The sequence below is a fragment of the Melopsittacus undulatus genome, chromosome 2 (assembly GCF_012275295.1).
Source record: "Melopsittacus undulatus isolate bMelUnd1 chromosome 2, bMelUnd1.mat.Z, whole genome shotgun sequence".
Classification (NCBI taxonomy): Eukaryota; Metazoa; Chordata; class Aves; order Psittaciformes; family Psittaculidae; genus Melopsittacus; species Melopsittacus undulatus.
In genome coordinates this window covers 89,841,171-89,913,259 of record NC_047528.1, presented here as the reverse complement: position 1 = coordinate 89,913,259, position 72,089 = coordinate 89,841,171, and the positions used below count along the sequence as shown (strand labels likewise).

The 72,089-nt window shown below is 40.2% G+C and overlaps 1 protein-coding gene across 1 annotated transcript; it reads left to right on the top strand.

Moving 5' to 3' along the window:
- Window positions 1–22,306: 22,306 nt before the first annotated feature.
- On the top strand, window positions 22,307–68,083 carry BACE2 (beta-secretase 2). The gene is made up of 9 exons (XM_031051253.2): window positions 22,307–22,720; window positions 44,461–44,549; window positions 48,736–48,952; window positions 50,520–50,648; window positions 51,865–51,999; window positions 55,143–55,244; window positions 58,724–58,873; window positions 60,021–60,189; window positions 66,153–68,083. The coding sequence occupies exons 1-9, from the start codon at window positions 22,409–22,411 to the stop codon at window positions 66,404–66,406; spliced, it is 1,557 nt and encodes a 518-aa protein (XP_030907113.2). The 5' UTR covers window positions 22,307–22,408; the 3' UTR covers window positions 66,407–68,083.
- Window positions 68,084–72,089: the final 4,006 nt, after the last annotated feature.

The following is a 72,089-nucleotide window of genomic DNA, read 5'->3' as shown; positions in this document are numbered from 1 at the left end:
AGATATTCTCCCACCAAAAAAAAAAAAAAAAAAAAAAAAAAGTTGCTAAAATGATGCAAGGCTGAAGCTGGAGACAACACTATCTCACATTTTATTTATTCTTTAATCGTAATGGCTCTACAAAGTAATGTTATGTCTTTATGTGTTGGCCCCAGCTAGGACTCTAAATATTAGCTTTTCAGCTTTCAGAGAGACCTGATGACATATGGTCTGTCACAGCAGAGAATTTATAAAGCCAAGCAAGCGCATGTTCTGGACAGTCATGAACCACCATCACCCAAATGAATATCCTGCTGGACATGGGGTACTGGCCAGCCTGTGGTCAGATGGCTGCACTGACCCAGGGTGGTTAGAGGCTTACAACAAGGCTCTTCTCTCATAGCTTCACTTTTATAGCAGCAAATAAAAGTCCACCAAACTATATTTCTTTCTCTGTAGCATTTCCTGCTATCTAATCATTGCTTAGGTAATCTACCTCGGCTTTCTGCCTAGTAACTTTTTTTACTTACATAAGAACTTAGCCAACCACATATTTTAAATATGCTAAAAATATTTTAGCTTCAATCTAGCCATAGCAGTCTAACCCCCAAAAGAATTTTTCACTCATTTGCTTATTTTGTACTTAAACAGAAGTATTATCAAACTTTTTCCCTTCTATATGTAGGTATAACATTCTACCAAGCTTTTAGATATCCAGAAGTCAGTCCAGAAGCTTACAGTTTAGGCAAGCATATGCAAAATGAAATATTATTTATAAAGTAATTTTGGCGTGTTATTGTGGAAATCACTGGGATTCAAAAACACTGGAGTCTAATATATGATCTGTACTCTCTAACTGGACGTAAAAGAGCTCAGTAGCTTGCAGACAAGGGATCTAGGATATTTCCATACAATGTTAGTCTCAAGAAGTTGCTCAAACTAGGTTTAAATGACTTAAATAATTCTGTTACATCCCTTGGAGTCTTGAAGTGAAATCCCTGTTATTTGTCCTTAACCTTCCTCTTAATTTCAGACTGTTCTATCTAATTACACAATAATTCTCTTCTTAGCCTGATATTTATGCTGTTTAACAACATGCTAAAACTGGTTTTAGGCAGAATAGAAAATATAATACAAAGCATGTTTCTCTGATAAGAAGAGAAAAAATGTAATATAAAATTTCAGTTCCCATGACCTTAGAGATGAGATAAAGTCCATGAGAGAAAAATCAAGGCTGAAAAAAGAACCTGCAGGGCTCCCAGCACAGAGAGGAGACTCCACATATTATGCTTTTTGGAATTCTGCCCTGCAGCCCAAATAGGAAACCAATATTAATCTCATGCCTTATGCCCTCTGCTTTTTCCCTGGGGACACCTCTTCCAGCACTTAGAATCATAGAAAGACTTGGATTAGATGGGACTTCTGATCCACACTACCCCTCAGGGCATGGCCAACTTCACAGTGAGATCAGGTTGCTCCAAGCCCCATCCAAAAGGGTTTTGAAAATCTCTGAGGATGGACATATCACAACCCTCTGTGGGCACCTGTTCCACTTCCAAACCACTCTCCTGCATGGGATACTCCTTCCCATTTCCAGTATTTCCTTCTTTACCAAAGAACCATGAGATGGGTGATAAGTCTGCATGCAATTTATTAATCAAACAGCTATACCATCCTCCAAGTATGACATTTGCAGTCCAAACTACCCAGTTTGGCCAGCAGACAGCTTCAGGCTACTTTCTATTCTTCTCAACCTCTCCATGGTGGTCTGGTGCAACTTGGGACATGTAAACAAATAAAAAATCCACACATACTTTTCCCCAGCATTCTTTTAGATTCCATCAAAAGTGAAACAAGGGGAACACAAAATCACAAAATGGAATATATAAACTTTTAAAATTAGTTTTAAGCAATGTTAAGTTCAATGGCTTTGTAACAGCAGTGGAAAATTACTGAGGTGCATAATACATAGAAAAAAATAGAGTACAGCTAGAGAACATACTGGCACAAGATAAATTGTTATAGTTGATGTAGTCTTAAGAAAAACAGGCTAGAAAAAACAGGACACAGGGATAAGGAATATCTGGGAATAGCAGGTGTCCAGGATAGGCTACGGGTAAACTAACTGATAAGTAAGAGGATAGGAGGGTTATTATGTCTCTGGTGCTAACAAATCAATTATACTGGTACAAGCATCTACTGCGTGTACTTCAAAGGCTGCCAGAAGTGACGAAAATTGTTGGAAGAAGTAAACGACCCTCAGAGACCACCACCACAATTCTGTACGCATGCGGGAGCTTTCTGGAAAGTGATGTAATCCATACGTAGCCTCATGAACATGTATGTATGCCCAGGGACTATATGAGGATGGCTTGTGTAGCAATAGAGAGACACACGTTAGGAGGAGTTATCCCCCGTATCTCCCGGTGCCGCAATAAAGAATAACTGCTTGTCAGCTTGAAAACTTTGTTGGCAAGTTTCTTCCTGGAGTTTTCTCCAAATCAAAAGTCAACAGCTGTCAATTTACTCAGTCTTGCAGACCTCAGGATCGTTCACCCAGATGAACAGCTTCACAATAGCATTTGTGAGAGCGAATAAGAAAAAGTTTTGCTTTATGAAGGATGGCAGTTATTTTAATGCCTTGATTCCCTTTCTCAGCTGCCTGCAGTTCCAAGCAGAATTCCCTAGATTTCAACCCCTAGCTGACATAAATATTTTAAGAAAAACAGACATTTTGAACACTTGGACATCCCAAATGTTCAGTGCATACATCACCAGAATAATAAATAGAAAGCAGAGAGACAGCATTGACACTTGGCCTAAGGCTGGCACAGCCAACTGATGTTTAAGAATGCCTCTTTGAATTTTGAAGCACTCTCATGCTCTTTTCTGTTCATGTACCCCTGCTTTGAAGTGCATAAACATTCCAGTGAATAGCTTTTTGATTCATGTGAATGCTTGAAAAATATCTATTCTCTGCAAAATGCCTTCACGTAATTGAGTTTTTCAATGCAGCAACACAAATATTTGCTATTCAATATTCTACTGCCTGAAAATCCGTTCTTCAATCCAGGAACAACGATGTAGCCGTGCAACCAGCCATGTATCAGAGGGGGCAAATAGTCAGACTAAACAGTTTGCCCATGTAAATTGAAAATTGTTCATCTATATGATCCACTGAACAGATTTGCAGAATCCAGATAGTTTATAAAGAGTTCATGAACAGCAAAAAGTACTTTCACAGTAATCAGTATTTTCACTTTTTTGGACCACTATTCTTTATTTTCTTTCTTAAGGGTATGAAAACTATCAGATATTTAAATGTCTTTTTTTTTAAGTGCATTGATGACAATGAATAATGACTGCTATATTTCTTACCTACAGATAAGATAATTTGACACTGCAAATCATTACAACCATAGAGCAAATACCCCAGCACATTAATTGCATCACATAGGACTTACTGAACATTTATTTAGTCAGGGAAGTTTTGATTATTAAAGAGATGGAAGTGATTTTTAACCTTCACATACTAATCTTACAGAGACAGAAAGAGAGGAGTTGCGACTCAAGGTCCAGCATTTATGACAACTACTAAGCTTTAGGTATTTCTGAGGAAAAGATGAAATCCACAGCATATACAATTGTTAGTGTAGTTTTGTGATGGAAAGTACTTTTTGCAAGCTTAATTATGCATGTTAAATTTGTGTCCTGAAACCTTAGTTGTCTTCTTAGCTGTATTTTTAGCATGGATACAAACCCTACCTTTTGATGTTGTGGAAGGGCAGAAATAGCACAAGGCAACATGAGGCTTTAAGCATGGCTCAATTTCCACCAGGAAAAGCTAACACAATGGCCTTTTGTTGGCATTTCTCCCAATTCCTGCTGAAGGAGGGTCCATTGAGATGATGCTGGCACGTAGGACACAAAAGGAAGTAAGATGGCTTTTAGATCCAGCCTCTTTCTCCTTTACATAGCCACAAGGGGCCCAGGGACCTAGCAGGTAACTAAAGTTTCCCTCAGATCACTCCAACTTATGCCAGGCATTAGACAGTGTCTGCCAGGATCTGAGATCAGAAAGCACATGGTCCAGTGCAGCTTCCCCAGTGGTCCTCAGTTCCTATGCTGCAAGGAAATGAGCCCTTCATCTCTGTTGCCTGCAGCAGGTTGCTATTACACAAAGAACTTGCTGTTTGACTTGTTTGTTATGAATTCACTGCCTTTCATTCTTGTAAGGAAGCTTCTTGTTCTTTGAAGTGGGAAGGAGCTTCAGAAAAAAAAAAAGAAGAAAAAAGGCTTGTTTCATAATATTTTAATCTGAACTCTTTACCAAATTACGCAAACACCATGTTTAAGTTCTCATCGTGCTGCCTTCATCCTGCAGTTCTGGTCTACCTTCATCAAATTCTTCTGATCTCTCAGATAAGTTGATTATCTCTTGTTTAAAATGATAGAAGACAGCCCTGGTCAACTCTTGTTTGGGTCATTACCTAGCAGGAGAAGCAAAACAAGGGAAGATGTCAGTTTCACACGATTCTATTGCTCTTGCCCACAAATACCCTAAACATAACTAAGGTCGTGAGCACGAAGACTAGTCTGCCTCCCTTTCTTTTGACTAGACGCAGTTGTAGAGCATGATTGTTTCATCAAAATGAAGGTTGCCTGAAGCATTTTCAACAGATATTTTCAGAGAGAACATGCTGCACCTCACCCAAAACACAGTTTAAAGTACAACAAATAGGGCCAATGTGCTGCAATGCTTACACTAACAACTCTGAGAGCATCCCAGAAGTACATGCACAGACAGTGTGCAATTCAGTGGAGGCACAGAGATAAACAGTGCAAAAAGTGGCAATATGTTTAATGCTCTTTTTCCCCTCCCTTAGTCTTCAAAGTTAAAGCCTTGCCCAATTCCTTTGCTTTTTCCCCACAGAGTTTGTGAAGGAGGAGAGCCAACAGTAGGACAGCAACTGGGAAGACAATCTGACTACCAGTAAGAGAGGAGTAGTTGACATGCTGCATGGTAGAGCTTGAGTCCAGAGAAACCTTGTAGAACAAGTGGATTGGGCCAACAGAAATATCATGGAATAAAGGAAAGCTCAACACTTTGTAGCTGAGAGGAAACAACTCCACACATCAGGACAGACTGAGAAGCAACTGAAAAGACCTGGAAAGGATTTGGATGATGGTGAACTCCAGGCTGAATAAGAGCCAACAGCATACTTGCCCGGAGGGCCATGGACAACATATCCAAGGAAGATTCTCTTCTCCTCTGGTCAGTACTGGTGAGACCACACCTAGAATGGACTGTGGCCAGTTGTGGAAACCCAGTTCAATGGGGATCTGGAGAAAGAGAGAGAAACTGGCAGAGGGCAAACAGATCGGTCAGGGTCCTCAAACACAGGACCTGTAATGAAAGGCTGAGGGGAGCCGGGTTTTGCAAACCACAGGCTAAGGGGAGATCTCATAGCAGCTTACAACAACTTGAAAGACAGTTAGCAAGATGAAAGATAACAAACTCTCCATCCTCAGAGGTCTACCTTAGGAGTTTACTAGGCAAAGCCACAGTTGACCTAGTGTCAGGAGTACCATGACTGCAAGTAAGAGCCTGATCTCTGTAAACTGCAGAAGTCATTTCCAACCAGATTTTTCCATGATTCTGTGATGTTGAAGTGACTGTGTCTTTATTTATGCAAAGACATTCATTCAAATATATTTCAGGGAAGCAAAATGCCAGGGAAGAGGAGAAGAAAAAACAACTCATCGGTTCCTAGTTGGATGGTAACAAGAACAAGGTCCTCAGGGTCTTGGCTTGGACTGAAATGCCTAAAATCCACATAAGGATTTTATGGCTTTTGAATATGTGTGTGCAAGAAGACAACAAGGAAAATAAAATCCACTGCTGATGCAACAGAAAGCTACATTGTGACTTTTGCCCAGAGAGGTGTATAGGCACCCCGAAACAAATATTCCCTTTCTATTGCAGGTAGGTTGAAAGCAGGTGCAAATCTTTTCCCTCCCACCCATACATCCCAAATTAGCCTAACTAGACTGCCTGCTAATTCCTATAATCTATTGCTGATACAGCCCAGCTCTGGGTCTGTATGAGCACTCTCTCAGGGCATGGAAGAAACCAACTTCACAGAGTATCTTCTCTTGGAGAACAGTTCCCTCCAGATATATTTTGGGATGCAGACAATACGATATACTGCAGTGCAGACAACAGAAAAATATCCACATGTTGAATCCAGCATACAGACCAATTTCAAAAGTCTCCATCGATCCCATAGCTGCAGATCTGCCTACATCTTTCAGGATATCATAGGACAAATGTCCACCAAGCCAACAAATCAGTTCACTATAGCAGCAGCCACACATACTGGTCGAAGTTCAAAAGCACTATATGTGTGCACTGCAATCTGACATTCAAGCGAGAGGATTGCCCTACATGAGCTGAACTACTTCTGCACCTAAGCAGTCTCCTGAGGTGTCAAGGAAACAGCAGTAAACTGGCTATCAGAGCCCCTGAACCTGAACTAAGCCCACTGTTTTAATAACATAATGAAAGCGGCCACAGGTTGTTCTCACCTTCCGGAATAATGAGCATCATGAGTGAGAAATGATGCTCACTCATGATCATTGTTTAGTGAGAAATCTCCTGACCAGACCTTATTATTTGACTCCCCTATCTCTCCCTTCCTCTCCCCATAAAAAGCCCAGGGCAGCTCTATACAGCGAAGACCAGGATTCCTTGGGATTCCTTTTCCTAAAGCATACCTTTGCTCTTTCTGAGAAGCACAATCATTCTCCCCTCTATGCGCTGGTTCCTAGAAACCAGACAGGAAATCAAATGCTTGGTCTAACTCCCTGCAGCTGTGCATCACTGAATTGCACAGGACAGACAGCCATCCTTCCAGGTCTTTAAAAAGCCTGTGTGTTTTTTTACAGGTCTCCAAGACCTCTGAACCAGAGGTATAAGCCCATTCCAGATTTAGCTACAGCTAGGTATTTGCACTAAGTACTGTCAAACTCCAACTGTGATGGCAAATAATAAATCATCTGTTCCTCAAATCAAGAGGTTGGATTAAAAAATCATTAGATGATTAAAAAAAATAAATAAAATTTTAAAGACTTCATATAACAACCACATTCTGGTTTGTGAACCTTTCAGACATAGTCACATCAAATGCTCTTTTCTCTAGAGATGTAAAGAATAGAAAAATGTGGGGTGGGGAGGGTTTCTAGTGGAAGAGAGGCTTGCATCAGAAGTCTGCAGGAGCTGAGTGTTGCATCAAATACAGAAAGACTCAAGATGAAATCAGGATCCTAAACAATATGGTGAAACTCCAGACCAGAAGTATTTTACTTTGACTTTCACAGCTGGGTTCTGACTCCAAGCTTCAGGGCACCCATGAAACTCAGTTTTGTTTCTCCTTGTACTTCATTCAGCACCTCTGAAATCTGCGCCCAACTGTATTTGGGATGAAAATGCATAGGAATAAAAAAGGTCAAGAAACAGTCTGCAGCCCAAGGTGTTACATTTAGTTAGGCCTTGAACTCTCTCCAAAGTTCTCCTTTCCCACTGTTGGATTGCCCAATGCAATATTTTTTCAGGCACTAAAGAAAATGTTTGTGAGTTCTTATACCTTTGATCCCTCTCAAAAGAAGTCTTCTTATACTTTTGCCTTTCTGGGAAATATAATCCTAAAATTACCCTCATTCAGAACAGAAACAGAATAAAAATGAATCTGGAAATAAAAGGCTCATACCTATTGTAATGGTTTCCACCACGACACTTGGAAGAAGATTATATAAATAAACAAACAACAACGAAAACCTAAAAATATCAGGCAAGCTCAATACTTTCCATGATAATATAGCCTAGTAAAGAAAACAAGCAATACTGATCCATTAGAGGCAGTATGGTTGGGATTAAGTAGCAAAACACAGAAACTCCTTTTAAGAAGAGATTTAAATTCTGAAAACAAACAAGAAGTGAAAGGAGATAATGAAAAAAATCCAAAGGACAAGATGAGAAAAGCATGATACTGAAAAAGCAAGGAATGAGAAAAGTGTGCTAAAAATGAAAAATTTGAATTGGCAGGCAGTGAGGCAGCTGAGAAGAACAAACAGAACAGCCATAATAAGGATGAGGTAATAATATTAGACTAAAAATAGGTAGTCTTCAGAAAAGATGGGGATCATGAGGAACAGAGAAAAATGAAAAATCAGTCTGATTTGCATGAGCTTTAAGAGACTGCAGAGGATAGGTAGGGAAATAAAGAAACAGACATAGATACTATGGTTGATGTTGAGGCACAAAACAAGGGACACATGGAAGGGCTTATCCACTGAACCAAAATTAAGAATCACAATGAATTGTACTTAAAAATATGCATGCCTGTTTTAATAGCAAGGGAGAGAATGGTTCAGAGCAAAACACCACTGGTTTTTAAAAAGGTATTTTCTTGGTAATTAGAAAAAAAAAACCCAAACAAAAACAACAACCACCAAAAATCACCACAAACAATGCTAGTGAGGAAAGAAAGATGAATAGTGAGAATCAGGGGTGAAGAAAAGAGTTTATGTTTTTCCTATCTTTAAAACAGCTGTATCTCTCCAAGAGGGAGGTAAGAGAGGTAGGAACAGAATTGTTGATGAACACATAAGCAGACAAGAAAGAAGTAATATACCTGGGTGCTACAAGCATGTCAGTCAGGAGCAAAAGTGCTGCTGATTGATAAGACATAGAAACATAAGAAACATGTTTCTATGTTTCTTATAGAAGCCTAGAAACCAAAAACAATACCATGGGCACATTGCTAACAGAAGCACTTCAAAACTGCTAAAAACTTGAGCAGTCAGTCAGGCTGGAAGAAAGGGGAAGTGAAACCCCAGTATCTTAATAATGAAGAAGCATCAAACTGTCAAAGACAGTACTGGCGATTTGATTCCTGAGCAAAGCAAGTATGTCTGGGGGTAAAATGACACAGAGCAAAAGTGTTGAAGGGGAAAGTGCTACAAAGTGGCTCATCCCTTAATGCTTGATGATTATCATTAAGTTTATGTCTCTCTCCTGCAGAATCTCTTTCTAACTCAGTGTGTTCCTAACTTGGTGAATTCCACTAACTTGTGTCTGGGGTTTCTCTCCCCAGAAGGAGCAAAGCAGTCATACAGAAGGGTGAAGGAACAAAGTCTGAGGTGCAGACAAGTAGAACACCACCGTTTTTCTCTGCTACAATACATATATCACCACTGCCCACTCAAGAAAATTGATATTTTTGACCTTATAGCCTTCAGCTGTAGCACAAACAGCTCTAGGGAAGACTTTGAAAACAAGAGAATGAAAGTGCTGAGTGACTGTAGCCAAAATAAGTTATAGGGCAAGGAGGAGAACAAAGCATAAAGACTCTTCTAGTCTGTTGTCCATAGAATAGAAACATGCTTTAGAAAGCGATGTTATTGCCTTTACAAAAAAATGTTGATGCCGGTTCATATGGTAGGAAACCATTTTAAGCTTACAAAGAAATATATGAAAAAAGAGGAGTCAGAGCTAAGGAAGAGAAGGTGCTAATAAACTCTCTGTGAGACTGAAGAAAGCAGAAGACAAAAACACTAATCAAATTAACTTGAATTAAAGTAACATTAGTTAGTCTTCTGGTCCTTGTACATGTCTTAGAGAAATAATTCCTGTAGATGAATGAAAATAGTAGCTAAAATCATCATACATACCTTCCTAATTTCAGCAGCAACATACCCAAATTTGGGTTTGCTGCAGTTTTAAATAAATAAAGCATTCTTTATTTCTCTTTTAAGGTGACCTATAGGCCCCCTGGACAATGTTCAGCAGGCCACTCAGAAGTGGTTGCTCTTTAGTCATTAGTGAATTCCAGAACAGCAATACTTGTGAGAGTCAAAACTACACAGAAGAAATATTCCACTATAATTCCATGTTTTCAGTGACTCAGATCTCCCCAGGGGGAAGAACTGACAGAATTGTTTCCTGTTCCTAAGTACAAAAGGAAGTTCCCTGCTGGCCCCAGTCCCTAAAACTTGAGAATTATTCTTTGGACTACAAGGGTTTGCAAAGAGGGTATGTAGCCATTTGTATAACAAAACTACTTCAAAACAAAACTAAGGATACACAGTCAAGAACTAAGTTAAAGTCAGAATTAAAGTTGCCAGGATAGCTTTTTCTCAGGCTCGCTCCCTTTTTACTAATTATTATTTAGCATCATTAGCGCATTCATCTTTTTTTCTGCAGGACTTCTTCCTCATTAATCTCACAAGGTGGGCAGGAATAACTAAATGGACAGCTATTCAGGATTACCTTTTATCCTCACTATTCAGAATCATAGAATAGTTAGGGTCAGAAAGGACCTTAAGATCATCTAGTTCCAACCCCCCTGCCACTAGCAGGGACACCTCACAATAAAGCATGCTATGCAAGGCTTCATCCAACCTGGCCTTGAACACTGCAAGAGATGGAGCATTCACAACCTCCCTGGGCAACCCATTCCAGTGCCTCACCACCCTCACAGTAAAGTATTTCTTCCTTATATCCAATCTAAACCTCTGCTGTTAAAGTTTCAACCCATTACCCCTTGTCCTGTCACTACAGTCCCTAATGAATAGTCCTCACCAGCATCCCTGTAGGCCCCCTTCAGATACTGGAAGGCTGCTATGAGGTCTCCATGCAGCCTTCTCTTCTCCAGGCTGCACAGCCCCAACTTTCTCAGCCTGTCTTCACACAGGAGGTGCTCCAGTCCCCTGATCATCCTCGTGGCCCTCCTCTGGACTTGTTCCAACTGTACCATGTCCTTTTTATGTTGAGGACACCAGAACTGCACACAATACTCCAAGTGAGGTCTCATGAGAGCAGAGTAGAGGGGCAGGATCACTTCCTTTGAGCTGCTGGTCACGCTTCTTTTGATGCAGCCCAGAATGAGTTAATTATCATGTCACCCAAATCCTACCTTTGAGCTTTTCTATGATGCCATTATTGTAATGAACTAGTTCTTCACAAGCCATAGTAAATACATTTTCACCAAGCTCCTGATGTGACTCACTCATATTATACCTTACCACTTGAAGACCTTAAACAAAAAATCTTTTAAGACTTTATACTACTTAATATGTATGTCCACACAGTCCAAGGAAGTCACCTTAAGGCTAGATTCACTGTCCATTCAGACAGCAAGCCTAGAAGCAGAAACCTAGACACAGCCAGAGGCTACCTCTGTGTCACACAGGAAACCACTTGGGGTTAGAACCCTCTGAAGCAGACTGTTTCAAATAGAACCTCATATTTGGAACTGCATGAGACTACTGGGCAATTTCACTGGAGTTTTTCACAACAGGAATACCAAAAAGAGATATAATATTCCAAGGACAAGCAGTATGTTGAAGGGGGCATCTACCTCTGCCCTAGTTTTTGCTGGGATAGAGTTAATTTTGTTCCTAGTAGCTGGTACACTGCTGTGTTTAAACCAGTCTCTCTCCCTCTAATTAGAAAGAGCTGCTCTATGAGACTTCATGTATATCAAGCTAATGCAAGGATCCTAGGACTACCCATGCAACACAAGCTGTCTTTCAGTCACTTCCTTTCAATATTCACAGAACAACACAGACATGGCAATGCTGATCTGTAAGCAACCAGAAAGGAGGAAATGGTCTCCATCCATTCTTTTTCCCCACTTCTATTCCACAGAAGAAGTACTGCCTAAATTTTACAGTGGAAATTGGGAGTCAGAGGCTGTATGCATCAGTGTACAAGGGCACAAGAGTACCACACTAATATGAGTAACAGCTTGCATACCCTCAGAATCATGGTAAGGCCGGTATGTACGCATCACCCATTACAACAATAATAAGAGCATTGATTTCTGTATTAGCGTGTAAAGATGTTCCAATGTATCAATTTTGTCTATACTTTTTCTGGCAGCTATCTTGCAGTTCTTTTGGAAAAAGAATAACACAAGATGAAATGTAACCTCTAGATAGTTTTCCTAAAGCTGCTTTACTCTTATAAGGAGCATTTAACTGGGAAGAAAAGGGAATATGGAAGGAGAAGATATGCCAGATTGTCCCTTAATTCCGCATGCATCTACAACATAGAGCAAACAGAACATTCCTCAAAACAGGGAATTGGATTCTTCAGCAAGTCTCCCCTTCTGCATATGCTTCACTCTTGTAAAAATTGGTGTTGTAAGCTTAAAACTCTCCTTTTGCATTGTGTGAGCTGCATTTCTTCAGCAGATTATCCCTGATCTCACTGCCCTTGGCAGCATTAGAGGGGTCACAATTTTACACGTCTGAACTACTTGAACAATTTCTTCAAAGTATAAAATAAAAACATTCTTTCCTTCAAAGCAGCCATGAATGCTTTCTTCTTTATTCTGTTTGTTCAGTTTTTCTTTTTAAGTCAATAAACACTTTATACCTTGTATTTATTGCAAGAAAAACAAATTCTACTCTATTACTAGTATCTACATTATGTTTACAGCATCAGCTGCTGTAAATTAAATATTTCACATGTGTCTTAGATTCTTTTCTAAGATCTAAATGCAACCCCTAAATTATTTTCTCCCCAGCAAAGTTTCTAATTATATTTGGCAGGAATGGAGTGGAGAGTGACATCTCTGATTATCTTCTGCCAAGCCTCAAAGAACTGCTGTGTCCTCTTTCCCAGCTCCCAGGAGAGCACCAGCACAGTAAACACCATCTTTTTAGGTACTACATGTAGCAGGGGTAGACGCATTTGCAAAGGTCACCTAGCAGAAGGCATTTCTGCCAACATTTCTCTTTCTTTCAAATCCAAATGGTTACTATGAACTATTTAAAGCAGAGTCAGCTTAAGCATGGTAGAGTGAACCCAAACTGCATGTTATAGCTCTACTTTTTAATAAATGGACAAGACTTACCCAGGTATTAATAGAGTACATGAGATGGATAGGGATATTGCTAAAATAAGGTAACCAAAATCTCACTCAGTCCTTTTATATGGTCAAAATTTAGCACTTCAGTGTATATGAGACCATAGAAAGATGAAACATATATTATTGAATGCTTTTTCTCTTTGAAAAGTGCATTCTCATACACGTCTAATAAAGGAGATTACCTCCAGCATTGAGTCAACTTCTATTTCTTTTTTTTTTTTATTTCCTAGACAGACTAACAGAATTATTGGTATTATATCCTGAAATTGATATTCAAAAGCAATAGCAGCTGAACCTTTGCCATGGAGACCAGTGTAGAAGGTGACACAGTGAAGGGTTTTTTGTTTGGTTCTCCAGAAGGTATTAAAATGCAGTCAATAATCTCATCCAGCAGAGAGAGACTATGAAGTAAATAGCAGTGACATGCCTGTAAGAATCCAGAAGGTCTAGTTGCTCTCAAAATAAGACAGAACAGATTCCTCTGTGGAAAATTTTAGTTAGTTTACAAACCACTTCATCTGAGATATGTTATATTCATGTACTCATATCCTCATTTGATACAAAGTGTTTGAAAGTTACCATGGGCTCTTCCATTCTGTGCCAACGGCCTGTTCCTGTCGTTCCAACATACTTACCCTTGTTTTCTTCCATGTCACACCATTATAAAGGTCCATTTCAATTTGAGCTGTTGCAGCCCTTCTGTCCACAGCTCTGCACATGCAGGCCAACTCCTGCTCCATTTCAGTGTGGAAGCTGTCTTCTCCTCTTGCACTTTCCTGAGAGATCTATTATCACTTCTGCAGTCTCTGTCCCTGTATCCAGTACTGCAGGGCACAATAGCAGTGACTGCAAATAAAGTCTTACTGAGCACTGTACCAGAACGAGAACAGTGCCCTCCAACCTGAAGACCAACAAAAAGATGGAATATGTTCAGTGTAAAAGGGGCCCTTCAAAGAAATTCCCTGTTAACTGAGTTGCCACTGAGCACATGTAAACTTATTTTTTACAAGTAATAACTAGAACTATGCTCAGATTTATTTTCATGAGATATACTTCATAGATAGGCAACTTTCCTTTGAGTTTTCTTTTCTAGTGCTTTTTTTCCAGATCCGCTTCTCACACAGAAATACCCCCAAATGGACAGATTTACATTTTTCTTTCTTTTTTTTTTAAGCTGCAGAACAACTACTTTTCTGCAGTGTGTTTCTCAGAAAAGCCAGGAACAAACCTGCAGAAAATAGGGTGAGTCATCTGGCAGACCTTCAGACCCAAAAAAAATTCAGCCTCCAAATTTAGCAAGGTTATAAGCTTCCCTAATTTGAGGCTCTGGGCATTATCAAGCAGAAGACATGCAACCAGCTCCAAGCAATACATTTCTGATGTCCCATGTAAGAAATGGTATAAGAAGAAAAGACGAATTGAAGTAAAATGTCTAGATCTTGCCCTTGTAAGCAGCAAATCAATCTAGCTTACTTCAGTGAGCTCTACAATTACAAATGAGGGAAGAATCACCTGAAGTTTTTCAAGCTCTGTTTTCCCACTTCTGCATCTTGGGTGACTTCCTGTGAGAGCCTGCATCTCTGAAACAGCCTCCCTAATGCATTGTTTCCTGAAAACAAAGAATACCAAAAGGCAGGCATAATTATACTCATTGTTGGATACTTGAAACAAATGGGGGGAGACATAAATTATGAGAAAACCTATAAGCCTGCATCTGATGAGGAATAATGAACGATTGTAAAGACAAAGAAAAATTGAAGTGCAAAGGCATGTAACATTTTGCACATTAATAATGTAATCAAACTTTCCAAGATCACAGATCTTTCTCATTTTTTTTAGAGTGGCATCAGAGTGTTTTGCCTTAGGACATATTTTATCTGGACCATTTCACCTACTGTCATTACCAGGGGACCTTTTCCTAATTGACTTATTTAACCTTAAAGTACCTAAACCACTTTTTAGTTCTGTCTCACAGAAACAGGATACTGACAGCTGAAAACAGTTCATTAACAGTTTGGGGTCTTTTTTAAGTATGTGTGATTTTCAAGTAGCATTTGGGGCTCATCATTAGCACAAACATTCAAAAGGCTAAATATACCCTAGTACATCATGAACTAGCATTACAGTTGCCACTGGAGTTCATTCTGTAAAACATTATTCCATTCCACCTTTCTCTAGCCCCAGTAAATCATTTCAGAGGTCTCCAGAGGCCCAGAAGGATAACAAGAAGATCTTATTTTTATAAAGCTGATGGCTGCAAACATTTCTTAGATGCTCTGGGTTTTGCCCATGGTTTAAATGCCAAGAATATTTCTGTGCTAGTGAACTCCTTTGCTAGTAATATATTCATTTTTCATGCACATTTGTCTTTACATACATGAACAGAAAATCTTCAGTCTAAGAATTTTGGAAAACCAGAACTCAAGTTTTGGCTTGTGGGGTTTTGGGGTTATGAGGTTTGGGTTTGATTTGCTTTTTTGGTTGTTGGTTTGTTTGGGGTTTTTTGGTTTGGTTTGTTTTTTTTTGCGGGGGGGAAGGGGTGTATTGTTTGTTTGTTTGTTTGTTTCAATTAGAAAGAAATTGGACACAGACTAGGTTATTTAGATAAAGGTCACTGGGACCAGTGTGATAATTTTGTTTCTAGTGGGATGAAGACTTGACCCGCATCCCTGTAATTAGTTTGGACCAAAAAAGAAAGGCAAAATGTATGAACAAAGTCCTATTTCAAGGTCAAAAAAACCCAAAAATAAAAATTAAAGAGTTCATTGTCAAAATGCAAATAATTTTTTATCAAATCTTTAAAAAATAATCGTAACCAATCCTACTAATTACAAGTGCATAGATTGTCATTACAAATCCTCCTTCATCCAAGTGTCACTTGGTCTGAAGTCTGTGATTTACACTCAACCTCCAGCATTTCAGATTTTATTTACTACAGCAGCATGTCTAAACTACAATCCACAAATCTAGGGGTCCAAGAGGAGAGGAGAGGAGAGGAAAGGAAGGAAGGAAGGAAGGAAATTCTATGTTCTGTTGGGAGTCACTGAGTTAAGGAATGCAAGTTAAGGAAACTGCAGATCTTCCTAGATCATGAAAAAAATGTACCTTCTGCATCCACTGCTCAGAGGATCTGCCACTGTCAGCATCAGGGTGCTAAAGAGGTTAAAAAAAACCAACAACCCAAAACCAAACAAACAAAAAAAAACCACAAAACCCCACAAAAAATAAAAGTAAAAAAAATAACAAAATTAAAATTAAAATAAGCAAGTTACTGAGACAGGCTGCAGGAACTAATTTTGCTATGCATGAGATCCTTTATTGCTTGAAATTTCCAGACTGACGTGGTTATGCAAACTACCACAGAGTAAATGAATACAGCCAGCAACTTTCCAACTTAAGGCTAGCTGTTCAGACAACGTGGTGCATTACAAAATTTCTTAGTCTCTCCAAGAATGGGCATAAATATAGACCCACAGCCCTATTAAATAACAAACTTATCTAAAAAACATTCATGATTGCAGCTGGGTACAGCCAGAAGAATGCCTGTAATCTCCTTATTGAACATCTGGCACATGGGTGGATTGGAACAAAACCATACTCCATGAATTTACTTTACCAAAGCAATTAGTGCTTCTAGGACAACTCTCTATCTCATGTCCTCCACTTCCCAGCAAACACTGTGGAGGTCAAAGCACTTCTGAAAAGTCTGGACCAAGCTCACTAGTTTCCTGAACTAACAATTGCTAACAAGCAATTCCTATTACTTTTGCTATTAACAATAAATGGTCTACCAGTGCTGGGCAAGAGGATGCAGCTCCGCACATTTATGAAAGTATCTGAGTAATGTCAGCAGTATGTGCCAACTCTCAATGTGTTGTTTTTAAAGTGCTATTATAGTTCCCTACATGTTTAATTTTTCATAGTTTATAAATTTATAACCATTGCTGTTTGCAGTGTAGGAAGGTATAGAATCAGAAGTTCGATACTGGGTCGTTTTAAGGTCTAACCCACAAATTATTTCTTCCATGGTGCAAGCTAGAGAGTGGAGTTGAGGAAGCCTGCAGAGTTTCTGAGGAGAAATAGCACTTTTCTGAGAGTGGTCACTGCATTCATCAAGAATTCAGAAGCCTGTCTCAGATTTGGGGCAGAAGCAAAAATTACCACTCTCTCGGATAGCAGTGAACTACACCAGGCCCACCAGTAGCAAAATTCAAACAGAAGGTGATAAAAAAACAGACAAACAACACAATGCCAAGCATATTGAGCACTGTAGCATCAGGATGCCATGACTCTAATCTTGATCTCTGCTCTGTGATGCCCTTTGACCCTACAGGGCCTGCGTGAGCCCTACTTTGAGCCACCTGGACCTGCAGCTGTGTTTCTCCCCTTCCTTTTCTCCTGCTCCTTTCCACAAAAGAGTCATTGTGGCTTCTGCGCAGGCCCTGTGGTCTAATATGGGGAAAAACAAGCTGGGTTTTGCATCTCTTCCCTTTGGTAACACACCACTTTGTCAGAGAAAAAGGGATGAGGTGTGACAGAGAAGAGGGTGCTTTGTATGTGAACTTGGAGACCCAGAGAAAAAAGAAAACACTTGAGGGCAGGAACATTTTTATAGGAGAAAGGACCTCATGCTCCAATAGGAGAGAAGTTCACATCCTGTGAAATCTTGATGGGGTGGAGGACCTTGCTCCAGGGAAGATGTAAAATAGGGACCTCAGCACCCAACTGGGTGACAGCCTCTACCACAGAACAAGCCTTGGGATGACTTCTGAAATCACCTCAGTCAGACTCCACCAGTGATTTCAGCAGCAACTGAGGATGATATTTCGCTTGTTTTTAGTGGAACTTTGACAGAAGACAGCTGGAACTTCAATATCTTGTATGTTCAACTGCAGCCAAAGGGATATATCATCACTCAGAAAACTCATTGCACAGACAGTGATCAGACACCCCTGCTCACAGATTCTCTACTCACAGTAAAGAGATGAAGGGTGCTAAACATTTGCACCTACATCCTCAATCACATATTCTCCAGCCACAAGGCTGATTTTGGATGAGCTCTACACACAGTGCATATTCTCAGTGCTTAAACAAGCCCCAGAACTGCCCATGCCCACACTTTGGCACAGGAGATCACAGAATCATGTTACTAGAGCCCTGGCATACCACTGGAACAGCTCTCTTAGGTGCCACACCTCTCATCCCATGGGGACTTTGCCTTCAGAGACACACTGCCTTTGCAGATATGCAACAGAGCCAAATCTTACAGCATTTTCTGCCACTTATTTACTGTCATTTACCAGCAACATTTCACTGGATTAGGCCCAAAATATGAAAAAGCTGATTACAAGACGACCACAGACAGGGAAGACCTTTTGCCAGTCAGGTCCAAGAAGAGCAAAATTTCCCCTCTCCTGTGGCTACTGCATTCTACAGGTTAACTGTTTGTACACTGCAGGTCCAGCTGGGTTTCTTTCAGTGTGCAATTAGCAGTAAAAGAGCAATCAGTCTTCTGAAAACTGAAGTATTGATTATGCTGACAGTAGAAACACAAAGTAGACAAAGCAGTTTTGGAACAGAAGTCTTTATTTTGTGTCAATCTGCCCTTATCATTGCATAGTGATAGCACAGGTCAGCGCGATCTCTTCAGATGCACCACAGAGAAATGCTTTGGCCTGAGCAGTTTCCTAACAGCTTCCTCTTTTGGAAGGAGAGGATCTCTTTTTAGACATCCAGAGCTTCTTTGCTCAGATCAGCTCCAGCACTTCCTCTGCATCTTCAGCCGCCTTCGCCATTCCTGCTTGTTTTCTCAACAGTCCTGATTTAACATCTCCACATAGCAACTGTCCTTCTGAATCAGTTGATACACCTTGTCAATAACACAGAGCAGCTGCATTTTTATGATGTGCTTTATTCTGTAAATACTAGTGGAAGATATGTTATAAAGACATACATTAATTCACTGTCAAATGGCTCAAGATTTAAAACACCATAATACCATAAAATTAAATTAATGCAGAGTTGGATCAAAGTCAATATATACTTACAAATTTATACATGGACAAATGAGTTTTTTAAAAAAGGCCTATTTGATATTCAAAGATTTTTTAAAATTATTTACTCAAAGAATAAATATTTGGAATTAAAAAAAACCAGAAAACATAGATTCTCCAAATATTCTAGAAAACAAGGGATACAGACAAACTTGTGTCTATTTCAAGCGTTTCATTTACTTTCTGTATGTGATAAACAAAGAAATAAATGTGCATATTGACTTTAGTGGCATTCATTGCATACAGATGATTTCTCCTCCAAGGAACATTTTGGATACAGTTACATTCAGTTCTCTGGGAAGACTTTTTAATGTCTTCTCTCAAAAGCAGTTGTTTACACTGCTCTTTCAGGGCCCATTCCTGCCATTGTTCATAAATGCATTGGGACTACTCACCTGCACATGGCACAGTCAAAGCCTTAGCAGATACCTAGGTAAATAAAGGAGCAGACGAGGCAAGGCAGAAACCTCACTACACGCTATTGCACAAACACAAGCCCTGCTGTGATGATGCGATGGGAGCACAGAAAGGTTATGCATACACCATTTCATACGCAGCAGCTCTCTGATGTGCATTTACTGTGAGACTTATCTAGGTCTGTGGAAAACAGGGTAGGAAGAACTTTTACCAAAGAGTATGCGAATAGACAAGTTTTCTCTTGAAGGCTACACTATATCTTCTATACTTTGAAACTATACACGTCTTTTGGCAGGAATTGCTTCAGCCAGAAGTATGGTAACGTATCTTAGCAACAGTAGCAACGGGGTAGATTTACTGTACTGTAAAAGAATTAAAACAAAATGTATATAGCTGCTGACTGTTATAAATACATCCCTACCACTCTGAGGGGGTGTTCAATTATACTCCTGATTACTTTTCACATTTCCTTTCTCAAAGGGGCGGGGGCATTTCTCCAGTTTTCAGTTTACCCATGAAGAGCTCTAAGCATTTTAAATCCCCTTCAGCTTCAGCTCTGACTAGTCAGGCCTTACAGTATAAACTGTCACTATCCCAGCTACATTAGCAGAAGCCATTACTGTTGCACTCTAGAGATAACCTCCGTGTGAGCTACTCCTGCAGGTGTTCAGCTGCCATCAGCCTAGAGCAGCAGTTTCCAGCTCTGCCTACAGCAGGTGAGACTAGGCATACCAGACTGCAGTACTTCACATTCCTACTTGTCAGGCAAATAGAAGGCTTCCTGCAGTGGGGAAAGTTCACATAATTTCACCTTTTACACAGATGTGTAGTTTCCTGCAAGTAAAATAACCTCCTGAGCTCAAGCTTCATCTATGCTTCGTCTATGCACTCTACCGAATTTCCTAGTCAAGCCCTTTGCAGGCTTCCCACCTTTGGCACAGAGAGGTTAAGAGCACTGCAGCACTTTCCGCCTTCTGCAGGGAGCTCTGCAATGGCAAGGACAGCGCCCACATCCCCCTCCTTCTGTGGGTGCAAGGGAAAGTGCTCAAGCACACCAGAAGCACTGATCTAAGGCAGTAGCTACAAAGTGAGAGCAAGGGCCCTAGATTTTAAGTGTACTGAAAACATCAGTGGGAAATATGAAAAAATGACATGGAACTGTTGGAACAAGCCCAGAGGAGGGCCACGAGGATGATCAGGGGACTGGAGCACCTCCTGTATGAAGATAGGCTGAGAAAGTTGGGGCTGTGCAGCCTGAAGAACAGAAGGCTGCATGGAGACCTCATAGCAGCATTCCAGTATCTGAAGGGGGCCTACAGGGATGCTGGGGAGGGACTATTCATTAGGGACTGTAGTGACAGGACAAGGGGTAACATGTTAAAACTTAAACAGGGGAGGTTTAGATTGGGTAGAAGGAAGAAATTCTTTACTTGTAGGGTTGTGAGGCACTGGAATGGGTTGCCCAGGGGGGCTGTGAATGCTCCATCCCTGGCAGTGTTCAAGGCCAGGTTGGACAAAGCCTTGCATAGCATGCTTTATTGTGAGGTGTCCCTGCTGGTGGCAGGGGGGTTGGAACTAGATGATCTTAAGGTCCTTTCCAACCCTAACTATTCTATGATTCTATGAAAACAACTTTTCCTTCAGCAGGGGCAGGTGGGCTTCCATTTTCTTTTTAAGGATTATCCTCTGCAAGCAACTCTGGCAATGGCCATGAATAACAGACTCACCTGAGTACCCTTCCAGCAAACAGTTTGTTCAGCCTTCCTGGGAATGAACACTACAACTGTGCACCTTCTGGTGAAAGTTCATTTAATACCTGTGAAACACTTGAAAATCTTGTGGAAGATTATTCCTTCTCAAGGAAGGGAGGGAGCCCTTCCCATTTACTATGACAGAGGAGGGATTTCAGTCCGTGTGGTTTAGAGCAGATTTACACACGAGGATAGCAAATTGGTTAGGGTGCACATGACTTAGGTTGGATATTTTTCAACTTTATCTGCCAGAGTGGCACAAAAGTGACTCTGCTTAGCCTTACCCAGCATTGTTTTTCAAGGTTTTTGGACTATCTGCTCCATCCAATGATCTGACACTTGTCATTACTCCAGAGGTGTGAAACTAATCCATCCTAAGTGTTCCCATATTTCGAAAGGCTGCACTTGACTGCTGTTATTAATTCCGTGCATGATGAAGACATTTAAACCTCGCAGGCTTTCTCACATGCGGACATCTTTCATGCCTCGCTCTTACTAGTACAGCAGATGAATTTCCACACACACGCACACGCACGCACACGCCCGCTCCTCACACCAAACGCCACCGCTGTGAATAGCGGTTGCCATCAATCACCCGCGCTGCAGGCACACGCTGCCGCGGACACCCGTGGGAGAGGCGCACTCGCGTCCCCAAGCGTCCCCGCACGCCTCCTCTTATTTTCCTCCTCCTCCCCCTCCCCCATATACCCCTCGCCCAGCCACAGACTCCGCTCCACTTGGGTCCTGAGGAGGGTGCTGCGGGAACCCGTAGCCTGCCTCCGCTGTAGTGAGGGTCGAGGAGCCGCAGCCACGCCGAGAAGCGACCGGAATCCCGGCCGTCTCCCGCAGCGCAGATCCCCTCTCTCCCGCCCCGCCGCTCTGCCTTTAAGGCTTTCGGAAACTTTTCTCCCTATCGCGCCGCCACGCTCTGTTAGGGAGGCTACGAACTAGGCTAACCCGAACCGGGAAGTTTCTCCCATAGGTACCGGTCAGGAGCGACTTCCCCGCACGGTCCCCGGGCAGTCGGAGCGGCTGGAGTCCCGCCCGCTCCCACTGCCCGGGGGCCGTACGGTGGAAACGCGAGGAGGAGCTCGGTTCGGGAGGAGGGGGAGATGAAGCCGGGGCGTGGGTAAACCGCTCCCTCCTTCTTTCTCCTCCGCCTCCTCCCCCCGCCGCCCCGGCTGCTCCCGTCTGGCAGCCAGGCGGCCGCTGCCTCCGGCCGAGGCCTCTGCAGTTGGGAAGCGACCCCGGCCCCCGCGCTGCTGCCGGGATGGGGACGCCGCTGGCGGCTCCCGGCCTCCTCCTTCTCCTGGCCGGCACAGCGGGGCTCTGCCGCGCTTTTTTCTCCCTCCCGCTCCGCGTGTCCCGTCCGGCCCCCCCCACCGGGTCGCTGCCCACCCCGGTGGTGTTGCGCCCGGCAAGCAGCAGCCGGCAGCCAGAGTCCCCCGGTGGCGCGGACGGCTTGGCCTTGGCTTCGGATCCTGGTGGCACCCTTAACCTTTTAGCTATGGTGGAGAATCTTCAGGGGGACTCCGGCCGCGGCTACTACCTGGAGATGCTGATCGGGACCCCACCGCAGGCGGTAGGAGCGGGCCGGGAGCTGCGGGTTTTGGGGGGTCTAGGAGGGGAGGCAAACTTCTCGGTAGGCGGGAGTCCGGCGCCCCCGTCGGCCCAAACTCAACTTTCTCCCTTTGCTCAGTGCTGGCGCCTCCCTTTTCCCCCCACCCCGAAAGACGGTGCCTGTGCTCGGCGGCAGCGGCGGCAACGAATTTCGTTTGGGCCGGCGGGAGGCTCGTCTCCGGGTGCCCCCCGGTGTGGTGCGGGGGCCGGTGACTGCTGGGGAAATCCTGCGGAGCTGGTGCCCGGTTTCAGGCTGTGTGTGTCTGGTAGCGGTTTGGTTCGAAACGAGTTGTTCTGTCAGTCGAAATGGCTGTGGTTTGGAGTCAGAGGGTGCTTTTCTCATTCTTTCATTTTTAAAGCTGCGTTGCATTGTGATCGGGTGCTCTGAAAGATCCTCCCGGGAGAATAACTCGAAATCTTTCTGCTAAACTAAGTGATGGCCAGGCAAAACCAGCCCCTTCTTTCGGGAATTCATGTGTTACTGATTAAGTACACAAAGAATGCGTGTGTTTAGAATATTGTTTTCAAATAGACCGTGGTTCCTTCAATCTCCCCCATATGCTTTCACCAGCATTGCTGAAGTTTTTTTGCAGTGTAGTTGCTCTTTCATCTGTGTCATGAGATCCCAGGGGGAGCGGTGCTGGGCTGCTGGTGGGGATGACTAGTCAGCTGAGTGGGGATTAATTTCTTGAAAGCCCTCCGGGCTTTCCTTCAGAACTTCGTGTTTGCTTTGGGAGTTTAGGTCCTTGCGTTCCCAGTGTACACAAAAAAAAAAGAAAACCACCCTTGTTCTTCTTTGGCTCCTCTACATAATAAAAAGCCATTGAATGCCAAAAAGCCTAGCCAACAGAGTGTTCAGCCATTGTCACATTTCTGGACTTCCGTGAGCAATCTTTATTACACCTTGAATGTAGGAGAACTGGCCACATGGTCACTGTAATTGAAATACATGACGGTAAGATCGATACATGTATTGAGAAAGCATGGCATTATTTCATGACCAATAAAAGGAGTTTAAAAAGTAAAAGCTAACTGGGACTGATGTATCAAGGAGTGGCCCGATAGCTACAGAGGCCATGAAATAATTTTTCTTCCGTGTTGTGTGCTGCATACTTGAGTAGCTCTATTAGCCTGGCATTGTGTGTGCTTCATTACTCCAGGGAGCGTGTTGGTTTCTGCCAGAATCAAGATACCAGGTTTGATTGGACTAATAATCCAATTCAGGATGTCTTAAATGAAAAAATAATTTTAGTTAGAAAAAGTGACTGTCAAGCCTATCTTATCCTTATATGTCATGGGGGATTCTGAAATTGGAAGAAATGAAGAAGGAAAAATATGATAGGCTTTTAATAATGTGACTAGAGGTCTAAGAGGGAGAAACCTGCTGCCTTCAGTGCACCTAGAGACTTCACTTACGCTTAACAGCTAGTATTACTTGTATTGCATGTGATGTAAGGTTTCAGATAAACTTGCCTTGGTGATTTTTTTTCCATATGAAAAAAGAAAATCTGAATCTGGTTGCAAAGCTTTTACTGTTTTGAACTAGTTCTGAGATCTTGAAAAGTTAATTATTTGAAAGACCACCACTGGTGTTTAGCACATGTGAAGTTTTATTCACAAGTAGGCCACCAAGGTTGTTAGCAAGGTTATAAATGCACTTGTTTCCAAAATCAGATCTTGGCATGTAGTGACTCAGTAGAGTGCAGTTAAAATTTATTCTCTACTTTTGATGGAGATGAATTTGTTATCTCATTCCCTGCCTGAAACTGGAAGACTTAAAGATTACAAATGTACTTGTTTTTCTGCTTCACAATGAATAGTATAAAGCGGCAAAGCCACTACAGGCTAGTACTACTTGCATCCTTCACAGTGCTGGTACTAAAAGCAAGTATCTTGATACTGCTAAACATTGGAATAGTCTTAAGCTCCTTGGGCAAGGAGTTGCTGGAGTCAGAGTGGGCCATTATCAGGTAGAAAAAGAAAGATGTCTCATATTGATTGAAATCTCCTCCCATCCTGGCTTTCCCTTATGTCAGAAGCTTCAGTGTAAAGTCATGATTGGGCATCTTCTTTTACTTTCGCACCCCTCCAGCATGGGACCTCCCTCCAAATGAGCACCCTTCCTTACCCAGGCCTCTTCCAGGACTGCCAAACCCGTACAGAGGTTAATGCTGCCCTGACATTTTGCCAAAGAGGAAGAAGGATGAAGCAATGAAGAAGAGCTGCAGAGCTGCACGGCTTCGCTTCTGCGGAGCAGAAAGGTGGATAGCAGAGCTGCTGCTCCAGATAGTGTCACAGAGGGGGGATAGTTAAACGCAAACAAGGCTATAGTGGACAAAGACCAAATAGCAAGTTATTAGAAGAGGCACAAGACTTAATGTCATAGTTGGAGTAGTGCTGGTGCCTATGACTTTGAAAGTGTGTGCATTAAGTATTGAAAGGTATTGGGCCAGTATGGGGAATGAGTGTTTGTGAAAGACTTCAGTGCCACTGAACTTGCTTTACTGCTCGATTGCAATTTTAGATTTTTTTTTTGTTTGTTTAATTTCTGTTCTTGGAAGGAAGCTACTACGAAAGAATTGTTTTTCAGGTCATTTAAGGCAGACTATTTAGCTTATGTACCAGTTCTGATTTGTCATATAGCAGATAAATACAGCACAGAACTGAGTTTCACAATGGCAGTTCTGAAACACTTGTTCTGACGATATAAAAATAGAGCAGCTGTGTGAAGTCAAATTTATTTTATTTTCAAGAGAGGAACCCTAAATTCAGTCAATCCAGTTTTACAAAGTGTTTGCAGCCAAAGTCTTTCTGATCATTTCCAGTCTTACAATACAGTGTCCTTCCTAATCGTATCAGATCTCCAGACTAGCTACCAGGTAGGTGTCAACTGTCATTAACCCCATTAATCCTCATTCATTCACATGCAGACCTACTTAAGAAATGTGTGAAAGGTGAAAAAGAAGGTCTATTGTATTGAAGAGTGTGATGGATTGGTCTCTTATTTCATGTATGTATTATTATGTGTCCTACTTCTGACGGATTATGTGCTTTACACGTAGGTGCACTTCTCCAAGCCCAGATTTAACTCGGAGATGGCAAGAGCCCAATATGAATTGTGTGCACTGTTCTTATTTCTTTAAATAATCTGATGGAATTCCCTTGCTCTATGTTTTATTATTTTGCCTGTGCTGAGATTCTAAGCACTGTGAAGAATTCAAAGATCATTCAGGGTTATTTCACTATTATCACTGCAGTTCTCTTCATATTAATTTTGTTTCTTGAATGAGCTTTTGACCAACAGAATAGTCAGACTCACAAAGCACCCCATGTTCTTCACAGTTTTCTTGAAGTCCATCTGGAGTGCATTAAATGTTTGCAAAGGAAGTACTGTTGCCTTATCTTGCCTCTTGTGCTAGTTATCATTGCATGAGGTAGCGGTAGTTCTGGCAGTCCCACTGCATTTCCAAATTCTGTTTTTATTGAGACCAGGTACATGTTATTATTGCAACTTCATTGTGAAGACAGTCTGGGCATGCGCCTTCTGAGAGCTGAGAGTCATGTAGCTGTGGTTTGATTGAAACCACGATAGGATCTGATTTGTGTTCTGAATGCCATGGCTCCTTTTTGAAATTTCAGTGTCAATTTTTCATTCTATGCATGAAGAGGTATTGTCTATTGTTTTTCCTAACGGCAGTTTGTTCTGTGCAAGGGGTGAATAAAAACCTGGCCTGTAAACTTGCTCTGAGTTTTAAGGTCAGTGTTTTAAGGTCTAATGGTTTTCACTGTGAAACACAGACTCCAATTCCCATGTAATTGATTGGAGGGTATATTTGCTTCAATTTCTTCTAGCTATTAAATAAAAGAAGGATAAAGAAGGATATATATTAAACACCTCAAGTGTGTCATGTACTCTTATAATTTATAGCTTGGTATTTTGAAGGTGATGAACATGCACATTAGTGAGTTTTGAACATGCAGCCATTCTTCCTTAACTATTGATAACTCTAATTTCCTGAGTGTTGGAAGGAATGAAGATTCAACTGCTCTTGTAATTTCATCGCTTCACTAGTCTTGTTATATTAAGTGATAAGGGCCAAATTTCTGGAGCAGTGCTATTCCCTAAGAAGCTAAGCTCTGCTTTCTTAATTTAGCCGAAAGGGGGTTTACTGTCTTTCTAGATACAGAAGTTTCAAAAATGTGATCCTTCTAGTTTAAATACCAGAAGGCAACCTCCAGATCAGCTCTCTCTCCCTTTCTTTCTTTTTTTCCTTTTTTTCCTTTCTTTTTTTTTTTTCCTTTTAATAATTACATGGGTCTTTTGTGTTTATTTCTGAGCTCTTTATGAAAGCCGAAAGGGAGGCCTGAGAAACAAAGACAAATGCTTTGGCATATTGGAGTATTTTGAGGTGGCAGTGTCAAGGTCCCTCCAGGTCTCTCTCATGGAAATACTATTGAAATGCAAAATATTCCTGTTGTTACATGATGAGTTGAGTAGGTCTTGGTGGTGGTTGTTATTGGATGCATGCAAAATAAAAAGGACAAGGTGAAACTGACCTTATTATTAGTACTGACCTTATTATTAGTGAATTAGTACTGACTAATAGGGTACTGTGGTGTGGTGGAGAGTAGTGTTTTTTGACCAAAGAAAAAGAAAACAAACATACCAGGCTTGTGTTAACAGAAAGGTCCTTGCCTTTACAAATAAGCATTCTGGCACCTCCTTCCATACAAAAGTAGCCCTTGCAAAAGGAACTGCGTGGAGGTAGTGGAGCCTGTACTACGAAAATAATCTAAAAAATTACTATTAATTACAATGCAGTTCCCCTGAGAATAGCACAGTTATTGGTTTGTAGCAAGGCTTTGCCTTGCTGTGTTTGTAAGTGCAATGCAGTGTCCTGCTATATCTGCACAGGGTGACACTGAATGGAAGAGGCTTATCATGGTTGTTCCTCGGGATATGCTCCTGTTCCAGGGTCAGGCAGATTAGAGCCCCACTAACTGCTCCTTTAAAAGTTAGTCTCCTTCAGAGAAACAGTGAAAGCTTTATTATCCATTGCTACTGATTGTAGCAATTGTGCGTTGGGACTCTGGTGGGCTAGGGCCAAAGGTCTGTTGTGGGGAATAGGAATGGTGGCAATAGGTATCAGGTTCACACTTTTCTCCACTCCTTGCATTTCACTCCCCATGAAGGCAAAAACATCGGTTAAATTTGGAAAGAGGGGAAATAGAAGGTGAGCAAATAACTATTTTGCCTGTTAATAAGAAGTAAATGAACTGGGATTTGGAATAGAAATGAGATGGAAATGAACAAATGGACAAAAGAAAGTCCATGTGGAATTCCTGTATATTTGGATGCTTGGGATTATGAAGGACTGTTTTAATATTTTTTTTTTTTAATTTTTGATGATGGTGGTTGTTTTTGTTTCCCCTCCTCTAACCACCGGGCTTAGAGCTCTAGGGGTAGTGTGTGGCAAGACAGATTTAAAAACTACTATGCCTTGCAGGGGTCTTTATTGCCATGAAGGGTGCTTGAAACTTCAATTCTGTGAGGATGTGTTAGCTATTACATTGCCTCCACATTTTATTATCTGTGAAAATTTCTCACTTACTGTAGGTGAAGTGAATCTGACCTGAGATGTTATCTGGTCATTGTCAAGTATAGCCACATTAGGTAAAAAAGAAGCTGATAGAATGTCATATCCTTGCCAGTGTGCATCTCCAGTATAAATCAGACGTGTTTTTCCCTTTTCTTACTGGTTATAAAATACAGATTTAACCATAATTTGTGTAAATAAATGAAGGAACTTGTTGCTCCTATTTTTGCCCAGAATAGGACAGATCTTCAAAGTAAGTGAGGCAGCACTCAGCTGCCTCAGAAAAAGGAAATGTTTCTTCCTGCCATTGATGGGACTATCATACATCTTGCTGCTTTTCAGCCTGGTTTTGCTGTAAAGATCTGAGTTCATGAAGCAAATGTAGTACATGTTCTACAGATACCAGGCTGCTGTTAAAATAAAAAGTTTTATATTTCAATTTTTATCCGTTAGTTCAGCGTCCTTCAAGGCACTTGAAATAGTCCAGGACTAAAATAGATTTTATTCACAACTTTCTGCACATCAACTCCCTTAGTTTTAAAATAACATTAGCTCCATCTCCTCTTCTCTGCATATGCCTACATCGCAGCCACCCATGTGATTGGATTGCAGTGTTAAAGAACTGAGCTAGTAGAAACTAGCTTAACTCTGCTTGGTAACAGTCTGGTTGTGACAATGGGAACCTCCGCATGAGCAGTCTACTGTGCTTTTATGGGTGGCTCCCAACACACGGAGCAAGCTCCATTACTGCTGGCAGCACCTAAAGCATGTCTGCATCAACTACATGGTTTGGTTCTGCTACAGCAGCGGTTACACACTGTGCACAGCAAAGGCTGCAGCAGCCCAGAAATGGCCAAGAGCCTCGCTAAGGAGCTTGGTAAACTTTCTCCCCTTGGGATGGAAGTTCGGCTGCTGAACTTGCTACTGCCCATGTGCCTGCTTCTTTGACAGACTTCCTCCAGGCATGGCTATCCTATGGGCTTTCAGCCACATACATCTGAGAGCAGTCGCTTAGTAAAGTCGACTCTTGTGCCCCCAGAAAGCCTTGGGCCAGAGTCAGCATTTGCTCCCCCTTTTTCCACAGATTGATAAAATAATACCTTTTTTTCCCCTCTTCTCATTCCTCCCTCAGAGTTCTTCTCTCCATCTTCCTTTTGCCTGTCCTTCCTTCTGCTCTTGCCGTCTTTTTATGTCTTAAGAGTATTTTACTGAGAGGACATCAGAGGACAGATGTTCTAGACTTTGTTTGTTTTGCTTTTTTTTTTCTTGTAAGAGCCCTCAAAAAGATGAGATCTGTGGGGTGTGGTGGAGAGGGAATTTCAGGAAAATAAGCTAGATAATGGAAAAAACACCAACTTATTCAAGTGAAAATCACAATTCATTGAATACAATTAATGTGTCATAATTAAAAAGCTCTTTTGAAGGGAATCTGTTAAGACAGTAATTGCACTCTACAATCCTTTCTTTCCCCTCACCACTGCTTACTAATAATTAAAAATTGTGAAAAATAAATTACTTGTAGATTTTGTCCCCTTTGCTCAGCTTGTGAGTACTAAAATTAGTTGATTTTATTTAGCTTTATGGCTGGTTTATTTTTGTACCTACTTACTAGCAAAAACTGCTGTAGCTAGACTACATGTATTTATGGAAAATGCTTGCCTCAAAGTTGTTGCTACTCTGGTTTTATTTAAAAAGAGGAAAGGTATTAATGCTGCAGTAACATTTGGTACACTTCTCCTACCTAAAGACACAAATTAATCCATTCCTAGGGATCTAAAGCTGCTTGTTAGCACTACTTCTTCCCATTGGCATTTTTGTTTTAAAGAACAGATGACAACTCAAGAACTGAGAGTCACCTCTCTACTTGGGTGGGAGCATAAACCTTCTCACATTAAAGGCTAGTTCCTGCCATTTGACAGGGAACAAGTAATTGGATCCATTTGACAGCTATTTTTGTTTGTGTATCTGCCTGCAACAGTGGGCCATGCAAGAGCACCTTGGAGCCTGCCAGTGTGCTAGGCTTGTGTTTAGGCTCATGTCAAGGCCAAAGTTTCTTATTTTGCTGCCATAGGAAGCTTTATACCAGAGAAGATCAGCCACTTGGGGCTTCTACAGAAACAAAAGGCTTACCTGCTAAGCCACTATATGGAAGGTCAGGTCCTGTGTGTCCGCCCTTGAAAAGGTTATGGTAGTATTAAGAAAAACAAAATACATCAGGTCAGCAGGAGGTGTATTTTGAAGATTGCCTTTGGCAGCAATAGTTTTTTTCATAGAAAATAATATACTAGGGTGTCTATTTCAACTGCAGGCTTCAGATTTATTTTGGAAATTGCAACTTTGAAATCTTTTAGGAGGTTTTTTTCTTTCACTTTTTTCCTATGTAATTGGAAACTTTACTTTCAAAATTCCATTGTGATACCTGTTGATACAGAAAACTTCACTGTCACTGTTTGCAGCATAAGAAATTGACAGTTGTAGCTTTTTTTTCAAGAGCATGCCATACCAATTTGGAAGGTCTTCAGGGCAATATTACCATACTGCTTAAGCATGGTATGAAAAGACCTATACTTTCATTTGCTGTGCTGTCTGGTAGATGTCTGCTGTGGGTATGAGTGAAATGTGAGGCATGTCAGAAAATGATTCATCAGTCCTACTGGTACATCTCTATGACTAGAAAGATTTTTATTTAATTCATTCATTTTTCTTCATGGTGGCTCTCTGGTTGCAAATAAGACAGAGGAGTCCAAAGGTGGTCACACTTTCCAAAAGTCAGATAAGTGCTGTAGCAAGGTAATGTCTCACGCAGTCACAGTGCTTCAGCTTCTGTCACAGAATAATCTTCTCATTACTCCATGTATGCGAAGTCCTTCAGGGAATAACACAAACATTTTGCATGATTCAAAGTGCCAGATTTTTTCATTTAAACTGCTGAGATAAATAATGTATGAGAGGGGAGAAAGAGTTCAGAAAATTCCTCAACAGCTGTAGTTATGAATACTGGCATGTGTTACATGTTGCAGATGAAGTTAACTTTCATCTGTACTCTGGTGAGCCTTTGGGTTGACCTTTTCTTGGCAAGTGATCAAGCATTAGTGATAACACCTGTACATTTTTGTTCAGGTTTGATAACTTTCTCCACGGCAGGTGTGCTCGACAGCATTTGCTGTTGCTAACAGAATTCCACAATTCAGTGGACTGAGCACCATGAACTCCTGTGTGTAAGTAGCAATGTGTTGCCTTCCTTGTAGCAGGTAAAATGTTGGAGCCCTGGGCTGCTGTAGAACATGAGGGACCATTATTACACAACGGATTGTAACCACTGACCAAAGCAGAAGATAGTTTAGTCCTGTGTACTGGTTGATATGCAGAGCCATGTGAAGTAGGAGATTGTCTTCTGTGTGTTGTTGCAGTGTGTACTAGGAGACTTAGTCTCAACCTGAGGGCATAACAAAGCGTTTTAACTTCCTCCCCTACAAACTCAACCTGGTATTTGGAAATAAAGCTGTGTTCCCGCATGCCTCTGTGTTCTCCCATGTAATAAAGATTTTTATAGTGGAACTTGGTTAACAGCTGTAATGATGTATGAACCACAGGTGAAGCTAGTTCATTTCCCAGAGCTGCTGCCTTTACAGTATTAGTGAGGGTAAAGAGTAAAGTGTGCATGTTTGAGTAGGAGAGAGAGAAATAAAGAAGTCCAATAACAGGGGGGAGGAATGCTGCTGCTTAAATAAAAAAAAAGAATTTTCATAAAAAATCATATCTTACTTTACTTCAGAATCAAATCTGCCTTTTAAATTGCTCTGTCAAGTTTTCAAGTAAAAATGTTAGAATAAATAAGAATAAAAATGATTGTTCTTATTTTTAATAAATCAAACACATTATTGTGACACAGCTTAACAGCTTTTGCTTACTCTCTCCATCACACAGTCTTCCTGGTATTATGGAGTGAAAAGCTGCTTTCTGTTTGTGCCTTTGAACTCATCTGTATAATTCTAAGAAACACCCATGATGACAATCAAATTCTGCTCCTTGGTAATATCCTAAATAGGTCAGGTGGAATGGGGATCAAAAGCCTTCTGTCTATTTTATTCCCTGTATTAATTATCTGGGAAATAAAAACACTGGAGTTGCATTAACTTATTTATGCTGAGACCTAGGCCCACCTGCATGCATTCCCGTGGTTACTTAAGACAGCACAGACCAGTGGGCAGCTGCCTGACCATATGGCTTTTCCCAGAGATGTGGCACAGCTATTCTAGCAGGGAATACAATCAGAATAACCAAAGGCCAGTCATTGTGCCTGTCGTAGCTGGACTTTTCTGCAGCCCAGAAAGCCAACCTTATTCTGGGCTGCATCAAAAGGAGCATGGCCAGCAGGTCAAAAGAGGTGATCCTGCCGCTTTACTCTGCTCTCATGAGACCCCATGTGCAATACTGTGCCCAGCTCTGGGGCACTCAACACAAGAGGGATGTGGACCTGTTGGACCAAGTCTGGAGGAGGGCCATGAAGATGATCAGAGGGCTGGATCACCTCTCCTATGAAGACAGGCTCAGAGAGTTGGGCTCGTTCAGCCTGGAGAAGAGAAGGCTCAGGGCTTATCATGATTTTCCAGTAACTAAAGGGGACCTACAAGAATTCTGGAGAGAGACTTTTTACAAGGATGTGTAGTGACAGACAAGGGAAATGGTTTTAAACTGAGAGAGCATAAATTTAGATAAAATGTTAAGAATTCTTTACTATGATATTGGTGAGGCACTGGCACAGAACAGTTGTGACTGCTTCATCCCTGGAAACGTTCAAGGCGAGGTTGGCTGGGGCTTTGGACAGTCTGGTTTAGTGAAGAGTCCCCACCCGTGGCAGGAGGGTTGGAATTAGATGGTCTTTAAGGTCCCTTCCAACCCAAACCGTTCTATGTCTGTTGGCTTTCATATTTTGGGAAGGTTGGTCTTTCACTATTGCAGTGTATATACAGAGAAAAAACAAGAAAAAATATTCTTATCCACTTTGGTTTTGTTACAGTGTTTTAGGGAAATTACTAGAAAATACCATGCAAACATTCAGTGGTGTTCTTGAAGAAAATCACTAAAAACCATAAGCAAACCATTCCTGAAGGCAGGTAGAAAGTGCAGCTAGAAGGATGTTATATAGTGAAAGGTCCCCCTGTGTGGGTACGGCAGTGCTGTTGGGAACAGCCTGTTCTGGGGAGGACAGATAGACCTGATGTGTCAGGAGTGTCCTGCCTTCACCTTTTCTTTGTGCAGCTCTCCAGGTTTTGAAAAACCTTTGCTAACAAACACCCGTCTCCAAAACTAACATCTTGACAGAGGAGGGGAAAAAAGCCTGAAAAGAATCATGTTGCTGCAAGAGGGCCTTGACAGGGGGAGGAGAGGGAAGAGATCAGACCCGGCATGCAGCCTTCTCAAAACTGATTTTTCGTACTGCCATCCTGCAAACTTCCTTTTTTTACTACTTGTGTCTGAAATGCAGCCTTTTTCAAAGTTAATCACTGCCTTCAAAAGGTACTTACATATTGCAAGAGCAGCTTTAGCACTTGGTTTCACATATCCAGTGCAATTTGAAATCCAGGGTCTTAAATTTAAATTTGAGATTGAAGTTCAGATCTTTGGTGTGAGGGAGAACTTTTAATGGAGGTAGAAATATAGAAGCGAGACTGAATCTCTCCTGAGAAGCATCTGCCCGCTACTGAAGGGCAAAGCTACTGTGATGTCCTTGACAAAAGGGACAAAAAATGCTCATGAGCCTATAGATATATTAGGAAGAACATTAGGAATGGACTTCATAAGCTGGATTGAAGTTTGAAATATGGCTCTTGATTAATTCTGGTATTTCCTAATGGCACAGGGAACAGGGGCAGTGACAGTGCAGAAGCTTGTATAGCATGAGAAAGGTTTAAAGATTAGTAAGTTCAGGTCTTCCTGAATTTCCTTACTATCGTTTGGTTCTGTGCAAATGTGTATAAAACCCAAATAAATAACGTTGCTGTCTTACAGCTGCTGCAGTTGGAGGGCTACGGCTTTGGTTTCAAAACAAACCTTTACTTTTTTTTTTATAATGTAGGGCTTCTGAAGCTAGGTAGAGAAGAACTGAAAAGGCCTTTTCTTTTTCAGACAGCAGTTTCTCTGAGTCTAATGAACAATAGAGGTAAAGAAAGGGTGACCTGACAAAATAAATTGGAAGCTAATTTTGGAGAGAAAAAGCCTCAGAAGATTGAAATCCTGAACTGTATGCAGCTTCTATCTGTAATCATTCACAGGGTATAATGCATTAACATAGGCTTACTGATTTAATTTCCTTAAAAAAAAACTCGAACCAAAACAAAGCAAAAAGCCCTCCTTGGATAATGCATTCTGAAAGGCAGTGTATTAGCAGAAGTCCCTTTCTCCATTTCATTTTCCTAAAAGAGAAAATAACTCTAAAATATATTGACATAAGACTATTTTTGTAGAAGTATCATGCCCTAAGTAGTACTGGTAAACATAATAGATGTAGCAGACATTTAACCTAAAACACTTGAGGTGGATGGTGTGTTGTTTTTCAGTGGGATGGTTGTCTTTTTTTACAGAGAAAGTTTAGCTTCAGGTCAAGTGAAATAATTTAACAGTGGTTTTCCTCAGGAATGAAGCTAGACAGGCTGTGGTTAAGTGCAAGGGTACAAGTGCATAGAGGCTTTCTTGAGGGAGCTCCCTCGGGACAGCTAAACCCTTTTGAGTTGGCCAGTGCCCCTGTATTGTGAAATACACTTATGCAGCCCTTCACCCACCTTGGCCATTTTCCTGTTTTCTATGAAGCTAAAAGCTGTCCCTTTCCTTAGGTCCTCCTACAGCACCCATAGCCCTGGGGACTAGTAGTCATGTGATGTGTGTGGCCATTGCTCCAAAGAGTTTAAAATCCTGATGAGCAGTGGCCAGCAGATCTGCTCTGTGGTGGCTATGCTTGGTGATTTAAAAGTGAGAGAGAGGTTTAGGTTGAGACAGTGACTACAAAATCAGTGCTGGCATTTATGAGTGTATCTCCAAGAATCAGTCTGGTGGTAGAGGTGGAATTCAGGTATTTCTTCAGTTTATTTATAGCTGTTGAATTATTAAATAAATAGCTGTCTCTCCAATACTTTTGGCTACCATGTTCTCTGGGGACAAAGGGGTGAGCTCTGGATGAGATGCATACTAATTTAGATGTGGCACAACACTTAGACATAGCCTGTCTCTAAACCAAGGCTGCGTGGGCACTGTGATTCCTCATGAGTCTTGCAGTTAGACGTGAGGGTTGGTCCCAGTGGCATTCAGTTTAGTCTCACTGTCTCATCAGTGCTGTACTGTAATTAGCATAAAATTGATGAATTTAATTCCTATACACCTACTAACAGGTGAAAACATGCTTTTAGATTTAACGAGAGCTCTGTGTGTACTCAAGTGCAAATAACTGATGTCTTGCATTCATTCTTGAATTTTATGGTGTGTTTGTGGGGTTTTTTTTCAATCTTCCATTTATTGAGGCCACTCATTAATCTTTCAATTCAAGAACGTGTTCAGTATAAATACAGAAAATGTATAGATTTTCTTCACTCAAATTTGTGAGCATTTGGGTGCCTTACTGCTCTTAGAACTAAGAGTGTACTTGATGTTAACATGCAGTGCTGGTTACACTGAGAAAGGCTGGTGAAGAGACCAGCTGGCTCATATGCAAGCCCTTTTTTCTGAAAGATGTGGCTCCCAGGGGGTCTCTGTGACAACCAAACATCTGTTAAGACTATCAGTTTTCCTCAGTTGTCTCAAGCCAGTTAAAGGCTTTCAGTGGTTATTTACAGGTGAGATTTTTATAGACTTCTACATTATTGTTGTTACTGAGCTTTTTCTACTCCAGATTTTCCTTAAAGCCCAATCCCTTGAACAAGGCGTGACTTCAGCTGTGAACTAGAGGGGTGCTTCACCCACTTAGTTTTTTGTCAGCTATAAGGTCTGATATGGGAGAGGGACTTGTGTCAGGGAAAAAGAAAAAAAAGGGGAAAAAAGGTTAATCTTTTCTGAAAGGCAATGAGATGAAATTGCTACAATTCACACAGCTCTGAGATAAGCAAGTAATAGCTCATGTTCAACAGCAAAACATGTTCATATAGCATGAATAGGATGGATGTGTTGTATGATAAATCTAGACACAGCAAATAAATTTCAGACTGAAAAATAAGATACCACATGAGACAGTATGTGCAGAAGGAATGCTAATGTTTAAGGAAGCAAAGGCATTGGCAGAAATGAAAGTGCAGAAATGAAGAATAGGTATTTTGGTTTGTTACCAGGATTGATTGGGTGACTATTTTTTTTTGTCTTTAAAGCATAATAGCTTTCCCTTATTGTCAAAATTATAATATATATAAAGCACTTCCTGTAATATTTCTCTTCAAAATGACTATTCATCAGTCCCAGAGTCAGATGCTCATATTTCAACTCACAATTTAGTTTAGCAAGTTTATCCTTCAGAGCAATCAGTCACTTCAGCATTTGTATTTTAATACAAATCTCAACTACAGAAGCACGCAGAGCTCTTAAGCATGGATAGATTGGCTAATCCAGATAGTGCTTTGTAATCTTCTGGCAAAGAAAGAGATTATTGCTTTTCAGAGAGAGAACAAAAAAACCCAGTATTATTCCCAGTCTAATAGTGCAGATCATTAAAAGATTGCGGGCAAAAGACTCTCAGTCTTCAGCTGGGCCCACTGCGGGTGTGAGAGTGTCCAGGGATAGCTGAGTAGTTTAGGTGGCTGGGAGAGAGAGTGAATATAAAGGTAGGATAGGTATGGAGTCAAATCTCAGGTCCTGACACCAGCTGGGAATGTGCTGAGGGGAACGACAGTGAATGCCAAATGTGCTCTGGTGGGCTTGATCTGCTACTGCCCTGAAGAGCCTCCATTCACCACTTGTTCTGCTTACACCACAGCCAACATGCAAACACCATGGTTTCTGTGACAAACTTCAGCTATTGTGAAAGCAGGTATTATCTTTGATAGACTTGACCTCCTGGTTTGGCCAAATTTTCATGCTGCAATGAATCCCATTCCTCTGTGTCCCCAGTCTGACGTGGCAGTGAAACATGTGCACCACCTGCTAAACAAACAGCATGACAAAGTCATTAATCTCTTCATTTTTCTTTCTCACAACACATCTCTTATCTTGGTTAAACCCTTCTTATGACTACAGGAGCATATTTTTGGAGGTAGTAGCAGATAGGTATGTTTCCTCTGGGGAGGTGACCTCCCTCTGAGCACCACAGGAAATACTTCTCAGTGTAACATGTGGGCACCTTCCTCTTCAAAGGTGAGGTATGATACCATCCAAGCTGCAGAGAATCATTTGGCTCTGGGTGGGATGTTTCTCCACCGTCATGGCCATGCAGTTGTCAGCCAAAAAGCTGAGTTGTTTTCTGGATTCCTCTACTTGGCACTGTTGAGGCCACACCTGGAGTGCTGTGTCCAGCTCTGGGCTTCCCAGTTCAAGAGAGACATGGACATGCTGGAAAATGCAGTGAAGGGGCAAGAAGACATTTAAGTGATTGGAGCATCTCTCCTATGAGGAAAGGCTGAGAGAGTTGGCACTGATCAGCCTGGAAAAAACAAGTCTTGGGGGGATGGGGGAATATCTCATATATGTACATAAATACCTGAGGGGAGGGTGCAAAGAGAACAGAGCCAAGCTTTTTTCACAGATTCCCAGTGCCAGGACCAGAGGCAATGGGAATAAACTGAAACGCAGGAGGTTCACTCTAAACTTAAGGAAAGCCACTTTTTCGCTGTGAGGGTGACCAAGCACTGGCACATGTTGCCCAAGGAGGTTGTGTAGTCTCTATCCTTGGAGATGCCCAAGAGCTGCCTGGGCATGGTCCTGGGTCTGCTGGCGCTGGGTGGCCCTGTTTGAGTAGGGGATTTGACCAGATGACCTCCAGAGGTCCCCTCCAACCTCAACCATTCTGTGAAATGCTGCAAAGCAATGAGGACTTGACTGCTCCAGTCCGGGGACTGTTTAGGAGCTGTAAAATACAGGAGATTCCTGTCACTGTCCCGGTGTTCAGGGGCAGTGCACCAGACTTTTTTTACCCTTTTTTGTCTTACCTGTTCAGCAAATTATGCAAGCAGAAATGTGGTTTTGTGGGAGCTTTTTCAGTTTATGTGTAAGTTTGCAGGCTTCTACATCTAGAAACACTTCCAAAGATTCCTCTAATTCATCTTTAATTCAGTTTTATTTCTATATCTTAAGAGAAACAGATGAAGAATCTATATTAAAGCATAGACTTCTGAATCTGTTCATTAGAAATTAGCTATTTCCAAGTAACACAGGAAAAAAGGCATACAGCATGTCTGTGCTTAAAAAGCCACTGTATATTGTAACATCACTAATTTGTGGAAACAAATTGCTGAAACAACCTGACTGACTATCTGTGCCAATAATAACACATAATAACTGTGGGCAAACACAGCCTATAGTTGCTAGTATGTTTTCTTTTTCATGTGATGGTTGTAAGCAATTCTTGCCAGATGGGCTGATAATGTAATTAGGAATTGTTGTGTTAAATGAGGCAGTATTTAAATTGGCAACTAATTTTCCTATCTATTAACCAGCTTGAAAAAGAAGAGCTGTTACCCAAATGATTTCTAGCGGCTAATCCCTAACATGAAATGTAGCACTTCTTTGCACCCTTTTTAAACACTGCCTAGCAAATTATTTTCTGTAGGGCTTATTATGTGTGGGACAAAATAGGAAAGAGAGACAGTTAAGAGATGTTACAGGTTCAGGGGTTGTTAGATGGGGTGGACTTCCAATAAGTCAGTACGTCAGGATATGTGGTAACAGCTCATGAGCCAGTAATGGGATGCTTCCTATTTATAGTCTCCACATGTGGACAGGAAAAACAGTTCACTGTGTGGCATACTCCAGCAAGCAGAGTAGGATTATAAACCCTATTTTAAGTCTGTGAATGGGAGAAATCATGAAAGCATAGCAGGACATGATTTTGAATGGCATATGAATGCTACTAGTGCACAACAGTCACTTTCTTTACCGGGGATAGAAGAGAAGGGAAAAGAAAGGAGTGTCCTTGGGTCAAGTTAAAATCCCAGAGAAGACATGACTGCTTGTAGTTTTCATCATGAATTCTTACAGAGCTAGTTTCTTCGGTCTACTGGCTTGTGCAGTAGAAGCTATCAATTGCTTATCATTAAGATTTTGACTGAACCCCAGAGTAAACATAAGGCTGAGTGAGATTGATTATTATATTTATGTCTCTGTCTGTGAAAACCTTATTCCTCCCTCCATGCTTCAGCTGAAGCAGGGCTGAAGACCCAAATACTTTTTTGCAGTCTGATTTTTTTCTGTCCAGTGGTGAAACTTTATTTCTTGACCTATGAGGATCAGACCTCTTAACTTGAAAAAAACAAACACACTCGATTTTTTTTCTGTGGGCCAGTTTTTTAAAGGGGATGAAGATTATCATTAGTTCAGTGTGGGAGTCACATCAACAGCAACAGTGTGACAGGGTTGCACAGAAGCCCTAGGATGCCACACCTGGAAAAGGTTCTGCAATGATAAATCATGCAGACAGGTACTTCAAACAGATGCATTATGCACTTGTAGCCATGAATTTTGTTTTGTGTGTTTTTTTGAAAGTTACTAAAACCTCACAGTCAAACTAAAACAAGAACAAGTAAGGTATAGGCCAGGATGTCCCTACCTGGAGTATGCTGGCAACTTCTATGCAACAGAAATGGGATGATTGCTACATTTAATCACTTTTTCTTGAAAATGTGAAGGGAGTCACTTTCTGAATGCCTGGGGGGGGGGAAGGGGGGGGAGAGGGGAAGGGGTGACTGCAAATTGCTGTTTACCAGGCAGTTAAATGAAGCATAGATAGTGCTGAGTGTTGATGACATCATATTGATGTCACTTGCTGTAACAGATAGAGCAGGTGCCTGAACCACAGGCAAAGTTTTGCTGAAGGAAAGAAAAATGACAGATCAATAGGCTTTTCTTTTTTTTTTTTTTTTTCTGGTAGCAAAATATAACAATATTCAGCCTTGGAAAGCTTAAAAATATTAAAGATACCATGGTAAGTTAAATTACTGAAGCAGGATAGCATACATTAAGTGCTATTTGATGTTGGCACTAAATCAAGGACTGGAAAGTTTGAGGGATTCTTGAAGTATTGACAATGTGTTTGGCTTCCAGTTGAAATAAATCATTGCAACTGTTTGGTTTTTTTTTTCAGTGTGTCTACCCCTTTGGAGTAGAAAAAATATAAAGTTCGTGGCCTAAAAAGGCTTCTGCTTTCAATGTTTGTGACTTTCAGTAAACAGGTTTGGATTTGTTTCTTTTTATAAGCACAGCCTAATGGCATATAGTGTCAGATTTCCCCTTTGTCACTGCAGAAGTGGATGTTACAATCTTGATTCTATAGCAAGGGATCTTTATTAACCTCTTATTAACAATAACAACACTGTTTCCATGTAGGAAATGCATCCAGCAAAATAATCTCCAGGTATGATACTAGGTGCAGGTTTTGTGTCCCATGGCTGCAAGAAAGGTGATGTTCTGGGGGGAAAAACGGCCTTTTGCATTTGCTGTCTGCTTTCTGCTGTATAGATTGGAAATTGAACTTGGAAACCACAATTAAAAAAAAAAACAACCTAAAGCCTTCCTTCTGTGTCTCTAAAAGCAAAAGGAAGGTAGTTTTTCATTGTTTTTAATGCTGGGCACATGATCAGTCAGCAGTCTTTGGGCAGTTTTTTCCTTCATAGCCTCATTCAGCCCTCATTCAGCGGTGTCTCTGAGACCTCAGTTTGCGCAGTCTGGCTTCATCTGACAATCACTGGCAAAACAGGGTGAGCACTAAATAATCAGCTCTCAGTGACAGGAAATGATTCATTTGTAATAAGCCCATGCCTGTAATAAATACAAAGAATGTTCTCTGCCTGCCTACAAAAGCTCTGGTTCACCATCTCTGGGCCTTCACAAGAAGGCAGCTGGAGAGGATGCTACCACCGCTGCTGGCTCTGCCTTGGCATCAGGGTCTTCTGTTCCTGTGGTAGAAAGGTAGAGACACAGAGAGGTATCCCCACACTCTGCAGCCGTCACGGCGCATAGCTCAGTGAATCAAGTTGAGGTGCCATTAATTTCAGTTTTCAGTAGTAAGCTGGGTGGTGAAATTCAGTAGATGAGGAGCAAGCATGCAGTGTATTTGGCTTCATCTTTTGGGAGAGGGCAGTGTTGACCTCTGGAGATGGGGCAGGATGGGAAGCCCTAGACTATAGCTCCTTTGGTTGCTACCTTGTGACTCACCAGAGCTTGCCTTAAATTCTCCCAACAGCACTATTAAACCTTCAGCAGGGTTTATGGAACAAAGTAGGCTCCAGTGGTGACAGCATGAAAGTCATTCTTAGTGACATGTGAAGGCACTAAAGAAAATAGCCAGGACAGAAAGAGAACTCAGTAAGTTATACCCACCCCAAAATGAGCTGCTAATCACTGGTGCTATTGTGAGGATTACAATAAATCAGTGTCTGCCCTGGCCGCCTGCATCTCATTATGCAAACATGCAGATAGAGAATGTCAGCCTCAATAGCGATCTGTCATGTGAATGCTGCTGCGTCCGAGTGGGCTGCCACTTTCATGGTTAGCCAGCTTTGTATTTTTGGTTGGTTTTTTTTTTTTTCCTGTGGGGGATATCTATTTTCTTTTGGAAATGTCGATTTGCTTTGTAGTATGAGTAGTAAATTTGCCCTTTTCTTCAGTGATTTGTGAATTCTGTGGTGATAACATTGTATTTAAGGTGTGGGGGTAAAATATCTTTAATGTATGTCATATTTAGTGACTGAGGGGTTACTTGGGGTTTGGGTTTTTTTGTGGTTTTTTTTCCAAGTCCTCCCCCGTGTATGGTGTCATGCATATTACTGAAGCTAGGGCAACACCTACATGTATTTATGCAGCTGATGTATAGTGCCCATTACTCAAACATCACGGACTGCCTCAGAAAGGCTAATTAATTTAAGCCCTGCAGCACCCCTCTGAGGCAACTTTTGTTGGTCCTGATAGATGCACACATCGTAGCTGCTCTTTGTTATTTATTTTTAATATTATTTCTGTCCCAGAGGGGAGGGGAAATGAATAGTTCTTACTTTATTAGGTAGTTGAAAAAGTGTTAGGGTTTTGGTATCATCAAAATAAAGTATGTAGCAAACTTTGGATTTTACTGCAAGCCATGCCTCAGAGGCTCTTTTTTCTTTTAAAGCCTCATTTCCTGGAGCCAGGTGAACCTGTAGCTGTCCTGTTGTCTTTAAACATCCGTGTCTACCTCATGTGGTTGCAAAATAAATTTTAATGTATTGTCTCAGCTTAATGTAAAATCTGGGATGCAGTGAAGCACTTGACTAAGGTTGTGAGTTTGTTTCTTTTTGGTCCTTAAGTCTTTGCATGATTAGAACTGGGAATACCTATGACAGTGTGTATTTAGTTCAGAAGACAGTGCCACAGATTACCTACTGCTTGTTTTTCTGTTCATACTTTAATTCAAGAGCTTCTCATACTGAATTAACCACGTAAAACAAGAGTAACCATCTCATTCCTCTCCCTCCATGAGTAAACCAAAAGTGTTTTTTAGCATCAACTCACACCTTTTTTTTTTGCTTATGTTTGGTCTTAAACGTATTAAAAAGAATTCAGCCCATCTTCTCCAAATGCTTGATCATCCTTTGTCCTTTCTGAGCTCAGCTCCTTTGTCAAAACTAAATTAATTTCCCCTATCATTCTCTCTTACCCTTCCCACATCCATTTTCAGTGCTAGATCCCTAGCTAACTCACATCTTAAGGATTGATGAAGGCTAACGAAGTGGTTTGTTTGAGCTGGCTTTGAACCCCAGGCAACCAGTCCTCATGCCTTACTCCTTCTTAGAAGAACATTCTGAAGTCCTTAAATTTTTCTGGGGAACAGGTGTCCCTTAGTGCCTAGGGCATAATTTCACAATAATTTTAAGTCATCTGAGACCATACTGCTACCAAAGGAGGCAGTCACCCTTTCTAGTATCTCAGTATCTGCTCCTACCATCTCCTTTCAAGTAGCTGTCTGATATAGCAGATTTTTTGTAGCTGTAGGTGAGGAACCAGATTTGATTGCTTCACAGCTCCATGGGCACAAATGCTCATGCCAAGAAGCCCTGGGAAGCATCCAGCCAAGAACAGGGAAAAAGTGCAACCACTGCTTTTTGGTATCAGTATAGACTCTGACTGATATAAATTATCATTTAATGACACTACATATAATGTAGCTCAAAGTCTCACTGAAAGAAGTGATCCTGCATCCAGCAACTCGCTCCTGTGCTGTTACCTTCTGCTTTAGTACAAGCTGTCATACAGCTGTGGTGAGCCATCCTGGTTACCTGAGCCAAATGGGGAAAGGAGGTGTCTTGTTTTGTCTGTGTGGTTTTGCTAGGCAATTTTTGGCCTAAGTTGTCATCCTAATTAACCAAACAAGTGGCCTGCTCTAAGACTGAAAGCACTTTCAAGCAATGCTTTTCACAGTGTTTATAAATCTGCCATCCTCCTATTTAAAGGCAGTGAAGGCTGTAGTAGGTTGCTGCCGCTGAGGACAAAGTGGCATCATTCCCATGCTTTGTGTTTCTGCTTATTTCTGCCCAGACTAGCATTCTGCCCCTACCTTGAAACCTCATAAACTCTAAGGCAAACAGTGCTTGAAACAGTACTCAGTTCAGCCTGTGTCCCAGATGAGCCAGATTGCCAAAACACATGGATTGAGCCAAAAAGAAATTGGATATGGTTGTGAATTTATCTGCTGTGCAAATACGGGCTAAGTGAGTTATCCCTCTTCTAGGAACAGGACTATTTTAAAGCATTTGAGCATGATCAGCTGTTTTGAAGGGGCTGCAGGAGTGTATCTTTCCCAAAAGCAACACTTTGTATTTATTTTCAGAGCAACTTTTGTCATAATTTTAAAGCTAAAGGTAGTTTACCTAAAAACTCTTAATGATTTTGTTTGGTTGTTTTTTTGCTTAGTTGAGTATGAAAACCATCTTGTCTTCTGTTTTGGCAGTTAAATATTCTGGTTGACACTGGGAGCAGTAATTTTGCTGTAGCAGGCGTGCCTGATCCTGATGTCACCTCCTACTTCAATACCAAGCTGTAAGTACCTGTTCTGCATGCAGTGAGGGGTTATGATGTCTCTTAAATCCTGGCTCCTCCATGTGAAAGAGGATAATGCCACAGTTTCTGGTGCTCCTGTTGCCTGAATGGGAAGATTGGCCTTGCCTGATGCAGAGTCAGGTCCCCCGTGAACAGGCCCACTTATAACCCCACAACTGAGCTCTGAATGCAGAGCTGATTAGAGCTGGAGAAAAAGGAAGAAGATAATATGATAAAAATAGTTTGCAAAATCATATCAATTTCAACAAATTTCTTATCCAAATAGTTTTGTGAGGAATTGAAAGTTTAAATATATTTTCCCTTTGTTAAAAAAAAAAATTAAAACACAGTAATTTTATCTGTCAGTTGACATTTCATCCAAAACCAAAATTAGTCAAAACTGGTAACTTACAAGATACAACTTGGTGGTTTTGGTGCTTGTTATGCACTAAATTTGCTGTGTTTAGCATGAGCTGACATTAGTCAGAGCCAAGTGCAGTTTTGTCTGTCTGAATCACTCTCCTTTCTTCCTTCCTTTTTGCCCTTCTTTAGTTTCAATTATTTCAGGTAAACTTCTGCAAAACACAGTTTTTATCTTTAGCTGAATAATACTTTGCAGACTGAGGCTAGAAAGTATCACCATTCTCCTTACCTCTTTATGTATTTTAACATAAGGTTTTACACTTTTTTTTCCCCAATGAGATGGACTAGTAATGGAAGGAAAGCCAGTTTTTCCATGCTGCTTCCTAGAATAGCATTACCTGCTGCCACATACTCAGGTGTTAATGGAGATATTTCATGTTTAAGTCTGATATGACACAGCACTGGAAAGTACAGAATTTTTACTAGAAAGCAGTTTCTGCACTAGTGCAAAGTTCTACATGCCAGCTGTCCCCTTTCAAAGGCAGTGGCTAGAGGAAACTTAATTGCAAGGAATTAAAACCAAAAGCATTCATTCTCCCTTTTCTCTTGAATGATGTTATTTTGTCTGGGAGGGCAAGGCCTCTCTTGAAAGAAATTTAAACTATTAGAAACAATGACAACAGCAGAGGTTGTGTGTTGAGAAAGGTTGTGAAATTGCTTGAAGGTTACAGTCTCTTATCAAGTGTTCTCAGTGTACACTGTGTTTTCAGAACTTTACTATAAAGTTAATATTGCAACCTTGAAATTTAGGCCCTGAAGAGTTAAAGGGTGCTTTGTAAAATGATTCAAACTCAAGTCATTACAGTTCAAAGCAATTGCAATAGCAATTTCTCATTTGGGTTGGGTTGATGGAGTACTGCAGTCTGCTCAGAATAAAGTGCAGCCATTAACATGTTTGAACCTGGCTACACCATGCTTCTCCCATTTTAAATACCTTAAATAGATTTAAATAAATGTCATCTGGGAAGGATCCTGCCCCCCAGAAATCAGATGTTTCAAAAATGTTGTTTACAAGAAACCTCTGTAGGGTACCTAGTACAAGTCCCAAATGAGGCAGATCAGGTCAGCCACGGCAGAGTCCAGCCAAGTCTTGTAAACATTTAAGCGTGGAGAATCTGTGATCTTTGTGGGCAGAGCACTTTAGTGCTGTGCCACACTGTCCTTTGGAGGAAGTATTTCCTGTTATCCAGTGTGAACCTCACAATGTAAGTCATGTGTTGCCCCTCGTGTTATTGTCTGGCACTGCAGAGAAAGGTTTGGCTGTGTCATCTTGGTAACTGCCTATGAAGCTGCTGTAAACTGCTAAGAGAGGAGAGTTACCAGGCAGGACATGGAGAAGGGAATAGTGTCATTACAGCATCGTAACCTAGGAGGCCTTTTTCTGTGCTTCTGGCTAAGATACCCTCAGTCCTGCTGGAGGAGTTGAATTTCTTATTTTCTCATTACAGCCAAAACGGCTTGTTTGGAATTTTTTGTCCTGAGTGTTTCTTTTAAAACATTTGTCCCATGAATTAGAACAAGTCTCTAGGTTTGACCTCGAAAGAAGTTTCCTTCTTTTATGTCAGTGAGGTGGAAAACTATGTGCTGTTTACAATCAAGAAGATGAAGTAGGAAGAGGTTTTGAGAAACAGAATGTAATCTACTGACACAAGGATTATGTGATATCCCTTCTCACATTAGGAATTTTGCTCTATGAAGGAAGTAATAAGGCCTTCTCATCAATATAGCATTTGTGTGCTTTACAAATGAGATGAGTATCCTCATACACATTTCTATGGTGGGAAAGCTGAGGCACAGAAGTTGAGGAAGTGACTTGTCCTCCATTTCGACCCAAAAGTTCAGCGGCAATGCTAGAAAAGAAACCCAGTGGTTCTGTGTCCTGGTCACAGCTCAGTCCACCACACTGTTACAATTTACAGAAGAAGAGCTATGAGTTGCTGCTGTTGCTAGTCATGCAGTGTCTATATTTGCACTTTTTCTTTGCTTTATTCTCCCAGCTCTCAATTGTCTCTCTGATTTAAGATGTTTCCTCTTCTGTTGCACAGCCAGACACTTTTCTACATGAAGAACCTTGTATTTACTCTTCTTTTTCCTGCCCCTTCCTCCCTTTTTTCATGCCACAAATTATTCAGACTTCATTTTGATTTATCAAATCTATAGCCAGTAGCACAGTGGTGTTCTGAAGGCCCTGCCTGAGCAGAGATGTACCTTTGTCTAAGTGTCAGACAAATGTAGAATTACACAGAAAGGTAAAACAGCATTAGAAGACCAGATACAGGTAGTAACAGTATCTCTGGAATTTGTGCTTTTCAAAATGTAATCTGTGGGGCCTATTATTTAATGTATTTCTGGTGTCTTGGGTGTTGCAAACTACTCAGCCCTGAAGACCCTTGAAGGGTTAGATGTTGGGAGCATCAAAAACTGCTTAGGGTATATCCTGGCCTCTGACTACTCCCTCGCTCCCTAGGTAAGAGGAGGATCAGTTGCATGGGCTATTATATAGCAAATTGTTCCTCAAGATTAAGAGTCTGCTTGAATGGATGGTTGCTGTCTGCATTGCCATCTAAAGGTTGTTCCACATAACAGACAAAATCACACCACCTTCACTCAGGTGAGCTCAGATACAGGGGGCTCTGAAGACACTTAATGCGGCTGTTTCTGTCAGAGCATCTGTTAGATAAAGCTGGGTTGATAAAAATGCCCACACTAGATGAACCACCTCCAGTTTCTGTTGTTTTACAAACATGTAAAAGTGGTGTTATGAAATTGTTTTACACTTGCCTTTCCTTTTTTTTTTTTAATTTACTTTAAAAAAAAGTTGTCAAGTTAAAAGTTTGTCCAGATGAACCGAGAATGATCATCCGTCTCTTCAGAAAGGGAAGCTGTATGCTGAGGAATGGGACCAAACTAAATGGTGAGGGATCTAGAGCACCTGTAGCTCTTGAGCAGTGATGTAGGTGGAAGAAGATTACTGTATTTATACTACAGTATTTTAAAATTACATATCTATTGAGGTTGTTTCTTAATGTTTTTGTTAATCCTTCTCAACAGGATTTTTTCCTTTCTTTGCTTCCCATACTTAACTGCTCCTTTGCCTTCTCTGCCCTGGTCTGGAAGGAACTCCTTCCTTTCCTGCTCCAAGTCAGTAAATAATTTGTTACTAATATCCAAGTCTACCTACTTCCTGATAGATAGGCCAAACTGCAGATTTAGAAAACCTGTGTCTTACTGCTAATACTCACAATAATATTCCAATTTATCCAAAATTGATTTTTTAATAACATTAATGAGGTATTAGTCTACAGCTATTCAGTTAGCTTGGCATTTCAATTTTAGACTTAAATTCAGAAGCTTTTAATTTCCTAGCACCACTTAATACATTCTGTCTCCAATTAAAGAGTATTGCTCCTATTGTGATGGACCAGTCTGAGTCAGGGCCATATTGCATAGGGTAGCATAATAATACCGTGTTGTTGCATTAGCTAGCATAATACCTTGGATTTAAAAAAAAAAAAAAAGAAAAGAAAAAGACACACATTGTGAAGATTTGAGTCATTGATAGCTTCAGAATAAAATGAGGGCCTCAAGATTTTTTCTTTCTCCTTTTTACCACTACAATGCATACCCCTTCTTCTGTGAGTATATGTGATTGACTTTGCAGACTTCATTTTTTCTCTCCTCTCTGGGAAAATTTGAGATTGAATATACTGTCTTGCATTGTAAATGAACAGCTTGTGCATAAGTGTATCTTTTGCTTTTAAAGGTCAAGTACATACAAATCTCAAGGGATTGATGTCACAGTTAAGTACAGTCAAGGAAGCTGGACTGGAGTGCTGGGTACAGATGTCATTACTATCCCAAAAGGAATCTATGGCAGCTACACCATCAACATTGCTACCATTCTTGAATCGGAGAACTTTTTCTTACCAGGCGTTAAATGGCATGGGATTCTTGGTCTTGCCTATGATGCCTTAGCCAAGGTAAATTATCCTTTCGCCAGCTATTGTCTTTCACAATGACAATAAATAGAAATCTAGCTATTAAAATAAATTGAGCAGATGATCTATCAGCATTAGACTCCTTCTTTCCAGCCACTCTTTTGTATGGAACCTTTGTGTTTGTTCCAGAAAGACTAAATTGGGAAGTGATGGTACTGCAGTCACATGTGAGGATTTTGGCTTCTGTGGTAATGAAGGTTCCAATTTCAGGTCCTGTGGAATGAATACGTTTTTACAGAGCTTGTAGTACGAGACTATGAGAGTAATGGATGCTGGCATGTGTTTGAAGGGTGTATATTAGGGCCCTGATGACCTCCCTCAAGACCTGTCAATGTACTGATGAACTTGCTTGGCAGAGCACCTGGCAGTTCTTTCTTAGACATTCTCCATTCACCAAGTAAAAGTTGAGATGGAAGGCATGTATATGGATAATTTCAGAACAAATATTATCTGTGATATTTTCATGAACATAGAACCAAGCACATCCCATTCTCAAGAAAATACAGGTAGAAGTTTAAAACCTAAAATTTATAGTCTTAACATTCATTACCTTGTAATCTAAAACTGCAAATGTGATTGGAATACTATGTTGTCATAGTTTTCAACCCATGCATAACTCTGAGAAATTCACCAACTGAGATATACCCAGTTAGAATAAATAATTCAGTACTGTCCACTGACTATGAAATGAAAATGCTTTATTCAAGAGGTATGTAATCATGGTATTGACTTATGCCATTTTGCTGTCATACACTGTCAACAGACAGACAAGAGCTGCTTCTGAAACTCAGGTTTGGGTAAATAGTGCATTCAAGGCATTTATTTTTCCCTTCTTCCAAAGACTTAAGTGTTGTTGGCTTCTGAGGCTGCTCTGTGCTTTTTGCAGTAAGAGCACTTGGCACCTCTCAAGCTAGCCAGGATCTCTGCCTATCATGAGATGTACCTATGTGGAAGTCAGAATTATAATGAAACTGCAGTGCTCTAGTAACTGCAAAGGAAAGCATGACATGAAATGTAGGAAAGAACCTAATGGCTAGTAATCAGCTGAAGTGAGTGTTCCTGGGTATAAAGTTCTTAAAGAAGAGAAAGAAAGGGCCACTAAATTCAAAGTTCATTAGAATTAAACTATGCTTAAAAACTGAAAATTCTGCCCTTTAACTGTGGAAAGGTGTGAAGGGCAAACTACATTTGACTGTTCTAATAACCCAAAGCCTTCTCCAAACAGAAAGCATCAGTGAGAGTTTCTGCCTGAAACTGAAACTAGTATGTGAGTTTGAAAACTGCAATTGAAAAATAGTCGTGTGTCAGGGATTTCTATGACAGTGATCAAGAGTAAAAATGTTTTTAAAAACAACAGAAACAGAAAAATGACGGATGTTGGGGTTTTTTAATGACTTGTTATATCTAGAATTTTCATCACCTGGTTGCCAGAAATTCAGTTTACTTGAGAAAAGTGGTCTTGTTTGAATGATTTGCTTATTTCTACAAAGAAAAATTTTAATTAATACTTCTTCAATTCTTTTTTGTTTTGTTTTTCAACACCTTCAAGCCTTCAAGTTCTGTGGAGACATTCTTTGATTCTCTTGTGAGGCAGGCAAAGATCCCCAACATTTTCTCCTTGCAGATGTGTGGTGCTGGATTGCCTGTTTCTGGAAGTGGTACCAACGGAGGTAGTCTTGTGGGTATCTGTCAATCTGAGAGGGAAGATGCATCTTCGTTAATCTCTCTCCCTCTTTTCTATGACTATCCTACTTTCAAATTTAGTTTTTAAATGTGAAATATTTTAGATTTTTTTTAAGGAAAAGTTAAGCATTTAAGCAAAATTCAAGTGTCTATTTTCATTCTCCATTCTTATTTTCCTTTTCAAGTTTGAGTAAATTTCTGCATTTCAAGTTAAATTTTAGTAAAGAAAAACATAAATGTTATGGTCCTTCTGCAGGGCAGATTCTGCTACCTTTTTCAAACTGAGTAGTCCCTTACTCAGCTGCTCAGCTTGTTCAGTCTCACCAAAATGCTGCAGTACTTTTTTTACATGATGTGAAAAGGGGGAGAGGAGTCAAGGCTCTTTTCCTTTTTTGTAGACAACATGTTAAAGCAAAAAGTTTGAAGACCAGATTTTCTACTTACTGTTATTCTGGAAAGTCTTTCCATCAGTTTTAGGAGGACTGAGAATTGGCCATTGTTTATCTGGAATAGAGATTTGAATGCCTGTTCCCAAATTATGCTGAAATAAATATATCAGTGCATGAATTGATCACAAATAGTTATTTTGTAGTGAATCCATACACAGTAAATGTTAACAAACATGAGATAGATGAAGCCCAAGAGAGAACTGGCTTATGTTAGTTCAGTTCAATGTCTGATGGTCTGGTATGCTTCCAGTCAGCTTCAGTGTTCATTCTGATGGAAGCTAACAGTGACAGCAGTGATAGGATGGTCATATTCCATTTTGGTTGTGTGTAAGAAAAATGAAATGTTCTTGAATAATGTTAAGGTTTTTCTAATCTGATAAAGTGAATTTATGATGTGCAAGTTTAATATTCTGTCCCATTTTTATACATTGCCTAGATTAAACCACTGAAGATACTATTTTGATTTCAAACAGTGGAACTTTCATAATAGTCAGTGTGAACTTGTAGATGAATGCTGGTAATTTGGCCCAATGTAGGAATTCTGTTTGAAGCACGATCTGTGTAATGTCTAGATGTTTCATACCGCTTTATTATTGACAAAGAACTTGTCAGTAAAATCCTTACAAATGGTGCTAAGTTAAAATTTTGATGCCCTTTTTTGATGTATATCACAGTTGAATATTATGCTTTATTTGTGTGCTTACTCCAAATCTAGACATACAGGATTTTAAAGCATGGGAATTCCTTTCTCCTTTCCTTCAGGTTCTGGGTGGAATTGAACCAAGTCTGTACAAGGGAGATATCTGGTACACACCGATCAAAGAGGAGTGGTATTACCAGGTTGAAATTCTCAAACTGGAGGTTGGAGGACAGAACCTTGAACTGGACTGTAGAGAGGTATTTGCAGTTATGTGTTTCTCTCTAAGAAAAACACTTGATTGATCAGTTTTGACTTTGCAAGCAGGTGTGTATTGCAGTCTCCTCTGAGAATTAAGGCTGCATGGTAAATTTGAAAAGAAATGAATGAGCCATGTGAAATGCAGGATGTACATCAAGCATGCTAAAATTGCTTCAAAGAGGACTTTAAAGCCATTGGTGGTATTCTCAGTAAACTAAGAACTAAGCTACAGTTGTTAAGTGAACAGTCCACTGAAAATAAGGCTGCTGTGGTTTGGAAGGCCTCAGCCTCCTAGCTAGTTTCAGTTGTAACAGAGGTGTCATAATGCTGAAGATGGTGCATTAATTCCAGGAGACAGCAGACTTTAAACAGCTACCATGTATGGTTTTCTGTTACACAGCAAATAAGCTGAAGGGTTTTAAAGCAATTCTGGTCAAATAAAAAAGAGGGAAGATTTTGGACTGACTCCTGTAGAGATGTCTAAGCATGTAATTCACAGTGGCAGTGGACAGGTGTCAACCTGGGACACTTCCCAAAGGATCTCATTCTAGGCCTCCTTTTTTATTTTTGTAATCCACTTTTTATCGCTACAGCCTTGCCAGGTATTACTCCTGATGGGCATGTTTTCTGTTTTTATTAGGAATAAAGTTCTACTATCTCTGGATCAATCTAATGAGACTGTGTTTTTGCAAGTTTTATTCCAAAGCTGTTTCTTTTTTTTTTTTCTTTTTTCTGAAGGATATGTGCATATGTGTGTGTTTTATTTGTTTCCTACTGTTGCTCATTGCTATTCATGATTTTAGTTCTATAATTTTCATGTGCTGTTTTCATTAAACATCTTAATTTTATCTTGTGCTTGTTCTCTTAGTTGGAAATCATTGGGACATGATAATTCTAAAGTTTTTATTGTTCATATAAATTCATGGTAGAAACCTTATGTGTGCATAACTAATTCCATACAAAATACAAAACTCATATTGCCATATAAAATATTTAAAATGAGTCATACTGTCTTTCAACTTAATAAGCAAAACAAAGTCTATTTAAATGCCTCTATAAAGGAAAGCAAAACCACTGGTCCTCTAACATAAATGTTTATGTTTGCTTTTCTTTCTTACCTTAAGAAAGAGACAATATGTTTTTGAAGAGGAGCCCTCCTACTAATGGTTTAATACATGCAGTTTCCAGAAAACAACTTGCTTAAAAATCTAGGAGTGTTACAAAAACTTCCTGTTATTGTTGCTCTTGTCTAAGCCAAGGTTTGTTTTCACATTGTTTGCATTAGCACAGTATGCTAATCACTGGTACAGAAGGCATCATTCCTTTCTTGATCAAAGGAGGTCTTCCTGTAAAAATATAGAGGAAGAACAGTAAACTAGAGCTAGTACAATTAAAGTTTGGCTGGTTAGGGGCTTGCAGAGGATGCATAATTCACTGTATAGGATGATGAACTATATGCCCTCTCTCCTCTTAGATGTTTTCTAGGAAATGGAACATTTCTTTTAACCATCATCAGAGGCTACTCCTTTCCTTGCCAGGGAAAAGTAATCCCCTCGCTTCAATGCTGGGAATCTGTCCAGCATTACACTGCAGATGTGGCCTTGAGCTTTGCAGACCAGGGCTGAGAGAACTACTGAGCTGCCAGCAGTGCAGGCTGCACAGAGTGCCCTGTTAAACATTAACCACGAAGACTAAGAAGGCAAGTTGCTGCCTGCTGCAAGTATGCTGTACACAGCATGAAAATCCAGGTGCTCAGTCCCTAGATGAGCAATCGTGCTGCTCCAGGCATTTTGCATGGGTTTATGTTAGTGATGACCCTTTTGGCTGGACCTTCTACCAACTTTTTTTCCAGGGGTGGCTTTCTAGGACAATGGCAATTGCATATTTGAGGTACAGATCTGTTAAACTGGACTCCACAATGCCTTGATATTTCTCTCCACTCTTTAGAAGCATTCCTGTGTATTCTAAATGGTTTCCTGTTTGCTGTTCTTTCAGCTCTGCTTGGCAGCCTATAGCAGCTCTTTCAAAAAGCAGATATCTAAGTTAGTTACTTTTTTGTTTGTGGGTTTTATTTTCATCACTGTGCTAAAGATATTCTGTATGACTTGATAACATCTAAACCAAAGTATTTTAAATTTGCTTGCTGTTTAACCTCTTCCTAAAATGCCTATGCTCTATATTATTCTCTGTCTTATGATTATGTCATAAATATGTCACTGTTCAGTTATATTGATCCTACTGCCTAAGCTGGCAACAAAAGTAGTTAATTCAAACAGCTGTCACTGCTACTTGCTTCCCCTCCTCCCTCAGTTAATCACAGTTTTTAGGGAGTTCATGAAAAGAATATATACCTTTTAAAATGTTTATTCTTTGTTTGATGTATCTGAAATTGGCTGGAATATCCTCGTCTGAGGGTTTGGGTTTTAATAATGAAATGTTTGCTCAGGGTTTTTAGTGCCAATTTTGAGGCAGACAGATTGAAATTTCAAGGGGTTTTTATACATGGGTTTTTTTCCATGTTTTAGTGGTTTTCAGCAGTCAGGAGAGAAAGGTCTGGCACTTGGCATTTGTACTCTTGAGCCAGTATCAAGTGTGACTTGTAGTGAGGTATAATGCTCCCTGAGTATTCTTAAATTAGGTGTACCAACCATTAAAAGTAAGTTGCTGCATTGTGCTTAAACTAGAATGAGTTGTTTCCATTATGGAACAGACCTTGATTCAGGGCTTGGACATACTTGTAAGCTACATCAGCATGCTTAGCATCTGTCTGTACTAACCATGAGAGTTCTTCTGCCCAAAGCATAAGGGAAGTAAAGCAGATTAGCTCACAGCTCTGACAGGGGCTGGGATTTACTTCTTTTTACAGTAGTTTGGCTATTTGTGCTAGCTGTGGTAACACAGTAATTTTCGGAGTGGTGCAGATAAACTCAATCTTGTGTCTAGGCTGACCATATCCTGCTTTTGCTCTCAAAACTTCATTTGAATTCAAGCTATCAAGTAGAGAGAGCTGCCAATAGGTATGACATGTGGCTTTGGGAAGACAGCTACCAAAAAGGAACAGCTTTGTCATTGTTATGAAACAATGGAATCTGCATTACATAGCTACAGTGTGTAACTTCTTTAATTTTTTCACCCTCCCCAGTACAATGCTGATAAAGCGATAGTAGACAGTGGAACCACGCTCCTCCGTCTGCCCCAGAAAGTCTTCAGTGCAGTTGTGCAAGCAATAGCTCGTACATCCCTGGTAAGCTAATGTCATTCAATCTGCTCAAAATGTTAAATTACTATTAAATAATCACATCTTTGAAAGGAGTGTCATCTTTGCTATCTACCTTGTAAGTGATAGGGTTTTAACCTGGGGGGAGCAGAATCTTTCCTGATCTACTTCTATTAATAAGTGAGGAGCTGATGATAGTCTTAGGAAATGGAAAAGACAAAAGAGTATGTGATGATGGAAAGGGAGAAGGGAAAAGGGGGGTCCAAGTACAAAACAGAAATATGTGTATGGAAATGCATCAGAAATAGTGCAGAGATAAAATATTTTGTTCTAAGCATTTCAGAAACATGGCCATAATATCTGTTGCTCTAATTCAAAGAGTGCAAAAATCAGTCCTTTCATTCAAAATGGAGTGTTTATAAAGTGGAAGAACCTGCTATTGCAAGCAGTTTCTTTTCAATAATGCCTATTGTCGTATAGAATGGATGCCATTCATTAGGATTATTCATATCAAGAAAACTGCTTTTGACCTTCATTATTGAATTATTTATGTTTAAAGGCGTCTTTCTTTGGAAATAGAGTAGGCTTTAGAAGCAGGGCATGGAAATGGTGGATTTCTGTGAATGTAGAGTAACCAAAGCAGCATTTTGTGGTTAATAAAAACTATTCATAAATTTTGGTTGAATACTGTGAACAGCGCCAAGAAGGTTAAAGATTAAGAATAAATCCCAGATATTTCAGTGTGAACAATTTAAACATTTTTGTCATGGATTCACAATCAGACAGCAGTACTTGTTGCAAATCACAGGAAATACAGTAACTGGACTATTGTCTGGCTGCCCAAAAGACAGAATATTTGCCAGTATGCTGATAATTCAAGATTTAGATCCTTTTCCTACCTGATTGAGAGCAGAGATTTGGCATGAAGTGTTCTTCACTGCCTTTAGGTGTACAGTGTCTGATATAAATGTACTAGTTACCTTATGTAGCTCAACTTCCCTAGCTGAAAAGTTTTCTGTTTGCAAAGCACTTAAATATTGACTGAAACAATTTCAGTCAATGAGGGAGGAATTGTAAGAAGCCTACCCAAGATCTCTTGTAATGGCATCTTGTGGTAGGGCATCCTCCTGTGAAGTGGATCGCAGCGGTCCATACTCCTCTCTGGTCTTGGTCAGGACATTTGAACTAAGACCTTCCACATGACAAGTAAATAGTCAAGTGATCAATAAAGTATTAGAGGGAAACCACTCACTTGTTCTGCTTGACAGTTTCTGGTCGTTCTATTAAAAATGCATAAACTAGCTCTTCTCTTTTAGGGTTTCTTTTTAATCTCAAGGACCTTGCTGCTGTACCCATTTCCCTCCACACGCACAAAAAAGAAAAACCAGCTTTCACAGCTCTAAACAAAGGAGATAATCTATTCAATAAGAAAGCAGTTACAAGATGTAAGGATCAGATTCCAGCTGTGTAGAAGCAATGTCAAGAAAATGGATATTTTCAGTAATTGTACCATAGCATCACAACTGTACTTTTATCACTTTGTGCTTCTGTCAGGCTATGTACCACTGAAACATAAAATCATCTGCTGTAGTCAGACATACTTCTCTGACCACAGGTGAGCTAGGTTAACAAGTTCCTGCTCCTAGCAGCTTGTTATGAGCTTCCCAGCAAGATGTTATTGCCCCCTCAGGTATACTGGGATAAAGGAACGCTTCACATGCAGTTATCCAGCTCCGTTAAAATCCAAGGCTCTGAGCTTTATGCTCTTCGGTGGTGCAGATATTTTTTTAAACCTTACTTACTTGGACTGACATCTTTTAGGGAGAAGCTGTAGATGCAGTTTGATATTGGCAAATCTAATGGGTGGTGGTTTGGGTAGATGGGCAGAGGTGAGCCACAGAGGGATGGCATTTACTGCACCTCACTGAGCTGAAGTCAAAACAGCATGTCTGCTCATACAGGGTGAAACTTTAAAGTTAATAACTTGAAGAAAGGAAGGCTCTTATAAACCTAAAAACTTTATTTTAATAATCTTTTAGGTGTCATACAGCCAAATCCCTCCAATGCATTTCTTCAGCGTACAGAAATAAGGCAAAGAAATGCAATGTAATAAACAGTCTTCCTGGGAAATGCAAGTAGACACTTAACACAGAGCACTTTATGGGCTTGGTTTGTCCAGTGTGGGTGTTCCTATGCAGTTTCTTCAGATCACAAGCTCTGCTTTCCAAGAGAAAATTAAAAGAGAGAATAACTGTATTTTCAGCAGATGTGGTCTGGGATTTATCTGTGAGGGGCAGAGCATTCTCTCCTGTGCCAAGAGATGTACTTAAGCACACACTGAGAGCTAAGGGTAAACCCAGTCTGTATGTGAGATTAAGTCTCACTGTGTGCTTTCATGAATGTACACCTTCTGGCCCAAAACCAAGAAAGTACTAAGAGCCTAATGTTGTGCAAATATTTCATTAGCAGGTATGTGGGGTGGAGTGAATACTTGTGACCCGTTAAAATGCCATATAACTAATGTATAAGCTGATGTTTACAAAATAATCAGTATCATGGATAAATACAAATGAGGGGAGTGGAGAGGATCGATTCTATCTTTCTTCTTTCCCAAAGGGGAGGCTTTGGCTGTGCAGCATCAGAACAAGATACTGCCTTGGATGTTCCTTCATGTGGGAATGAGAACCAGCACAAAGTAATGCACTCATAAGGCAGGTTTTTCATCTGATCTGGCAGCAGATCAGCTTCAGGGAGCAGGAAAATCAGGCAAGACATTTGTCTTAGGCAAACAAGCTCTGTAGGGCTTTGCTTTTTGCTTTGTTAGTGATGTATTATATAATATATTAAAAACTACTGTTAATCTTATTTCAAGAGCATGTCAAGTTGTATTGGCAGTGAGTGGCAGGGCAGGAAAAGACAGAGGGATGTGTTTCTTTCCACTGAGTGTAGCAGACCTTGATTCCTCTAGATGCCAGGAAATTCTGGCTTAGCCCTTGGCTTCAAAACCCTAAAGCTGAGTAACAAGTTGTAGGTCTATGAGGAAGTAAGATGACTCCATTACATATTCATGGCTTTTGTATTTTGGTTTGTGTTTCTAAAAAATGTCTGCTGCTTCAAAACACTGGCATTTGTTCAGAGCTCTTCAGAGAAGAAGTAGCTGGGTAGTAAGAGCCTCTTGATGCTTTTCCTCTGTGGTACTGATTTTTCAGGGAGGTTCTACACGTCCATTGCAGAAGTGGAAGTAGTGAGACACAAATGGGGAGGGAAGGAAGAGCTAAACTTACTTTGCCTCTTTCCACTTCTTCCAAATCACAGTGGGTTATGACACACCTTGATTTGTGTGTTGGGTTTTTGCTTTGATCCTTAAAGAAAAAGCTCTTTGTAAGACTTGTGTGCATGCTTTAATTTCTCCATGGGAATTGAAGAAGTATCAAGCGGTGGTAGATATCATTTACAAAAATTTTATCAAAATATCTGTAATCTGTATGCATTTTTTTTTTTAATAGATACAAGAATTCTCTTCTGGTTTCTGGACTGGTTCACAGCTTGCATGCTGGGATAAAACTGAAAGACCCTGGTCCTTATTTCCCAAACTTTCTATATATCTAAGGGATGAAAACTCCAGTAGGTCATTTCGGATCTCTATCCTACCACAGGTCTCAACATTCTTTGTTTTTTCATTTATGCATTTATTTTTATTGTTATAAAGCACATCCTCTTAAAAAAAAATAGGAGCTATTTTTAGCCATAATAGAGAACTGTCTTATTGCATGCAAGGGAAATCTTTTAAAATGACTTTTTAAAAATCAGATTGTAAATAGGGAAGATAACATACTTGTCAAACCTAAAACAAAAACAGAAAACAGTTTCCCAGTGAGTATGCAGTCCATGTAGTTGGGAATGATTTTTTAAAATTATCAGGAAAAATAGGCAAGTTCTTGTTTTGTTTTCATGAGCTTTAACCATATAAAATGTGAGTACAGAATGTGTGTATTTTGTTTTGATCTTCTCATTTTGGGAAGCAAATTGATCTGGTTTCTGTGGCATTCATGTGATGTCTTCACCATTTTCCATAATTAGGTTTGCTTACCTTTTATTAATATTCCATCCCAGCTTTTAGAAAAAAAATTGTCACTTTTATTTTTCCTTTCTGGCTTCCATTCCTGGTATATGTTACATTACAGGCTAGTATCCTCTAATATTGGTAATACAGTCTTCTACCTCAGGGGATGGTCAGGAGCAGAGGGGAGAATGAACCTATTAATTAAGTGTATTTTTAACTTGAAATGTAGTAAAACCTTATGATAAGCTTTTTCTGTATTGATCATGTAGCTTGGCAATCTTTCATCTTCCCTGAGGGCAGAAGGGGTAAAATGTGACTTGAATTTATAAATCTAGTGCCTTGAAGCTGGCACTGAATGCTTTCTGAATCAATTCCATCCTGATAATCTTTTAAATAATAAAATTATTCTCTAATTTGAGCTCATATGCCAAATTCTTTCTCAGCTATCTTTCCCTTATGGAAAATACAATAAAAAGTGGTTCTTCTGAACTTGCTGTTGACCTCCACATAGTGACTGACTGTGTTCAAATTTAAGCTTAGAATCTGAGAGCTTTACATCTTACCTGCATGTAAGCTCTGACCAGTTTTAAGTCATATACAGAAATCTGCTTGCCCCAATTCATTCTCTATTTCCAGTGGAGTTTGAGTGCTTGAATACCAAAATCAAGAAGTCTGAACTTCTAAGTACTGTGTGGTGTTGCTTCTTACACTCTGTCATCTTTATTTTATTTTTTTAATAGCTTTATATTCAACCTATCCTTGGAATAGGAGAGACTTTACAGTGCTACCGATTTGGCATCTCTTCCTCCACAAATGCTCTAGTTATTGGTGCTACAGTCATGGAAGGCTTCTATGTAATATTTGACAGAGCCCAGAGGAGAGTGGGCTTTGCAGTGAGTCCATGTGCAGGTAAGAGAAATACAGTTCAGGACTTGGTGGGTGAGGAAACACCTGGTCTCTCAGAGAAAACCTTGACACTTATCTGATGGGGAAAAGTGTGATTACTCACGATGTGTGAAGGGTGTATTTTTGAGCAATTCCAAGTTACTCATATTTCAAGGGGAGAAAAGAAAAAGAAAAAGCTGTATTGCACACAAGTCTTTTGGCATGAAGTAAATCAGCCTCAACTCTGGGTATCTTAGCTGCATTATTCCCTCTGAGAGATCTTCTTTCTGAGATATCTGTCTCTGTGTGCAGTTTCCCCAACAGTTACAGGAGGCAAGTTCCTGCTTTTAATGCAGCTTCATTATTGTGTAGTTCCTGTTCTAATTTGCAGATAAATTAATTCTTCAACTAATTTTTTGAATGTGTAGTAAGGTACCTTACTTGCACTTTTCTTTTTAGTTTAAACTGTGCCTTTTCAGCCTCTCTTTCAGTAAGAAAGAGCTAAGATGAAAATGGGACTCAGGTAAAGACTTGTGGTATTTGTGTTGGTTCTAAACAAATAGTTTTCTCAGTGTAAGCACAAAGTCATTGATTTTTTAATTATCTGCTGAGGAAATGTGAAAAAGCACATTTTTTTATTATTTTAAAGTGCTGGTCAGTTTGTCTTTTCATGATTTCTCTTATCAAGTATAGTTAAAAACAGAAGTTTTGAGGTTTCCTCCCCTGCTGTTGAGACATTGCTTTGTCACTACAGGAACATGCAAGTGGGAGAGGAGGGAAGGGACATGAACCCATACCCAAGTTTCTGTCCTAGACAGAAATAGTGACACATGGAAAACATTGTATCATCTGAGATTTTCATGAGCAAAGGACTGCTCCTGACTGTGCTTCTTTAATCCCCAGTATTTATGTTAGAGAGGGTAAGGGCACTAAATAGTTGAATGCTTAATGCAACCTGGTAATTGAGGGGAAAAGAGGAGAGAGACAAGTAGCTGAGTTATAGCTCCAGGGCATTCTAAAAGGCTTTTATTATATTTTTTTTAATCTCTCCATTGTTAATGGGCTGAAAATTGTCATCTTTGAGCTTACTATGAAAGAAAATCTGGATATTGATGTGGACCTCTATGAGGTACCATGCAGCGATGAAAGAGACATCTTGAATGTGTCTGGAAGGAAAGTGTAACTAGACAAATACTACAAACCAGGTTTTCCTGCCTTTCATTTTTCCTTATGCTTTCTAACTGCAATTTCAGCAAGCTAGAGCTGCCTCTTGTCTCTGTCATGCTGCAACCATTAATGGAGAGAGGAGGGGGCGTTTTGACAGAACATACTGACCAATGGGCAGTCAGCAGGGACCACAAGTCAGCTGATACTCATAAGAATACTTTGACAGCACAGCTTTGTTAAGAGAAAGAACTGGTGAACCATAATAACACCTTATTGTTAATATTGCTACGTAAATGTGTAGAGTTTGACCATTCCAAGTAGCTCTGCCAACCGTGTGTAAAAAGGAAGACCTGAGCTTGCTGAGTAGAAATGAAATCTGAATTCACATGAGCTTGGACACATAATAATACCCAGCTGGTGCTAGAAGGCATTTCCTCCTTATTTCTTTGTCCATGTTTCATGCATATGTCTAACCTAGCATCATGGGAGCTTGGTGTCTTGAGAAATCAGATGACACAAGCCACTGACTGAGACAAGATACACTGATTTGTCAGACTCCACTCACGGGGCAGATGACATTTTGCGGGATATGCCAGTTGATTTGAATTCATTCCAACACAGCTTGTGATTTCCGTATTTGACGCTGCTTTCATCAGAAAACCACAACTGTGAGTGTCTAGCAGTCACTGCAGTGTGAGGGATTAAGCTGCCTAACTGGCTTCCTGTGGAGGCCAGCTATGTCCTTCATAGCAACTATATTAATGTAATTTATTTGGAGCCTTTTAGTCTGTTTGTGGACATAAATTAAATTGAATGACTGGTGACACAGATTTTCAGAAATATTGAAATATAGAAGTCCATTTGGTGTGGCTTTGCAATGACCTATGTTTTCTTGTTTACAATAGAGGGTTAACACTAAATTTAAGCCCATGTTATTTATAAGATGTTAAACAGGTGTGTGTTGAATATAAAAATGAGGGGAATAGGACTAAAGGCTTTAACATCATTGAACTTTCTGTTGAGACTTGACTAGACGTGAAAACTGGCTTATTCTGCAATACTTGCACTGTTTTCATTCTCCAGGATGTACCAAGAGTTAGGAGAGTTAGATTCCTGCAGGAGGCTATTCTGTTATAGCAGGAAAAGAAATTTGCTTTTTCCTCAATATGGGAAGCCCTTGAAGACTTAATTCTGCCCATTACTAATTTCAGATTGTTTCGAGATGCCTGCTGATTATTTCAGGGATAACTTACTATTTACGGGATGACTAGAAAAGGCTTGCATCAGGTTCCTTCTTGAGACAATATGTTCAGATCAACTAGGTAGTATTGGTGAAGTGACCTAATGGTTCCTTGGCATCAAGCACAATTAGATGTCTAGTATTTCTGCAGTAAGTGAGAAGATCCTAAGAGCAGCACTTAGATGGTTTGTAGGAAAGAAGTGCACCAAAAACTCTAATCTACATTAAACTGTGATGAGGCAGAATGCACCCAGATTTGTGGGCACTGAACTTGGGAGAATGGATGGCATGATGAGTAGCAGAGCTTTGGTCCAGAAAGACCTTGGTAACCTGGAGGACTGGGCAGCAGAAACCTCAAGTTTCAGTGAACAGAAGTGCAAACGTTCTGTGCTTCAAGCAAAAAAACAGCATTCATGGGTACAGTCTGGGAAGGGACTGGCTGAATAGCAGCCTTGCGGAAGAACAGCTAGGTATTATAGTGAGCCCTAAATTGAATGCAAGCCAAGACTGAGTGCAAGTGAAACTACATAACAAAGGGCAACACCCACCAGTTACATTCAGGAAGGTTCAAGTTGGACACGAGGAATTTCTTCTTCACCAGGAAGGTGGCACAGCACTGAGACAGGCTGCCCAGGGGGATCAGTGCATCTCTATCCTCAGGGTTTTACCAGACCTGGCTGGATAAAGCTGCAAGTGACCTGATCTATTGATGGTGACAGTCCTGCTTGGAGTAAGAGGCTGGACTAGGTGACCTTCAGGGGACCCTTCCAAGCCACAATTTACAATTTTATGATGAATTTGATCTAATTTCAGGTTTGCTTCCTTTCCAAACCACCCAAGATGTTGAGTGTGTTAAAATTCTACACAAATGTCATAAACCAGCATTTTCCAGAGGTGCCATTTTTGTCCTGTAATCATCAATAATGAAAAGCTTACTTATTCGACATCAAGAATTTATTGTAGGTAGCTACCAGATACTCTTGAAAAATATGCAGAAATACTCTAATTCATCTAGTGTGTAATAAGGTATGGGTGTGTGACTGTTAGTTTATGTTAAAGGCTTGTTTGAACAATTTAGGCAAATTTATTCTCTTTTGATTTCCTCTCACTTTCACTGGGGGTGGAAGACAGTGAGGGAAAACTTTTTGTTTTGGACGGAAGAAAGCAGAGGCTGTGCTGCTATCAAGTATTCTCAAAATGTAATTTAAAATGTTGGCCACTATGGCAACAGTTTTGTATTGCCTTTTTTAACAGGAGTAATTGTTGCACTCAAGCCAAATAATGAGTAATTAGGGATTGTATATTTTCAAAGCTGTCTCCAACATGGAAAATTACGCTGCTTTTTTCAGTTCTTCAAAACACTAAATTCCTAGGTAGTAGTAGTTATACCTTGCATTTCACATTAGTATTATATGTTGTTTAGCTTGGTTTTGCTGCAGAACTTCATAAAGACAGATTAAATGGTGCAAGGGGGTGAGATGTCCAGAAAAAAACAATTACATGGTAGACAAGTTGCAGTAGTGGGACTCTGAACAAAACTGATTTCTGCCACAGACATCCTAAGTAGTCTTTTACAAGTCTGTCCACTGCTGTGCAGCTCCCTTACCATATCTGTGTAACAGCCATGTCTTGACAAAGATAGGCTGACAGTGCAAGGTACATGGACCAGTTTATTGCCATCTGATGAGCTGAGATACTACATGTTTGGTATTGACCAGTATTATTACGGTGGTTGTGCATGCAGCCTCAGCTTTCACCCTCTCCACTCCAGCAGCTTATTGCTGCTAAGGGAGTCTTCCTATGCTTGCAGCTGGAGAAGGGGTTGGTTCAGATGAGCAATTCTACAGAAAATTCCTTGTTTGAGCATTCTGTTTGCTATGAAAGGTTGGTTTCTGTCTAATCAGTGAGTTGCCCTGACTGTCCTTGCAGCCAACCAGTTGCTAGCACCAGCACAAGAGGCACTGAGGGGACAAAACTGAGGGCATGCAGGATTGTCTCTTTCAGCAGCAGCCTGCAATTAACTTGAATTAAGTCTCTTAATTTTAATAAGACTTAAAGCTTAAAGTAATATGAGGTGTTAGGAGGCCAGAGACTGAATACCAGCTAAAATCTCTCCCAGTAAATTGCAGATAGAGCAGCCCACCTATTCTGCATTTGTTTCTCCACAAAAAAATCTTAAAGACCACCTTCCTACTTTTCCAAAACACAGATTTCCCTCTTCCTTCTAAAGGGTATTTTATACTAAACTCTTTAAACATGCTTTCAGGAGTCATGTCTAAGATATGTGTAAATAAGAAACACTGTTTTCAGCAGGCAGGATCACTTAGGATTTGGGAAGAATTTGTCTGTGTATAAAATAAACAAGAAATGAAGCAGGAAGGTTAAAACTGAGGCCTTTATAAGAAATACACAAATGTGTCTTGAAGTATCTGATCAGAGAAGTGAATTACAACTGTTTGGAAGGCTAGTTAAAATACACAGACAGTACTAACTTCAGACTGCTAGTTGCCCCAAGCAAGCTAAAAAGTACTCATCTTTCCTTGGCCACACACCTGCAGATATGAAGTGCTCTAAATTTTTGTTGCCCTAGGCAACTCACTTGCTCTGCCTTTACAATACAGGTAGCCCTGTCCACAACTCGGGTGAACTTTGCTGCTCTTGCCACGGTTACTGTGACAACCATGAGCAGCATAACTCTTTTTAGCAGATACTGGTTTAACACGTAGGGGAATGTGATGGCAAGGAAACAAGTCACACAGCCTTGTTACCGAGGTGGGTGGCTGTTCAAGAACGGAGCAGCCAAGGGACTCCTTCATGCTTTTTGCCTTAGCTTTGTCATCTCCATTTTTTGAGCTGCTATGTTAGCTTTTCCCTCCCTGCCCAACAGCGCTGCTCCTTCATGTCCCAGCTCTTCAGTCCTGACACTGACCTTTTTCTCCACTGTTCCCCTTTTCTGGACAGCCTTCACCCAGCTCTTCTGCCTCACTTCCTCTTCCTTCTGAATTTTCACCTCCACTCCCAAGAGTATCTGTGCTGCTTTCCACCCTGCACCTTGTGTTTAGGATACAGCCCTTTAAGGTATCTGTGAAGCTAATGAACCTGCATGCTGCTCCCTAAGACCCTAGTAGATAGCAGACCCAGAAGATGTAAGAATCATCTGAGGTACTCCTCCAGTTGTTTCGAATGCTGGAAATAAACTGCCCAGGACCTGATCTACTTCAGTATAGATGTTGTAGGATTTTTAAGCTTTGTTAAACTGACATTTCTGAAAGGTTAGTCCAGGGACAAAAGGTGAATCAGTGGCTTGGGCTTTAACTTTGTCTGCAAGAGATCTGATTTAACTGTCTGTTCTCTCATTGACATTCTGGGTAGACATGGGAGTGTCATGGTCTCCTTGTGCTTCAGATTCCCATTTTATAAACATGGGCTACTAGCATTTTTATTGAAATGAGAAATATAAGAAAACATGAGATGTAGAATAATGGAGGGAGAGAGATATATAGGTATTTAGGCTAGATCTCATTATTTGCTTTTAAATGGTATCTGTAGACTTCATGTTTTCCTTTTTGTAATTTCTCAGAAGTTGATGGCTCGCCAGTATCTGAGATTGAAGGCCCTTTCACAACAGCAGATGTTGCAAGCAACTGTGTTTCGAACGTTTCTTTCCATGAACCGGTGTTATGGATTGCTTCCTATGCTCTGATGAGCCTGTGTGGAATTATCCTCCTTATATTGATCATTCTGCTGCTTATTCCACCACGGTGCCAGCATCGCTACACTGACAATGACGTGGTCAATGACGAATCCTCCTTAGTGCGTCATCGCTGGAAATGAGAACTTGATCGTCAAATCTGGGACTTAAACAGAATGAAAAAACAAAGTACTTTGCCAAGGGGAAGAAGCCAATGCCTCAGTTCTTTTTACATTCACTGCAAATTGCTGTTGAAATCCAGCCAAATAGCCTGCATTATAACTTTTTAAACTTTATTTCCTAACACTGATTCTGAACCAAAGCACTGTTAACCACCACTTAAGTGCTACGGTACTGAATTTGCTACTGCAGTAAAATGAGCCTTAGTGCTCACAATAGTACCTTCTTTTTTTTTTATAAAAAAAAAAGAAAAACCACACACCATGCTGTTCTTCCACTGTCCATCCCTCTCACAAAAAAAGAGCTGTCAGTATTTTCTAACTAATCAAGCCCTGACTGTAGAAAAAGAGAAAAAACGTAATAATCTTTCTTATTAATTGCATTAAATGAATACTGCTTTATGTTTACATCAATTCATTTTGAAACTGTGCTTATGGTGTGGGGAGGGAGAAAGGCCAGACTTAAGCAGCAGAGGAAAGCAAAAGAAGTCAGGAAGAAATGTTGGTCTGTGTTTTTTTTTCCTCAAGATCACTGCTGCCACTTGAGAGGGTCGCCCTTCCTGAGTGTCATTACAAAATAGTTTGAGGAGGTGAAAACTGGGGAACAAACCTGTTCAGCCTTAGTGTAAAACAAGACTACCTCTCTTAATTTACAAGGATGATACCACTGGTAAGCCTGTGGCTTAGAACTGGTCTTGAAGCACAAGATGCTCCATACAACCAAATGCAACTCCTTGGCTTTGAAGTAGTGGATTTTATAAAAATTAACACTTCATGACTTTCCGCTTCAGTGCACAAAAGAAAACCCTCTCAGTTTTCCCCCTGATGTGAGGTTTTGTGGGGTTGGTTGGGTTTTTTAGAGTTAAGGATGACTGATACTTAGAAAAGGCTGGTCTTCATATGTATTGGACAGATGATAAAGTTAAGGTCTGTGTTCTGCCATGTCTTTTGATATATCTGAAAACAAACATGGTAAAACTGAAAATAGTGGGAGAGAGCAGGAAAGAATGTACTTGACCAGACCTCCACTGTACAAGCACAAGTCTTAATGCCAAGGTCAGAACATGGTATTTTCTTTGCAAATAGGACAATTTTTCCTGTATCAAGTCAGTGAACATTGCAGGACCTCCATCTCTTTCCTATAACACTGGCATAGTGAGGTTGAAAGATAAACAATACAAGGTTGAGGGGTCCAGTGATAACTATTTGTTATCTGGTTTGGGGGCAAGGGAAAGGAATAAAAAAAAAATGGGAAAGAAATTCCTTTGCATTTCAATAGCAGAGCAGTTTGCATATCTGTGTGGGAAACAAGGAGAAAAAAAAAAAAAAAAGAAGCTTGGCTCTGAATCTGCCAGTCCCTTGCCTAGAAGATTTTCTGCCTATAGTCCCTTCAGTATGGCTTTTGATTCACACTGCCTCTGCATCTGACTGCATGGAATAAGCAAAGACTTCTTCTTTTCAGAAATGGTGCTTTTACAGAGGTGAACATAATGTGTGTGAAAATAAAGCACTCTTGGTTTTTATTAACTAAACTCATGTATTTCACTTCATAACTGGAAGTGCCTGTGGCTTTCTTTCCTTTTTAATTCTTGTACTTTGAAATTGCGTGGCTGAATACAGTAAAATGATAGGTGTCGTGATCCAATGTCTGAAAATTATTTCTCTTGGAATTAGGAGGAACTTTTGAGTTTGCCTTCTTCCTTTGCCTCTTAGTTTTTAAAAAGAAAAAAGATGAATTATAATAAATGTAACAAACTGTAGAGCTTAGGTATTTCTCTGTATTCTATTTTCCATGTTTCTTTTTTAATGTCTTATAATTAGAATTGTTAGTCCACTTTATAACAAAAAGAAGTTCCCTTGAGTTTTTCTTAAAGCAGTATAATTTGCTCTGAAAAGGCAGAGTGGTGTTTCCAATTCTGTGATTCGGCTCTTTATCCTCCTCCTGTGTTTGGTTTTACATATAACAAAAAATTTTAACATTGCATTCCTTCTTCTACAGTTTGTTAATATAAGTAATGCTTCTGTCACCTGTTTCAAACAGAAACACAGCGTGAATGTTTCTATTGGTACAGTGGTAAACAATGAGCCCTTTTTCAATTCAGAAAGTAGTAACATTTGTATGCTCTTCAAAATGTTTCTTATCTGCTTCCCTCTCCCTACCCCCTCTGATCTCCTTACCACAAAGAATACTAGGAAAGGTTCTTGGTATACTTTCTAATGGGAAGCAAGATTTATCCTGAGTTGATTAACAAAGTCCTTTCACTTGCTAGATTTTATATAAAGCCTTTCAGTTTTGCCCTTTCACTTTGAATGTCATTGGTCAAGACATTTCAATAGAAACACTTGAATTATGGGAGCAATAATCAAGTAGCACAAATGAAACAGTAATATATTCTTGAATTTCAAGGCATCCCTTGTTACTAAAATTTGGCTTTTAGTAAAAATGCTGTTAGCGACATCTGCTAGCAGCACGAACTTCATCTCAGCTTGTAAATTGATACTTACACTGGCAGATATTTAGGTGAGTATTGCTTTGTTGCTCTGGCAACAAGAAGAGCAATAGAAACCCTTGAGGGTTCATTTTTAGCCTACAGCACATTAAGAAAAATAATGCTCTCAGGCATTTTTCTATGAAAAATGAAATACAGTGACGAATTACAGTGTTACCAGTGTATCTTACTGGTGATCTCTTTACCTGATATATTTTTATTTAAAGAAGAGTGCTGGCAGGTATTTTGTGCTCCTCTTAACTAACTTCAGAAAGAAGATTAGACCATACCCAAAAAAAAAAAAAATAGAAAATAAAAACTCAGAGCATTAAGTAAAGATGGTGCTGGAAAATATTCTCTATTTATTATGAAAGACAGAATGCTCCAAATCACATCAGTCCATTCATTATATACGTATATATGTATCAATATTTCTTGCAGAACCAGCATTCTCCTAATGTTAATGTAATATCATGTACCATAAAAATGTCAGAGACTCTTAGGATGCAGCCTTTAAATAACTGATGCTATCAGTGCAATCGTTAGGAGTTTGAAGATCTGTGATTTGAGTTCAAGTAGTCAAACCTGAGTTCAGGTATGCAAATATGTTAGTTCTATCTCACTGCCTTCACAAGGTTTAGAAATATTACAATAGGCTTTTTGGCTCAATTTAAATGCTGAAGAAAATAGAAGAAAAAAAAAACTAAAAGCCTTTTTTTTCAGTCTCTGTAAAAGAAGTTAGGTAAAGGAGATTTTTCTGGTTTTAAGGTGAAAGAGCTGCAATTTAGGATTTGCATGCTGAATTAATCAAAATTGAATATATCAAGGCAGCATACTGTTCCAGTTCTCTGCTTTGATTCTGTGCAGGTTAACTAGTAATAATCACAGAGCCATCAGTTTTGGTATTTCTCATTAATGTAGCAGTTGCTTAACAACAGTAAACTCTTTATCAGCTAAAGTATGGGTATTCTGCCCAGTTACTTGCAGTGTGTTGGCTGCCTGTGTTTGACTGAAGGATGAGCTGTTTCTATACTAAGCTTTTCATTTAAATATGAAAAGGTTTATGAGAATTGCTTAACACAGCAAGTTTTCAGAGAGAGTGGTCCTTAAATTTTCTGATAATCCAGTTTGATTGTGCTACTGAACATTTCCTTAATCTCTGTAGGGGCTTATAACAACTAGGTTGGTTGGTCATATCCTGATCTCAGATATGAGCCTCATATTTATAAGTAATGATATGAGCTGCATAATGAAGGGCACTGGTACAATGACTTACGGAGGTGAAAATAAAGGAAATTGTGGAAAGATAAATAAGTAAACTATCCTTCATGAAAAATACTAACAGCGTAACAGGTTGATAATTTTAAGAAAGGTCTGTACAATTTACCAAGACATTAGTTCCTGTCAAACTTGACTCTCTGAGAAGTTGTTCATTTCTCACTGCTGATATTCTTGCTGCTGCTCAGAGAAGTGAAGACAGATTGGTAATGGGATATGCACAATCTTCTGAGCCAGATTTTCTGGCTTCTGCAGCCTTATTAGATATTAGTTCAGGCTTGCGAGTAGTCCAGTGTCCTAGTAATGGCTTGTCAGTAACATATCTGAAATACAGTTGTTGGCTTCAGCCAACCCTCTGAGTGACATAGATCAGTACTACAGAAGCCACTGCTATGGCTTGCACTAACTGGCAGAAGGGCTGTGATGAGCTGAAGCTGGCTGGTGTTGTGAACTGTGGAGATGCTAAATAATTGAGTCTTCTTTCAAATCAAGGCTGAGGCTCCTTAGCAGTGCAGAAGCAGAGAGCAGTTGCTGACAAGCTGCTGTAAGTGTAACATCAGTCAGTCGCCTGGCGTCTTTGTTAAGGGTTCACTTGTCTGGATATTTTGAAAGGCAGTGGACTCTAAGGTACCTATTGCTGCTACTGGGAATTATCCACTCAGAGATGAATGAGGGGCATGATCATCTGTAAGTAAATAATTGGCCAGTTACTGAATATCCCCTTCACCAAAATGTGTATGCCACACCCCTAGCAATAGTCTGTCAGCAACAAAACAGGTTATTTTAAAACATGTTGGCATTAGTGACTATGCAGTAAAATAAGAATGTTTTGTGTTTGCTTTTCTTTTTCTTTCACTGTATCTAGACTTTTGCTGGATCTTTGTGGTTGGGTAGTTTTAATACTGAGCATTTTAGATTAGTCTACAAAGGCACATGCAGAATTTCTTTTAGCTAGCCAGAAAGCAGGACACAGAAGGTAATTTTTAGCATTTAAAAGGAAGTAGCCTTCAATAAGTGTTATCTCCATTTCTTTGTAATCACTTAAAATCAATGTATTTTAGCATGGCTACTGCCCTTCTAATTTACTGGCCATAAATCTTCAGATTTTTCTGTCTTAAACTCCTCTCATTCCTTCCCCCCCACAAAAAAAAAAAAAGTTCCTAAAAAAAAGTTTCTAAAAGGTCCTGAAGGCCTCTGTAGCCAAAATTTAGCCTTCTCACAAAAGAGATGTTTTCCTTTGTGACCATTCACAGACCTGTTTTAAAGTAGCTTGTAAGGCTTTAGAAAGTAACTCTATGTTTAAAATATTTGCCGTATTAGGAGGAGAATTGGAGCCAAAACTTCATCTGTGTCAGTGGTCCCTGAATTTGTCTGTGTGCAAAGAACTCCTTTGTGCATTTGACTACCTTTCCTAAACCTCTTTCACTTCCCACTTGGAAATACTTAAACGCTTGGTCATTGATCCCATACATTCTTTGTCTCTATCCTTATGAAATATGGCGGTGGAGAGGAGGATCGCAGATGCTGTGAGAGTTAGTACCATTCCTTAAGCAAATGAACACCCCTTATTTGAAGGCCTTGCCACTTTCTTGTCCTACCACCAACTGTCTTGCACCATTACTATCTGTTGGCTCTTCTTGCCAACTGAGACACTTAGGCTTTTTCCAGTTGACCAACTCAGCCTGCTCTGATTTTAGAGCGTTGCACTTAGGCAGAATACTTGAATAAACTGCATTGTTTGTAACCACCTTCTCATCACATCCCTCTTTGAAGAGAGACATTTTCACAGAGCCATATCAAACCTGAAAAGGATATGTTTATTCCTGTGGTTTTAGAGAGGAATTACATAGTTGAATGTTTAAATGGCTGTATTTGCAACA

Bases quoted from the DNA above. Each gene is read 5' to 3' on its own strand.
- BACE2 (XM_031051253.2), top strand. From the start codon at position 22,409: ATGGGGACGCCGCTGGCGGCTCCCGGCCTCCTCCTTCTCCTGGCCGGC. The intron at 55,245-58,723 runs GTAAGCTAATGT...TTTTTTTAATAG, and splicing joins CAATAGCTCGTACATCCCTG to ATACAAGAATTCTCTTCTGG. The intron at 60,190-66,152 runs GTAAGAGAAATA...GTAATTTCTCAG, and splicing joins TGCAGTGAGTCCATGTGCAG to AAGTTGATGGCTCGCCAGTA.